Source organism: Pipistrellus kuhlii, unplaced genomic scaffold (assembly GCF_014108245.1).
Source record: "Pipistrellus kuhlii isolate mPipKuh1 unplaced genomic scaffold, mPipKuh1.p scaffold_m20_p_17, whole genome shotgun sequence".
NCBI lineage: Eukaryota > Metazoa > Chordata > Mammalia > Chiroptera > Vespertilionidae > Pipistrellus > Pipistrellus kuhlii.
This window is the reverse complement of record NW_023425482.1, coordinates 21,429,007-21,500,896: the sequence shown is the minus strand read 5'-3', so window position 1 is coordinate 21,500,896 and position 71,890 is coordinate 21,429,007. Positions and strand designations below refer to the sequence as shown.

The following is a 71,890-nucleotide window of genomic DNA, read 5'->3' as shown; positions in this document are numbered from 1 at the left end:
CAGAGAATTCAGAGAGGGCAGCGGAGGGGTGAGGAAGTGACTGCACTTCAGAAACCAGCCCATTCTCAACGCACAGCTGTGCTAAGACAGGATCCTGGAGCTAGGACCGCTGAAGAGGTACACGGCCTCCCCCCCCACCCATCTGGGCCCTGAAGCCAGGGGTCTCAGCTGCTCTAACATGGACATGTCTGTTAAAGGACAGATCACTGAAAACAGAAGCTCGCAGGCCACGCTGCATGGTCTGCCGAAGGAGCTCACAGAGCGAGCTGCGCACTGCAAGGCACCAAGGAATTACAGCGCCTTGCACTTAGAGGAGCATCAATAATGGAAGGTGCTCTCCGGCTCTGTACTGGGCTCAGTCCATTCTGTATCTGACGTTCACACCCACTGAGGAAGCAGGTGGCGTCTCCACCGTGTAGCCCAGAAGGTTTGGCCCAGGGCCCTAAGCCGGTTCCTCCCCACACCTCGCTCTTGTACACCAGGTGACAAACATACAACTTGTCCAGGGTCTTTTCCTTCCCTCACACTTGCCTCAAGGAAAAAGCATCACTACCCGACTTCTCTCAAGGACACAACCTAGGACTCGGGGAGCCAGTGCCATGAGGGTCTCTGACAAAGCACACCATCTGATTACCCATTCTCAAAGGGCTCTACCTACTACTGCGTTTTTCTAAGAAAAATAATCCGAGAGCTGCTCCCCTCAAGGGAGGACATCCCATGAGGAAGGTAGATTTAAAATATCTTCCCCGAGACAATAAACAATAAGCAAATATCTAGTTTCAAACCGAAGGCGCTAACTGCAGGTATAAGTGATTTAACCTGCAATCAGTGTCTTTGATTTGATCTCAGGTTCCATTGTTTTTCTGCAGCTAAATAAAGTGTCCAAACTATGGATCTTCGAGATGCAGGGAATGGAAAGAAAAACACCTGCAGGAATGCCTTCGGGGGCTAAGGCGCCCAGGCTGGCAGGGAGCACTAACTAAGCAGCAGGATTAGTTAAGCAAAGGAGCCGGGGCACAGGCAGGTGCATTCCTTGTTGTTGAGAAGAGAGGGAGACGTGAGGACAAAAAGGGGAGGCTGCCATGGGCTCAGGGGGGTCAGAAGAAAAGACCAGGGCAGTGGCAGGTCTGTCACCATCCAACCAGCCACACCCCAAGCTGTGCTTACTCCGAACCCTGAGGGCTTTGTTCATCTGAAGCCTGAGGGCTAGGGCTCTGGCTTGTGGCTCCAGGAAGCTGTGGGTTTGGTCTGAGTTTGGCCCTCGTCACAAGACCTACTCAACCAGCACTCCTGACACATTTTTCAAGCCCAGTTCTACTGCGTAAACAATTTTGCTATTTTGGAATCCTAAAGCCATACCTAAGTGAAAAGCTCAACTCAGGAGACTGTATTTCAATTTCATTTTTGGCAAGACTCTCACCTTTAACATAAATTATTACACTGACAGATTAAACCCATGGATAAACCAATGGCTCACCAGAGCAGATCACCGTATCAGACAAATTAAAATAGGCTTGACCAGCCAGCTAACTAGAGCACCCAGACAGTGTTACCCAGTGAAGTGCAAAATATTTTCTTGTTTTTTTAAAAAAGCCCAGAAAACCTTATTATGTGGTTTGATGATATAATATGCACATGATTTCAGAAAACCACGGGACGGTCAGCATCTTTCTTGCCAAAAGAACACCCACAACATTTTACTGCAAACGCCACCCTGCCCAAAAAGTTACATTTCAGACCATTTACATTACTAATAAAGCACATGAGGAGGACACAACACAACCAGCTTAAACCATGCCCAGCTGAAGACGTTTAACTGCTGCTGGCACTTGGTTTTCTGCTCCTCCCCCACCACCCACCCCGGTCCTGGCTCCCCACGTGATCCAAAAGCAAACCCTTCCCCCTTCCCTCCCTCTCTGCTTTAATTCTTGGGCACATCCCCACCCTAACGTCTCTGACAAACCACCTTAACCGAATGGGAAAGAGCACTGCTGTTCTCATTGAGTGAGAAACAAGAAGACCAAGAGTAGCTTTTTTCTAAAGACTGATTGAGGCTAAAATAATGAACCATAAATTCAAAGAGGCCAGTAGGAGACCCACCTGGAAAACCCAGCTCAGCCATGAGACCCCTGGACCCTAACAGCCCCCAGCACCTCCACATCATCCAACTAAGGGGAGGAGGGGGCGGGTCCAGAAGAGCCTCCTTAAGTGGCCAAACCTGGGACCCCCAGGGCCTTGCCAGAGTGAGGACTTTCGGATTTAGGTACCTTCCTCCCTGCCTTACTACACAAATTCAGCATCGTCTTTATAACGGTGTCCCCAGCTGTAGAGACAATAAAAACAGTGGCCCCTACAATGTGACCCTCTGGTCTTCCTAAGGAATTTAACATTTGCCAAGTCCTGCTGTGCTAGGCACTTCCACAAGCATTCTCTCATTTAATCTCTATTCCATCATATGAGAAACATAGTTGATCTGCTTGTTTTTAATTGAGATATAATTCACACACCATAAAATCCATCCATTTAAAGTGTATACTTCAGTGGTTTTTAGTGTACTCAAAGTTATGCAGCCATCACCATTATGAACATTTTATCACCCCACGAAGCACATGATTCTTAATCACCATCCTATTGACGACAAAAATGAGGGAAAGATGTTAAGCAACCAACACAAGATTACAGAGTCTCAACAGCAGCAGAGTTGGGGCTCAAACCCAGTCCCTGAACCCTTTACAACCCTGGGCACTGCTAGTCCGCCCCCCACCCACCCTTGGCCTCCATTGCCCTCTTCCTGTCCTGCCTCTCCTCATGCTCCCCAGGGCTTGGTCCTGCTGCTTCCCCAGCACCACATACTCCCATCTCTCGCGCCAGGCTGAACAGGAACAAGAACTTCTAGGAGAAATGACAGGCTCCAGGCCTGGGACAGGACATTCCGATAAGCGTATCAGAAGGCAAGGACGTTACCAAGGACTACTGAGGTTGAGTGGGGACTACAACCTATTTACATAGTTTGTAAGTGTCTCCTCACAAATATACTTGCTAATTTTAATTTCATGGCTGGTGGAGGGATGGGGGGGTTGGGGGGAGGGGAGAGAAGATTAATGCAGCCTCTTCCAGGAAGCCTCCACCATCAGCCTTTCTCCCTTTTTTCTTCATCTTCTCCATGCACTTCCCGCACGCTGCCCATAGTCTCATTCTCTCTGTAGCTTCAGCCGCTCCTGCAAACCGAGCTGCGCGAGGAAGTGCCCACACACGCCTTGCTCCGTGTTTACTCCGGTTTACTGCAATGTGGCACCTGTCTCGGAATCACGTTTATCTGGCTTCCTGCTCTATCCCCTCCTCCCACGATAGGCACTCGGTAGAAGAGCTGGTCTATGACTGACCAAACAATGGGGGGTGAATAGGCATCTAATAAATGACCGTTAAGCCATAGCCCCAGGTAACTGAGCACTACCCAAAGGCTGACAGTTAATGTTTCATGTCAGCCTAGAACACGGGTTCAGGTGAAGGACCTTTGGGGTGGCCCCTGCCCACATAGGATTCTAGCACTGATTTGGGCTGGTTTATCATTTGCCATGTTTATGGAGAAGAGACTTGGAACTGTTACTATGTAAGAGAACCTTCAAAATTAGCCCAACAGTATAGAAAGCCAGGCTGATGCCATGAACTGATTCAAACTGGCAAACATTTAAGGTTCAAAGATTCAGCTACGGACATACAGAATAGAGGAGGGCAGTCAACAGGTTTTAGGTGACATCAGTCATGCTGAAGCTAAATGTCAGTAAAGAATGAAGTAGAAGACTTAAATTTTGGTGGTAGGAGTTGAACTGGGTGGTCACAAACCTTTCCTTATGTAGAACACTCCACTTGCACATATGCAGGCAAAAGTCTGTTCATTAAGTTATTAAACCCAAACCTTATTAAAATAAGTATTTTTATGGTTCTCTGCACATGCCAGCAATATCCAGAGTAATATTTTAAATATTCCCTTACTTTCAAAACAAAAACAACTCAGCCTAACCAGACCAGGGCCTCAGCAGCCTGCAAGCTAACAGCTTATTTGCTGCAGACAATAAAAACAAATTAAAAAGCTTCCAAATATCACAATTTTGTAATCCCAGTTAAATACATCCCACCCTGTCCTTTCCCACTAAATGCTGCTATAAATTTGGAAACAATGTATGAAGCAACTATTACATGACTCTGAGAAATAAACAGCAGTAGACAGATCAGGGAAATCAGAATTCAAAGTACCACTGAACCAGCAGTCAGCTTTTTTTTTTCCTCCAAAATTCCCCAGCTTGAACTCAGGCACAAAAAGGTCTACTGTTTGTGACTAGAATCCCAAAAGTAGAGGGAAAAGAGCATGAAACATAAAAAATAAAAAATAAAAAAATAAGCATTTGAAGAAATAATAAGAGACAACTTCCCATATTTGGCAAAAGACATAAAGTTAAGATTCAAGAAGCTCAGCAAAACACCAATAGAAAAAAAAAACAAAAAACAAAGAAAACTATGGCCAGATGCATCATAATCAAACCATAGAAACTAATGAAGAAAAAGTCGTAAAAGCAAACATAAAAGTTATGCATTATACATAACAAAACAATGATTTGAATGATGCTGATTTAATATCAGAAACCATGGAGGCCAGAAAGTGGAATAACCTTTTTAAAGTGCTGAGAAACAAACTGTCAACTCAGAACTTTATATCTAACAAAACTAACCTTCAGGAATAAATGTGAAATAAATCTCAAATAAAAGGATATTAGGAGAATTCATAGTCAGTAGACCTGCTCTAAATAAATGCTAAAATTTCAGAACTCACCAAAGATAAAAAGGCAAGTTAATGAAGAAAAGATAGTCTTTTCAACAAAAAGTGTTGGGACAACTACATATCAATACGCAAATATATGAAACTCAACCTAAAGTTTTCACCTTGTATAAAGATTAACTCAAAGGAGTCCTAGATCCAAAAATAAAACATGAAACTATAATTCTTAGAAGAAATCATGAGATGATGTGGTGCAGTAACTCATCAGGGATAAAAAGGAGAACGGACTTCCCGTTCTTTGTGCTTGCCTGCCTTGTTGCTGGTGCTTTGCACCCTCCTGCAGGAGTAAAGATATGTTCCTTGCAAAAACAGAAAACAAAAACAAAAAACGAAGTCACGGGGAAAAAACCCTCATGACCAGAGATTAGTTCTTCCATATGACACCAAAAGCATAATCCCGGAGAAAAAACTTGATAAATTGAATTTGATTAAAACTAAAAACTTGTTATGCAAAAGACATTGTTAAGAAACTGAAAAAACAAGACAAATACTGAGCTTAAATATTTGCAAGTCATGTATCTGACAAAGGTCTATGTCCAAAGAATTCTCAAAATTTAACAGTAAGAAAATAAACTGTCCACTTTTCTTTTTAAAAAATGGGCAAAAGACGAACAGATTCTTTACCAAAAAAGACTATATAGATAGCAAATAAGCACAAGATGCTTGGCATCATTAGCTATTTAGGGAGACACAAATTAGAACCACTATGAGAAGCATTACATTGGGGGAGGGAGAGAAAGACAGCAATACCAAGTGGCTGCCAGGATGCAGAGCAAAGAGGACTCTTACACTGCTGGTGAGAATGAAAATTAGCACAGCCACCCTGAAAACTATGTAGCAGCTTCTTATAAGGTTAAACATGCATGTAACCGCATGACCCAACAATTACACTTCCAGGTATTATCCCCAGTGAAATAAAAACTTATGTTCACACAAAAATTGTATGTGAACATTTATAGCAGTTCCATTCATAATCACCAAAAATTATAAACAACCCAAATGTGCTGCAACAAGTAAATTAATAAAGAAACTGTGGTACATACCTACAATGAAAAACTAGTCAGCAATGAAAAGGAACGAACTATTGATAAAAACGACATGCATGAATCACAAATGAATGACACTGAGTGAAAGACAGTCCCATAAGTTTACATCCTCTATGATCCCATTCATACAACATCCTGGAAAAGACAAAGCCATAGTGATGGGAACAGATGAGAGGTTGTCAGGGTTGGGTGTGACTACAGAGGAGAATGAGGAAGTTTTGTGGGTTGAGACTATTCAGTATCCTAATTGTTGTGGCTACATAAATGTATGTATGTGTTAAAACTCACAGAACTGTATATCCAAAAGTAAATTTTACTGTATTTTAATTTTTAAAATAGCACATGTGGAGACCACCAGCATCCTTGGCACATGCCCAAATTTCTATAGCTCAAACTTCTGGTGGTTTTCTCATGCTCTCAGAAAGAAAATGCACTCCCTTAATAGATTCCTCCCCCCCCCCATTATTGGTTTAATTCAAAACCAAGCTTTGACAAATTCCAAATTAGCTTTTAAATGCTGTTTTCCCAGATTCAAAATATAGAATAAAAGCCTTCAATTTTGTCACTCAGTCATGAAACAAGACAAAAATATTCTAAAGAAAGAAACAGATCAATTTCCAAAATGGCAACAAAAACAAAAACAAGACAGGGTGGGCTACTAGACAGGCCAACTAGAGAGCATCCCCACCCGGCCAGCATAGCTCAGTAGTTGAACACTGACCTAGGAACCAGGAGGCTCAATTCCCAGTCAAGGCACATGCCCAGGTTTCAGGTTCAATCCTCAGTAGGGGGCATGCAGGAGGCAGCCAATCAATGATTATCTCTCATCACTGATCTCTCTCTCTCCCCCCCCCCCCACCTTCCTCTCTAAAATCAATAAAAATATATTTTAAAAATAAATATAAAAAAATAAAGCAAGGCCGAAACCAGTTTGGCTCAGTGGATAGAGCATCAGCCTGCAGACTGAAAGTCCCAGATTCGATTCTGGTCAAGGGCATGTACCTTGGTTGCGGGTACATCCCCAGAGGGTTGGGGGGGGGGTGGGGGGGCTGATTTGCAGGAGGCAGCTGATTGATGTTTCTCTCTCATCGACATTTCTAGCTCTCTATCCCTCTCCCTTCCTCTCTGTAAGAAAATCAATACAATATATTTTTAAGAAATAATAATTTAAAAAAATAAATAAATAAAGCAAGGGTGGGAAACCTTTTCCTGCCAAAGGCCATTTGAATATTTTAGCATCATTCTTGGGCCATACAAAATTATCAACTTAAAAATTAGCTGGCTACATTTGGTCGAACATTTAATTAACTCACCCCTAATGCTTTGACAGGGCCAGACCAAATGCTTTCACGGGCTTACTAGTATATGGCCCTCGGGCCAGACGTTCCCCAACCAATTTAAAGCATAATGAGGCATAATGTTGAGACATTAACTGTATACTTAAGGTTTGTGCACTTTTCTGTATGTATATTGTACTCCCGTGAAAAGTTCTTAAAAACAATAATGTAAATCTATTTATAACTAAATTTTTAAAAAACACTTGTGCCATACCCAATGTATAATATCCCATTTTTACAAGTATGAACACACAGGAGCAAAGTCTAAAACAACATATACCTATTAATGGAAGTTCTCTCTAGCTAATGAGAATAGTGATGATTTTTAATTTTGTCATTTTTTTCCTATAGTAGTCTGATTTTTTTTAAACAAGAGACACAATACTTTTATAATCAGAAAGTAACTTTCTTCCATTTTGGAAAATAACATTCAAATTAAAAAATTGATATTTATATTACAGATTAATTTATGTATGACTTAGACTGTGCTCCCTGACATAAAGGAGCTTTGTAAGCCTCAGACAGTACCAGGTTTCCAAAAGACACTTCACCAGATGCGTGGCTGGAACATGACTAATAGAAATATGGGAAGCTTCTCTGGTGTTTCTAAATAAAGGGGGAGGGAGTTAGGTAAGTGGTAAAGATGTTCGGATGGAAGGAGGTCTGTGAGTGAAGGTGATGAGGCAGAACAGATCCTGGCAGGGGAGTGGACCTAGGAGGAGACCGGGAGGAGAAGGGGCTGAAGCATAGGCTGTGATGGAGAGAATAAGAGTCATGTCACAGTTAAAGACCCAAGCAAGCGCAGCCTACCCAGAGGCTGGGCCAGCATCTCTAACCTGGCCTGGCTGGGAGAGCCCCACCCACACAGAGACAGTGGCAATCAGGCCAATCAGATGCGCTCTCGGAATTCAACCACAGTCAGCAAGTCAGCATCAGAGCAGTCAGGCCTGGAATGATTTTTAAAAGATCATCTATCAGAATGTATTTACAATATGTTCAAATATATCTCTATCAGAAAATGCAATGCCTCCAGCTTTGCCTAAGCACTCTTTAATGACTCCTCTGACCTTTAGGAGATGCTTTTTTGGGTTGCTCCATCATTTACAGAAAATACCTCAGGGTATACTTCAGGGTCTGAATGCTGTCCTCCGCTTTTGTGCAGCCAATTAGCAGTGAAATGTGGTTTGTTCTGTGGGGCCTCTTAATACGGCATTCCTTCAGCAAGGGATTGTGTTTCCCTCTGCAAACAGGTCAGGCAGCGATGCTTTCCCCATAGCCCTCACCGTCCACATACTTTACCCGGCATTTTCCTCACCCAGTTTTTTCTTCTTGGAAGCAACCAGGCAGAAGGTTCACATTTTATTAAGAAAACTGCCTTGTTTGGCCAGGTTTTCAACTTCCACTCAGGTCCTTGTCCAGACCTACCCCTGGGATTCTTTCAGGTGGACAGCAGCCAGGCCTTGGCCATCAGAGGCAGACACAGTGCCTTATGCTGGCCTCCATGGCCCACCAGCCGAACCCAGTGCCAAAGGGCGGAGGTTAGCAACAGCTGAACCTAGCCTCTAAGCAACACCTGTCCTTCCAGAGGCCCAAGCACAGTGTATTTGTGTTTGTTTGTTTGTTTAAAGTATGTTTTTATTGATTTCAAAGAGAGGGGGAGGAAGAGAAGGACAGAGACATCAATAATGAGAGAGAATCATTGATCAGCTGCTTCCTGCATGTCCCCTACTAGGGATGAAGCCTACAATCAAGGCATGTGCCCTGATGGGAAATCAAACAGTGACTCCTGGTTCATGAGTCGATACTCAACCACTGGGCATTACGAGCCGGGCAGAACACAGAGTATTCTTAACTTAATAGGCCATGACATTTTCTTTCCCCATCACCCACTCTCCTGTCTATGGCTTCCGTAGTTACAAATAACATCTGATGTAATATTTTGATTTTCTTGTATAATTGTGGTCTTGAATTATGACCTAGCCCCAAAGGGCTGAGCCCGGACCCGAACAGCTGAACCCAGTGCCAAAGGGGGGAGCTTAGCCCCCGAGAGCTGAGCTGAGCCCCAGAGAGTGGAACCTAGTCCCGAAGGGCCGAGCCAAGCCCCAAACAGCCCAGCCAAGGACTAAGAATCTGGTCCCTAAGTGCTGACACTAGTACCCAAGAGCCCAGCCTGCCCCTAAGACCCCAGCCTCCTCCCAAACAGTTGAAGGCAGTCCTGAAGGGCAGAGCCTAAAGCTAAAGAGCTGAACCCAGACCCAAAGAGCTGAACCCACTGCCGAAGGGCGGAGCCTAGCCCTGAACAGCTGAGCCCTCCGGAAGGGCCGTCAGTGCTCAGAAGCCAAATGGACAGGTGCCCCTCCATACGCAGGCCCGGCTGGCACAGGATGAAGCACTCGGTGGGCCTCAGGCTAGAGTGGGGTCAGCATGGAGCTGGGCAGAGCCAGTATTTTTAATTAATTCATTTTTGTTAAACTCATCGGAAGGTTATTTTTTCCATTGACTTTTAGAAAGAGTGGAAGGGAGGAGGAAGGGACAGAGAGAAACTTTGATGTGAGAGACACATTGATCGGTTGCCTCCTGCATGCGCCCAACCAGGGATAGAGCATGCAACCAAAGTACGTGCCCTTGACCTTCAGTCCACAGGCCGAGGCTCTGCCCACTGAGCAAACCCAGCCAGGGCCAACCCAGCCCTCTTGTAGATGGGACTGGGTCACAGTCCAGCCTGTGAGGGGAGGACACAGGCCCTGGGTGGCCCAAGAGCCATGGGCTGCCTTCTGACTGGGAAGCTTGGGAGAAAAATGAGTGAATAACTGGTTCAAGTAAAACCCCCAAGATTCATGAGGCCTGGCTGCTGGGCCGCCCGCCCGTAGGTTCCCTCCAAGACCTGGTTCACCTGGTTCTGAGTAAACCCAAAAGGAACTCGGCGTCGCCCAACACGGCAGAGATGCCTCGGCCTTGGGAGCAGCCCACCCAGGGAGTCCCAAAGGCCCCTCGGTGCACACAGCCAGCCAGGACCTCCCGGGGTGCGAATGGTATCGGGTTTTCTGCACCCGCCTCCACTACCCATCGCCCGTCATCAGCTGTCTGGCAGACGTTCTAGTGGCAATTTAGGTTCAGAGCAGGACTCAGAGTGTTTAACTTCAACAACGCGGGAGCTTTTGTTGAAATGAGGCAGCAAGTTACCTTTTTATCTCTGTTCCTTCAGTCAGTCATGCACTGCGGGACACATCATCGGCATGCCTCACAGAGGACCACACAGAATGCTGGAAGGCCGCGCACATGCTTAGCAACTCAAAATAAATCTGTGTAAAATGTTATATCTGGGAAATTAAAGTTTACATTTTTGTTTTACTTGGTCTTAGTTAAAAGTACACTCTCTCCCGTCTAGCTTACTATGCCAGTTAAGCCATGTCTCTAGAATAAGTTTCCCACTTAAATAAATACGATACAAGCCGCTCCGTATAGCACCTCGGTGCCAGTGACAAACAGATCCCAGTCTGGGTGGAAGCTTGGCTTGGCAAGAGGACAGCGAACTGAATAGGGCACCCCCCCCTCTGGGCTAACGAGCTGGGCACAGGCAGCCCCGGCCCCGGTGCCAGGGCCTCAGCCTCCGCAGGCAGAGCCTCCCTCACCCTCTCAGCCAGACCCGCTGTGCTGTACAAAGTAGCCTTGGACAACAGATCTGAAACAGGATGTCGGGGACTTTCTGTGTTCCCCTATGACAATAATATTGCTGAACTGATCCTGTATTCAGCAGCTCTTAATGCTCTGTGTGTTAAGTATTAAGAAGTTTACTGTTGTAAACAGGTAGAATTTAAAAAAAAAAAATTTTTTTTAAACTTTGCTTTCGTTTTATTGATCTGGTCTGAGACACAATGGCTGATTCTATAGTCCATAAAGAAAGAGAGGGAGAGAGAAAGGGAGAGAGGGAGAGAGGGGGGCAAGCAGATATCCTACAGAACTCTGTAGAGCTAGACACATAGGAGAGGCTCCACAAATTACTGGCCCTGCTGAGCTCCCCAGATATCCTTCTCCCTACGATCTGTCATTCTTTTTTTTTAATATATTTTATTGATTTTTAAAAAAAATATATATATATTTTAATATATTTTATTGATTTTTTACAGAGAGTAAAGGAAAGAGAATGAGAGCTAGAAATGTTGACAAGAGAGAAACATCAACCAGCTGCCTCTTGCACACCCCCTACCCGGGATGTGCCCGCAACCAACGTACATGCCCTTGACTGGAATCGAACCTGGGACCTTTCAGTCCGCAGACCGATGCTCTATCCACTGAGCCAAACTGGTTTCGGCACAACTGTCATTCTTTATCGAGCACCACACCAGCAGCATCCTCATTACCACCTCCACCATCACCACGCTTCAGGGTCAGGCAGAGAGCCATGTGGATACACTTCCCTGTCACAGTGAGGGTGTGTTTCCCAGTTTCACCTACAAAACCATGCTCCACGGAATATAAACCAACTAGAGGCCCGGTGCATGGATTCGTGTACCAGTGGGGTCCCTCGGCCTGACCCGCGCCCTCTTGCAATCCAGGACCTTCAGAGAATGTCGGACTGCCAGTTTCAGCCCAATCCCCAGAGGCCAGGCCAAGGGATGCCACTGGTACAGGAATCCATGTGCCGGGCCTCTAGTATGCATATAAGATCTTTGGTTAATGTCTTCCTGCCCTTCCCCTCTTCTCTTCCCTGTGAGATTCATCAGTCTGTCCCATGTTTCCATGCCTGTGCATTGAGTGTCTGCTCCCTGGTGGTCATTGTGCATCATAGCTACAGGGCAAATGGTCATTTAGGCATATATACCTAAATGACAAATTATCTTGACATCAATTTATTATTAAAGAAATTAAGGAACTAAAAATCAATTTACACCTGCAAACATCAGGGTTTCATTACAATCCAACATTGGGACTCCCCAGTAGGCTGCCTGCCCCAGTACATTCACTTGGGCAATTTTCCTGGGCTGGTTAAACACCTGCAACTTAAACAGAGCATCACAAGCAGACTTGATTCGTCATCTCTAATCTTTCCTAAAACTACTATCCTAAAACACACCTGAGGGAATGTGCCATCCATCCTCTCTTCCCAAAATCATACAAAGGATAAGAAAGATTATCAGAATCCACAGAGCTGTCGCACATCTGGCTTCACAGAAAGGAATCAAACTATCACCCCTCCAGAGGCAGCTGTCACAGGGGAGAGAACGCCGGCCAGAGACTCAGGTTCCAAGGCCACCATCACACTGGGTCGCCACAGGTAAGTCACAACTTCTCTGGGGGCCAGATTCCTCAGCCGTAAAACAAAGGAGGGGCACACAGACTCCTCTATCTAAAACTCTGAGGTTCAAGATACTGGGAGCCACCCTGAACCTCATTACTGATTTACTAGTACACCATGCTCTCCCCTTGCTATGCATTGAATTACATCTCCCTCACTCAAATGCATCTGTGGAAGCCCTAACTTTCCAATGTGCCATCTGGAGGAGGGAGCCTTTGGGAAGTAATTAGGGTTGGATGATGTCATGAGATGGGGCCCTGAGGATGACGTCAGTGTCCTCGTAACAGAAGAGAAATCTTCCCCCCTCTCTCCAGGCTCGCACAAAGAAAAGGTCATGTTATCCCATGGCAAGATGGCAGTCACCTAGAAGCCGAGAGGAGAGGCCTCAGGATGAAACCTACCCTGCAGGCATCTTGACCATGGACCAGTCTCCAGAAGTGTGAGAAATACATTTCTGTTGTTTATTGGTTTTTAGAGAGGAAAAAAAAAAGAAAGAAAAAGCATCGATAAAAGAAACATTGATCAGCTGCGCCCCCTACTGGGGACTAAATCAGCAACCTAGGTACTATGTGCCTTGACAGGAAATGGAACGAGTGACCTTTTGGGGCACTAAACAATGCCCAACCAACTGAGCCACACCAGCCAGGGCAAATTTCTATTGTTTAAACCACCCAACCTACGGTGTTTTACTGAGACACACCTTCAACATGAATTACTTCTTTTTACTTTTTTTACTGTATTTGGAACTTGTTCCAAATTTACTAACAAGTCAAGCTGAACTTGGATGAGTTGGAATGTGATTACCAAGCAGCCAAGTGTTCGCTGCTATGTATTATACATTCCAGGGGAAAACTGGGTCTCGGACTTGCAGGTGCTTATAAACTTATTATGAAAGACTGTAAGTATATCCAAATCTGCTCAGAAAGCCAGAGAGTCCAGAGAGTGAGGGACATATGTAATGTGAAGTAGGCTATAACGAAGTTACAGTGACATCACAGGACACAGGGCATCAATAGGACAAAGAAAACCCTATGAAGATGGACACGGCAGGACCAGCAGAAAGGGAGGAGGGGAAGGAGATCCATAGGATCCTGCCTTACCCCGGCCCACTCACTCCTGGGCAGAGGGCTGGAGTGGCCACACAGCAGCAACATGTTACTTTGGGGAACAAGGAGCTTCCAACCAGGTTGAGGTGACAGATTTTCGGGGACAGGATGTGAATGGGAGAATGACTGAACTAGAACCTGGCTAGATGAGGTGGGACTTATCAGCATTAAGAAGAATAGCTAGGATCAACCATAGGACTTGTGTGCATGCATAAGAGCCTAACCAGTGGTCACGGACAACAGGAGGGTGGGGCATGTGTAGGGACGGGTTTGGGGTGGGAATGGGGAGGATGAGGACAAATATGTTATACCTTAATCAATAAAGTAATTCAATAAAAAAAAATGTAAAAAAATTTTTAAATAAAACATAATGAGGGGGGGGAAAAAAGAATAGCTAGCCAAAACCGGTTTGGCTCAGTGGATAGAGCGTCAGTCTGCAGACTGAAAGGTCCTGGGTTCGATTCCAGTCAAAGTATTGTACCTGGGTTGCGGGGACATCCCCAGTAGGAGGTGTGCAGGAGGCAGCTGATCGATGATTCTCTCTCATCATTAATGTTTCTATCTCTCTCCCTCCCTCTAAGAAATCAATAAAAATATATTAAAAATAAATTGCTAAATTTAAATTTTCTAATAACCATATTTTTAAAGTAGAAACAGGTAGAATTGTTTTAATATCGATAGTATATATCACTTATCCCAATATGTCAAAATATTATTTCAGCTTGTAATCGATATAAAAAAATTACGTTATTTACTTTTTTTTCTATTACATCTTCAAACTCTAGCTTGTATTTTATACTTATGTGCCCCGCAGTCATACTAGCCACATCTCTAGTGCTCAGCAACCACAGCTCTAACTGTTCCCCATCTCTTTCAGAAAATCCAAATTCATTAACCTCACAATCTGGTCCTTTCCAACCTGGTTCCCCCTCCCCGCTCCCTGCTCCCCACATCTCCTTCCACATTTTTACCTGGGGAGCCATACCTGGCTCACCTCCTTACTTACCACCCCGAGGCTTGCCCTTGACTCCCAGAACCTGACACATTCCTTCTCCACAGGACACACCACACCTTCCGACAGACTCTGACATCAACACAACATGTGAATGTGCCCATTTCCCATAGGCCACGGGGCTTCCCGGACACCCTGCTATCCCTAGCCTCTATTAGAGTGCTTGGTTTGTGTACTTTCTAACCCCAAGTCGGCTGGGTGCCCCTTGGAGGCAGGATTTGTGTCCTATTTATGTCTGTCTATCAATGCCTACCCCCTCCTACACATTCAAATATATATGAAGTATAGTGTTTTTTCTAAAGGAGGAGAATATATTAGAATTTTTGCCACCGTCCAGTTAGTGATCTTGATCTACCTCTAAAGTTATTTAGCAACTTTCAATTTCAAATTATACACATGTATATAGGGTTTGAACCAAAGATGGTTGAAAATAGCCAAATTAAAGAAGCAACTACCGCTGGGAGAGCCATTGTTCCTGGGGTGTGTGTTTTTTTCCACTGGCACAAAAATCTTTTAGCCTTAAACTGTTTTTCATAGCTGTGCTGGAATAAACGAGAAACCACAAAAATGAAGGCTTCCACTACGCCAGTCATCACAGTGGCAGAGAAATAAACCATCCAAAACTATCCACTTCTGGTTAAACTCTGATCGTCTTAAGTGCTTATTAACCCATTTCATTCCCAAATCGAACTAATCATCTGAAATGTTCAGAGACAAAACTCTGGATTGCAGTGTTTCTTACAGTTCCCTCCGGCCTCCAAAGGACCGAGGCGTCACTTCTCCAGCCCAGCTCTTTTCTTTCCATCAGAGGCCTTTATAAAAACAAGTAGAACCCTCCACCTCAAGCCCGCTTGCAACTCTTTCTTTACACATGTTAAGGGTCTGCTCGCTCTAAGGGTTCTCAAAAAGTTAGCTTGTCAGACCCTGAACGACCCTCTCTCCCAACACGTTATGCAAAAAGCAGACAACTTCAATAATAATTACCGAATCCCTGGTTGTCATTTTACACTTCCCTAAGCAAAAGGCTTGGCTAAGTGGATTCTGATTTGGCTTAGTGGATAGAGAGTTGGCCTGTGGACTGAAGGGTCCTGAGTTTGATTCCGGTCAAGGGCACATGCCCAGGTTGCAGGCTGCATCCCCAGTAGGGGCTATGCAGGAGGCAGCGGATCAATGATTCCCTCTCATCATTGATGTTTCTATCTCTCTCTCTCCTCTCCCTTCCTCTCTGAAATCAATAAAAATATGTTATAAAAAAAAAAAAAAAGGCTTGGCCAAGGCTCTTATGGTTCCCGCCCCCCTTTTACAAAAATCTGCCTCCTAAGCAAAAGCTTCTGTTTCCTAGTAGCTAGCAGTGAATACACTTTAAAAACTTACAGTTAAAAAAAGAAAATAATAATTACAATGGCATTTTATTCCCACATTTCCTCCCCAACATTTTCCACTGAGAACAGAAGTTTATTTAATCATAAATATATAAATATGTTATTTTTCTTTTATGGATCACATGTTTTCAAATAAGTTAATCTTACGAACTACATTAAGTAACACTCCATTTTTTCCTCTTTTTTTTTTTTTTTTTTAAAGGAAATGGGAAACCACTGAGGGGTTTTATTATTATTACTATTATTATTTTTAAATATATTTTATTGATTTTTTACAGAGAGGAAGGGAGAGAGATAGAGAGCTAGAAACATCGATGAGAGAGAAACATCGACCAGCTGCCTCTTGTACACCCCCTACCAGGGATGTGCCTGCAACCAAAGTACATGCCCTTGACCGGAATCGAACCTGGGACCTTTCAGTCCGCAGACCGATGCTCTACCACTGAGCCAAACTGGTTTCGGCCATTTTTTTCTTCTTAAACAGAGATATGTCTATTCGTCTATTCAACTGTTTATCCATGTCTTACTATGTGGCAGGCACTGTTTCAGACACTGAATAAAGCAGTGAAGTGTATAAACCTCTGCTCTCAAGGAGCTGACCCCGTCAGGTGGTAAATAAAGCCGGAGGAGGGGGCTGGACAGTGCCCTGCTTTAGCCAGACGGTCGGAGCATGTCTCTTCTGAGCAGAACAGCAATTCTAAAGAACAGAGCCAAGTGGGCATTTTTGGGCAAGGGCCGGGAGGCAAGGGATGAAAGAATAAACCTCAAGTGCAAAGACTCTGAGGCAGGAGTAAGTTAACCAAATGTTAACCAAAGCTTCTGATAAACATGAAATAATCAGTACCAAAAAGGCCTGTTGCATGCAGGTTATATTAGACTTTTTGAAACATAATGAGTCCCCAGCCCCTCGGCCTGACTCTCTCCCCTCCATTTCCATAGTGATAAACTCCGGGGACCCTGGGGACTCCCCGCTGGGGAGACAAGGCCACACATGGCACTGCGATGAGGGCTGGGCTGCCCTTTAAGTGAGAGTGTTTCACACAAAAATCCTCCCCCTCAAGAAACTGCTTAAAAATACGTAGTTTCCAATACTAAAAAAGCAAGATCTTATCCCGAAGAAGTGTCACTTTCTGAACTCCATACCCTTCCTCTCATCCATCCCCTCTTCAGCCAGCTGCAGGCCAGCTCCCAGCCCGGGGCGACTTTGAACTGAGCCTTCAGAAGCTGAAACTGGCTCTTCGCCCACTCAGGAGATGCTGAGCCCATCCCCTCGGCCGGGGTATATTCTCGGCCTCTCCTGGTCCACCCTTCCTCCTTCTGGGCCCTCCGATCCACCTTGCTAAGGATCCCAAGCCCCAGCACATCTCATCCTGCTTTTTCACTTCTGCATACACAGCCTGTCCCCCAGGAATAATCTTATTGTCCAAACAGAAATCTCGGGACACAATGTCAGTACGTGAGTACTTGCTATATGAATTACTCTAATCTCAGTGCTTGGAGTCTTTCATAATTTAAAGTGAATAATTTCTACAAAACTTAGGACGTACTTAAACGAGGTCTAATGAGACGGCAGAGGAAATGGGGGCTGTCTGGGAAAACTGAGAGCTGTGACCACGGGCACAGGCCTTTGACCACTGCTCTATTCTCTAACAAACAACTTTACTTTCCAAAGAAATCTGACCTCATCCTACAAAAGGATCTGGAGCTACTTCCAGGAATAAGAATAAAGAGGCAGTGATAGTGGCTATGAGTTGAAGGCCAGAATGCTGGTATTTCCAGGTTCTTTCCACAGCTGACAGGACCATCCTGGAAAATAACCAGCCTCGGCCGCCATACAGACCTCGGGCCCTTAAGGGGGGGGATCACGTATGTGCTGCAGCCCAGGTAAGGCCAGATCTATCTCTCCACTGAACACGCCTCTCTCCAGGGCCCAGGCAGACAGCCACTCCACAGGAGGAAGAGGCATCTTGGACTCAGCAGGGTGCATAATCCTCCGGTCCTTGCCTCCTCTGCTAAGCACCAATGACCTGAGAAAGGTTCTGACCACTTTCTCATTAACCAGGATCCTCCAGGGCTGTTAACAGAGAATTAATTTGGCCCTCCGACTCAGGAGGAGCCAGAAGGTCTTACCAAGCTCACCGTTTCCCACTGGTAAGTACTTGTGGGTAAGCCAGACCTCCAGGTATGTTATAGGGAAAATGCTGACCACGTCCATAATTTTTTTTTTTAATGTTCAGCAATTTAATGATATTGCCCTCTGATGTAATAAAAGCACTTCTTGAAATGTAACAAAAATTAATGACAGTGCAAAAGAAGAATGCAGCCCATGTAATGAAGCATCACGGAAACCATCGTCAGATCTTACGCAGCCTTTGGAAGAAAACATTGCTGAAGCTCTTTTCGTTTGAATCCATCATACTAAACGTTCTTTCCTGATTTCCTTCCGTGTTCTAGCATTTTTTTAATTGAGACATAATTCACATGTAAATTAGTTTCGGGTGTAAAACAATGATTCAGCATTTGTACGAACTGCGAAACGTTCACCACAATAAGTCTAGTTAACATCCATCACCATAGTTACAAAATCTTTTTCTTGTGATGAGAACTTTTAAGATCTACTGTCTTACCCAATCTTAAGTATGCAATATAGCATTATTAACGATAGTCACAATGTTATATAGTATATTCCATCCTCAAACAGTGTTTTAACTAATAAATGAGGGTACATTCCTTTCAAATAAAAGAAATTTTGCCATTAGCTTCCACAAATATATTAAGCACTCCTACTGTGCAGAATGCTTGCTCTGTAGGAAAACATATTGAAAAAAATTTAAGCTTCAAGTTCCTTCAAGTTCTGTATTATCGAAATCATCCTCAAGGGCCTCCAAATTATGAAGTAAGAACAGTGATAAGAGCTTAATTAAAGTTGATGCCCAGTATATTAGCTTTAGGGCTAATCTATACTAAGGTAGAACTCATAACAGCTAACACTTTAGCAATTTTTGAACAGAAGGTACTTGCATGTGGTATACAACTCAAAAAGTATGAAAACCCATACAGTGAAAAATAAATCTCCGCCCTAGCCAGTTTGGCTAAGTGGATAGAGCATCTGCCTGCGAACTGAAAGGTCCCAGGTTCAATTCCGGTCAAGGGTGCATGCCTGGGTTGTGGGCTAGATCCCCAGTGGGGGACTTGCAGGAGGCAGCTGATCCATGATTCTCTCTCATCATGGATGTTTCTATCTCTCTCTCTCTCCCTCTCCATTCCTCTCTGAAATCAATAAAAATATATTTAAATAAATAAATAAATCTCCCTTCCACCCTGGCCCACAGCCACCCAGTTTCTCAACTTGTATCATTCCAGAGATATTTCATAGTGCAGCAGGGTTAGATGACTTGGAATGTGAGAATTGCTAAGGACTTTGAATGGAAGGCTCGCTGGTACTACAATAACATCTGCCCCTATTTTCAACTGAGGAAACCTGTTTCAGGCCTGAAGTAAACAAGCCACTGGCCAAGCCGCATGGAGATAAGAGACAAAGTTCATATTCTTGGAATCCATCCACCTCCCGCCCCCACCCCGAACACACACACACACACCCAGAGCTCTAAACAAAGGTGACTCGGGTAATGTCGTTCCCTCTGCCCTCTACACTCTCCACCAGCCTTCCCCGTCCCTAGCTAATTTGACTATCCATATTCATTTTATAATCAGTTTGTCTCTAAAACCATCTCGCTGGAATTGTGGGATTGTGTTAAACCTACAGATCAATTTGCGGAGAATTGGTATTTTAACAAGATCGAGTCCTCCAAACCATGAACACAGTATGTCTGTCCAATTATTTTAGATCGTCCTGGATTTCTTTCTTTGGTGTTTTAGTTTTCTGTGTGCCGATCCTATACATGTTTTGTTAGTTTTCTACCTAAGTATTTCATTCTTTTCAGATCAAATGCAACTGATATGGATTTTCGTTGTTTTGTATGTGTGTGTGTTTTTATAATTTTAGTTTCCAATGATTTGTTGCTAGGATATAGAAATACAATTGACTTTTGTGTGTTGACCTTGTATCCTGCAACCTTGCTGTTTTATTATTTCCTACTTTTTTGTAGATTCCCATAGGGTTGTCTACGCAGACAATCATGCCATCTGCGAATGGGGACAGTTGCTCTTTCTTTCCCATCTGTACGCCTTCTATTTATTTTTCTTGCACTCGTTAGCACTTCCAGTAGGATGGTGAATATCAGTGGTGAGAGCAGATGTCATTACTTTGTTCCTGTCTTGGGGGAAAGCAGTCACTCTTTCACCACTCTGTTAGCTGCATCTATCTATACGTGTTCACTGTAGATTTTTTTTGGTAGAAGCTCCTTTTCAAGTTGAAAAAGTTCCCTTCTCTTACTGGTTTGCTGGTAGCATTTATCATGAATGAATGTTGAATTTTGTCGAATGTTTTTTCTGCATCCACTGACATGATCATGTGGTTTTTGTTAAGCCATTCGTATGGTGGAATCAATCTATTGATTTTGGAAAAGTGGAACAGCCTTTTGTTCCTGGGATAACTTACAATTGGTTGTGGTGTGCTGTTCTTTTTACATTTAATGTTGTTGGATCTGATTTCCTAGATGTTTTTTTTGTTGGTGGTGTTGAGGATTTCTGGGTCTGTAGTGTTCTTTTCTTGAACTGTCTTCAGCTGGTTCTATAAAACAGATGTGTACTATACACTTTTCTGAGGTCTTGGATGATAATTTTACTATTTTTAATCATCATGAAACCTGAAGAGTAGTTTTTTATCTTTGCTTTTCTGCTAGACTTTGGTTACAAGTCCTTGACCAGGAAGACAGCTTCCAAAGATAACAACAATCTTCCTAAAGGAAAATGAGGCTGTTTTACAAGGAGCCACAGTGGCTCTGGGAATGCAATGCAGTAAAACCCACTACTTTACCACCGTCACCTGCAAAGCCCCTCCCCTGCCCAGGCACATCCCCCAGAGAGTAGGACCCATGAGGGGACTGTGCTGATTGGCTTTGGATGGAAACAGGCCATGGTTTCCATCAAATAAAAGATATAGTATTACCCCACCCTGAATGCAAATACTCATATCTGTCTCTGAGTTACCCAGTAAAGCACCTATCAAATATTAACCCCTTAATCCCTACAATTCCTAAAATGCTCAATCATTACCACCCACATACTTACTGAGGAAGCCAAGACACAACAAGGTTAAAAGATTTCAAAGTCAGCAGAGCTAAAATTTGAATTTAAACACCTATTACCCGATTTGTTAGGAAAAGTCCTACAAAAATGCAATGCAACAGTCAGGTCAATCAGGCATGGGAGGGGCTCAAGAAAGGGATCCAAGGCAAAAGAGTTCCCTGAGGGGTCCTTTTCAGAACTGAAATGCTGGTTCTGCTTCTGGAACTTTTTGTTTATTTTGTAAATCCTCACCCAAGGATATTTTTCCATTGATTTTCTGAGGGAAAGAGGGGAGTGGAGGGGAGAATAAGAAAACCTGGGGGAGACCTCTGATTCTGCATTTCTTACAAGCTCTCTGGTGCTGGAGATGCTGCTGACCACTAGGAGTAGCAAGGATCTACAGGTTGCAATGGACCACAGACCACAAGAAATGTCTATAGAAACAGAAATGAAAAAAAGGCAAACTTCTCCCAAAAACCAAAATGAGGACTTTTCCATATTTCTTTTTCTATTTCTTTTTTTTTTATTGATTTCAGAGAGAAAGGAAGGAGAGATAAAAACATAATGATGAGAGAGAATCATTGATCAGCTGCCTCCTGCACACCCCACACTGGGGATCGAGCCCAAAACCCGGACATACGCCCTTGATCAGAATCAAACCTGGGACCCTTCAGTCCACAGGCCAACACTCTATCCACCAAGCCAAACCGGCTAGGGCTTATCCATATTTCTTGGTGGAATCCTGAACCGTGTAACACCTTAGAAATATCTTCAGCTTTATTTTCCAGTTTAAATTTAGATTTCAATTTCTTGGAGGGTTTTTCCCTTAAAAAATCCTGATTATTTATTTATTTATTTATTTATTTATTTATTTATTTATTTTTATCAAGGGCTGAGAAGCCAAGTACATGGAAAACTGGTTTGTTGTGTTTTTTGTTGTTGTTGTTGTTTTTAAATTTTGGTATATAAAATTGATTTCAGAGAGAAAGGGAGAAATAGAAACATCAATGATGAGAGAGAACCATTGATGGACTGCTCCTGCATGCCCCCTATTGGGGATAGAGCCCTCAACTATGATCATGTGCCCTGATGGAGACTGAACCCTGACCTCTGCTCAACCACTGAGCAAAACCCGCGGGGCAGAAGACTATTTCAAGTTGCCATACCTTCCAAGCAGGTTCCCATCCTTCACTCACCTCCACATGACCTCTCGCTGTTTAAACTCCAGAGGTGAGACAAAAGGCAGGGCTAGGTGAGATGTTAGGAAGTTCTTCCAGATGCAAAGCTCTGCACCAAGCATGTCAAACTCGTGGCCTTCGGGCCGCATGCCTTGTTTATTTGGCCCATGTCAGCCTCTGAGTTTGACATGCTTGCTTGCACACCAAAATAACACCTTAACATACCACTGTCTCCCATTTCTGGCCTTAGCTGACCAAGTTTCAGCAATGACGTGATAACGGCTGGATAACATTTTATACAAACAACTGGGTTTCCATTTCTTGACCAGATCTTTTGAATGGCAAGTTCTATACTTTCATAAGTCCACAGAGGAAACAAAGCAAGATGCTTAACAAGACCCTATGTTCTACCTGGATCCGAGTTCCTGCCCGGCTCTCTTTTATTTATTTCTGGCTATCTGTGCTGTACTCAAACATTGGCTAGCTGCCTCTCTTTTAAAAGGCAGTGACACACCTCCCCCCACCTCCTCCATTCTCTTTGCTAACACCAATGCCTCACTACTAACCAGCATACCTCTGAGAGCACAGAGCACTGCAGCTTACAGGACTTACAGGAAAAGGTCGGTTTAAAAACTCTGGGAAGGCATAATTTGCTCCTTTTGTCTTTCCTTAGAGCCCTTTGGCAATACCCTCCAGCAAAGCTGCAGAATAAGCCTTCCACCCAGGAGATATAAAACAGTCTGTATCCCGCAGTCTGCAAACACTGGGACCTTTCTTTAAAAGGTGTCCCCACATTATGTGAGTCCCATGGACTCAAGTCAGAAAAAAAGCTAGATCCCTGGAAGAAATAAAATGTGCCTACTTTACCGCTCTCTGAGAAGTCTTTAAAGTTTTGCTGCCGGGCCTGCAAGGGAGGCCTACCTGTGACAGGGGGCAAAATGGGGACAGTTTCCCTGACCTGGAGCATGCATGCCTGTCCACAACAGAGCTAAGCAACTACCCGGAGAGGCCTGTTATAAAGCCACAGAAGCTGCAGAGCTGACAGGCCTCTGCCTCGAACACCCCCTGGAAGCTAAACATAAGAATTCTGAGACATGAGCTCTGCCATAGACAAGTCCAACAGAAAGTTCTCTGTTTCGGTTACCTCCCGAACTGGCTGCCCTCCCGGAGTGATTTAACTCTGGGTACCAACCGGGCGATGCCAGCCCCGGTGCTGGGGCGGGAGGGCGCAGGGATGCCGGTTCTGTGTTTTGGATTCATTAAGGAATCGGACCTCTACTGTTAACAAACTGGAGACGGTTGTGGGCCGATCTCGACTCCAGGGCTCCATCCCACCAACATGTATGGAGCGTCTATCCTATGCCCGGCGCCGGGGAGGAAACCCAGCCCCGGTCCCCAGCGGTGGGAGCAGAAGCAGACAGAGGAGGGTCGTCAGTCGGCAGGGGTGGATGCTGTGCGACCACCTGACACGAGTTGCTAGGATCGGTGGTATCCAGGGGCAACGTGACCCCCCAGGCCAGAGCATTCAGCCGGCTGGCGACGGCGCAGGCGGGAGGGAGCCGCAGGTAGGCCCGGGGGCAGGTGTCCAGGCGGGAGGCGCACACCTGAGGCTGCCGGGCAGAAGCCCCAGGAAAGGGCGGCCCTGGGACCCCGGGCGGGAGGGAGAGGGTGCGAAGAGCAGGGGTCCGGCCCCGCGAAGCGGATGCGCGGCCGAGGCCAGCGGGCCTGCGCCCCGGGAAGGGCGGCGGGGGGGGGGGGGGGGGGAGACGGCGCGCGGCTAGGCCTCCCGCCCGCACCTGGGGCCCCGCCCGGCACCTACCACTTGGGCGACCTTGAGGCCGCCGGGCGCGCCGCGCAGGTAGTCGGGGTCGCAGCGCAGGCCGGCCAGCCCGCGGCGCTGGCTCACCGGCTCGGTGGTGGGCTGGTACGGGCTGCTGGCGCCCGAGATCATGGAGGTGCTCGAGGCCTCGCCCTCGAAGCCGTCCAGCTCCTCGCCGCTCCGCATGCTGCCGGCGGTCCGGGCCCCCGCGCACGGCCGGCCCCCGGCGCCCGGGGCTGAGGGGGCTCAGCGGGGCCGCCGCATCGCCGCCGCCGCCGCCGGACTGCCCGCCCGCCCGCGGCCCGCCCCGCCGCCGCCTCCTCAGCGCCCGCCGCCGGCTGCGGCCACGGCTCGGTCCGCTCGGGCTCGGCTCCCGCCGCCTCAGCAGCGGAAAGGAAAGGAGGCGGGAGCGAGCGGAGAGGGAAGGAGGCGGGAGCCGGCGCGGCGGCGGGAGGGGGCGGAGCGAGTGCCCGCCCGCCGGCCGCTCGGCGGCGCTCCGAGGCCCCGGGAGGCGGAGGCGGCGGCTGGACCGCGGGCTCGCGGGGGGCGGGGCCTGGAGGGGCGGGGCGGGGATGTGGGCGTGGTGGGTGGAAAGGGGGTGGGGCGTTATTAGGCCCCGCCCTCACCTGCCTGCGCGCCGGCGGGGGCCGCGGGGCGGCGCCTGGCGATGCAGGAGAGCCATGGCGGGGGCCGGGAAGCACCCGAGCTGAGGGAGAGGGTCGAGGTCAACCAGGGGCACGGGGGTGCTGTCCCGGGGAGCAGCCTCTGGAGGAAGTGGGTTCTCTGCAGGTAGCCGGGAGGACTTCCCGGTGAGCACGGGGGTGCGCCGCGCCCTCCATCCGGGTGCTGGGACCGCGCGGCCACGGTTGGCCGGACGCAGAATGTGTGCTGGCAAGACCCGGGCCAAGCGCCTGGGCTCCACCAGCTCTGAGGCCAGGGGCAGAGCGGGGCAGGGGTGTGGGGTAGGGGTGAGTAGGGTCGCTTAGGACCGGTCTGCAGGACAGATACACAGTCAATATCTGTCAATAACTACAATGTGAGTTCTGGATCCACCGGCCTGCCCCGGAAGGGACGCTAGCACACAGCAGAGTACCCTCGGTGACCCTCTCACTTACTTGAAAAGGTTTTGCTAATCCAGCCAGGTTAAACACAGGCTTTTGCGCTGGAGGGCATTAATTAGGGACCAATTTACAATTCAAGTGTGAAGCTTATTAAGTAAAACACTGACTTTCTAAGAATCTTTGCTCTTACACGCCACAGTGTGATGGCCCTGAGCAAGGCACTCCGCGGAGGTATTGCTCCCATTTTACAGAAGAGAGGACTGAGGCAGCAGCTTGTCCCAGGACAACACAATTAACTGGTGGGTAGAGTCCAGGTTCCAGCTCTCTTCACTACACAATGTTGCCTAATACACAGCTCAGATGGGCTTGTGAATTCCAAGCTAAGCAGTAAATACCAAAAGGGCTCCCACCTTTTGGTTACCAAAGATGAAACTTAATAATTAGTAATACTCTATTCAATGGGCAAAGATTGGGCACTTAGCTAGGGACTGGAGACTGACAGTCAAAGGTGATAAGCTGTCTCTTTCTCAGGAGGTTAGAAGAGGACACCACCAGAACAAAGGTTTAAACCAAGGAAGCAGCCCTGGCTGGTGTGGCTCAGTGGATAGAGTGTTGGCCTGTGCACTGAAGGGTCTCGGGATTGATTCCTGGTCAAGGGCACATACCTGGGTTGCAGGTTCGACCCATGGCTCTGATCAGGGTGCCAGTGGGAGCCAACCAATTGATGTGTCTCTCTCACATCAAGATTTCTCTCCCTCCCTTCCTCCCTTCCTCCTTCTCTTCCACTCTCCCTAATATCAAAGGGAAAATATCCTTAGGCAAAGATTAATAAACCAAGGAAGCAGAGAACAGAGGGTCCAAGAGAGGGTGGATGCAGCCAAAGAGAGGTGAAGGGGGCAGAGGCCCCTGTGCAGCACGGCTGGGAGTCAACCAGCCCAGAATGGAGCAGCCAGAGACTTCTTCAAAGTGACATTAAGGAAATACTTGGTATACAGCAAAGAAAGATACATAGTTTGGGGAAAGTTTTGAAATAAACTAGTGATAAATGCCTAGGAAACAAGGCAAATATTCATAGATATTAATTGCAGGAAAAATAAAATGATGTATAGAAAAGGATAAGTATGGTAAATCGCATGGCTCAACTGTGAATAATATTTGCATAATTATGATCATGTAAACAATGAATACTGAGCTATCCAAAAGTATGTGGCCACATTAGGAGAGGATGGGGTCCAGATGTGTGCACGTGTGATGGAGAGGGAGGTGGGGAGGGTGTGCAAGAGATTGAAATACTCATCATTCATCAGGGGAGAGCAGTAGATGCTTCAAACTGAAAAACCAGGAGGCAGCAGTGTATGTGTGTTCATCACAAATATAAAGGTAAGGGGTGGGGGCAGGCTAGAAGGGGTCATTCGGAGGGGAAAAAAGGACATACATAATACTTTCCAATAAGAAAAAAATATATAAATGTAAAAACAAAACTAGCTGAAACCGGGTTGGCTCAATGAATGGAACATCAGCCTGCAGACTGAAGGGTCCCAGATTCCATTCCGGTCAAAAGCATGTACCTTGGTTTCGGGCACATCCCCAGTGGGGGGAGGGTGCAGGAGGCAGCTGATCAATGTTCCTCTCTCATCGATGTTTCTAACTTTCTATCCTTCTCCCTTCCTCTCTGTAAAAAAATCAATAAAATATATTTAAAAACAACAACAACAAAACTAACCAGTTAAATTACAAAGTGTTTCCTCTGGAGGCAGGAAATGTAATGGGGGTTTGAGGCCTTGTGGAACTATTGGATTCTCTCAACTATGTGCACTTATAACTTCAATAAAAATAAAATATAAATTAAAAACATTTTTTTAAAAAGGAGCATGAGCCGAAACCGGTTTGGCTCAGTAGATAGAGTGTCAGCCTGTGGACTGAAGGGTCCTGGGTTCGGTTCCAGTCAAGGGCATGTACCTTGGCTGTGGGCACATCCCCAGTGGGGGGGAGAGGGAGGTGTGTGCAAGAGATAGCTGATCCATGTTTCTCCTTCATCGATGTTTCTAACTTTCTATCCCTCTCTCTTCCTCTCTGTAAAAAAAAAAAAAAAAAAATCAATAAAATAAATTTTAAAAAAAGGAGCATGAGAGCTCCGGCCAGCAGAGCCGTGGAGAACAAGCACTGAACCCAGTGAATACACCCGCGTGCGCTGAGCGCTGCTCATGGTGGGATGGGGATTTCCAGCAAAGATGTCATTGAGGCTGTGGCTCCGAATTTCAGCTGATATTTGAAATATGAACAGCAATCATTAGAGAGGCCAAGAGATGGAAAGGGCGGGTGGAAGTGTGTTGTGGGCAGAGGGAATGACATGTGCAAAGGCACAAGCAAAAGCAAAGCACAGCTAAGAGGCTCAGGCCCAGAATTCAAGGGGAGGAGGCCTGGCAGACAGACCTAAGCTGAAAGGTAACCATGGGCCGGTCTCTGCGGGGTTTCCCGGGCCCCGTGAGAGGGGTGGACTCTGAATAAGCGGGAGAGTGGCCTGGTGAGGCCGTTTAGAATGCTCTCTCTCTCTCCACAAGAGGGAGATGGGTTGAGCAAGATTGGAGGTTCTCCTCCAGTGCTTAGTGTTTCCTGTCGCTGGACACTAGCCTAAGTTTATTTTTAGTTCCAAGGACAGACTCAAATTTTTCTACTTTTGCTTTTTAACAGAAGTTCACAGACTTCCAAAAGGCGTTGTTGGGAATCCCATATAGTAACAGTAGGTTAAATGTGGTATTTGGGGGCCTTCCTCAGTGTTAAATTGCAATAGAGCATGAATTGGAGGCTACAGCTGTGCCTCCAGGGCGTTTACAAGAGCTGAAGTCAAAATGAAGATAAATAAACGATAGAGAAGATAAATTAGTGATAAATGAGTAGGAAGCCAAGCCAGCCTTTGGACAGGGCTCCGAGTTTCAGGGCCTGAGCCACATATCAAGGGCTGAGTCAAGGCAACCGGACTCAGAAGAGACTGATGAATAAACCAGATGCTACTTTATTAGCTGCTGCCAGCGGAAAGAGTCTCCCAGCAACTGTAAGGCTGATTCTTATCTCGGTCCCTGAACTCATCCCGACAGTACATTGGCTGTTCCCCGGGATACGCTTCTCTACCTGGATCAAGCCTGGCCTCTTTCCAAGTCCCTCAGCCGCTCAGCTCTGGGCTGGTCTCCTTCCAAGGACAACCACCTCCAAGTGGGGGGACTCCTCACTCTAGCCCCTCTCTGCAAACACTCTGATTCCACAGGCCCATGGAGGGTCCTTAACGTCAAAAGCATTGATCCTACAAGGACTTCAGATTCTAAATTCCAGAAGGGCTGGGAGCAAAACACCATCCCAAACTGTGGTCCTGCAGGCTCTGCCCCTGGAGGCAGTGCCTGATAATGGTGAGGGTGGGGGGTAGCTTTTCCTGTAACTCCAATTAAACAGTAGATCAAATCTACTACTACTTTTAATAAGCTCAGTAATTAGGAGCCCTAAAGACTTCTATCTCAGCAGAAAAATATAAACAGTGGTGGTGAGCCCTAGCCAGTTTGGCTCAGTGAATAGAGCATTGGCCTGCAGACTGAAGGGGCCCAGGTTCAAATCTGGTCAAGGGCACATGCCTGGGTTGTGGGCTCCATCCCATTGGGGGACTTGCAGGAGGCAGCCGACCAATGATTCTCTCTCATCGATGTTTCTATTTCTCTTTTCCTCTCTCTTCTTCTCTGAAAAACATACATTTTTATTTCATTTTTTTAAAATATATTTTTATTGATTTCAGAGAGAAAGGGAGAGGAAAAGAGAGACAGAAACATCAATGATGAGAGAGAATCATTGACCGGCTGCCTCCTGCACACCTCACACTGGGGATGGAGCCTACAACCCAGGCATGTGCCCTTGACTGGAATCAAACCTGGGATCCCTCAGTCTGAAGGCTGAAATTCTATCCACTGAGCCAAACCAGCTAGTACATGGATTTTTTAAAAGGACCACCCCCCCCAAAAAAAAAAAAAAACAACAGTGGTAGTGAAATTGAACATTTCAAGTATAAAGTATATAGTAGGAAGGCCAATTAAGTTTATCAGAAATAATTATCAATATTAAGCATAAACCAAACACCCAAGAAAGTCTCACGTTTAATGTCACATGACTTACAACTTGTTTTGATATGATTCTATTCTTACAAAGCCTTTTAAAGGAAAGGGCCTATATAAACCCCTTCCGTCTGAGGGATTCGACTCAAAAATGTAAAAATAAACAATCCGTTTTGGTGTTCGAAAGCAGCAGATGCCCTTGTCTTCTGTGGGCTCCTCCAATCGCGTCCCCACGTGTCTGGAGGGAGGGGCGGGAGCCGGGGCAAATTCCAGGCGGAGCGGTTCAGGGGTTAGAGTCAACTGCTGCTTCTGAAAAAACTCGTCCCTCCAGCCGGAAAAATGTTCTCCAAATCTTCTCTAAAAATAGTGCTCGCCGGGATTTTCCAGTTTGACATTCCTTTGGTTCCGATGACCAAGGACAACCCGAGCCAGCCCATCTGCGCCCCTCCCGGGAGCCTCCAGTGGAATCCCGGCCTCTGTGGGACCCCAGTTCCTACTGCGGCCTCCAGACCTCGCTGGCACGTGACAACTCAGGGAAGGTTCATCTGCTCAGCAGTTGCTGGCTTCTCCCAGGCTGCCGGCTGCCTCCCCTTCCCATGGCAGAGGAAGAATGGCCTTCTGGGAAGAAGGCTGAGGGTACCTCCAAGGAAATGTGAGCACTGCGTTCACTTACCCCCAGTACCCGAGGCCATGCCAGGCCGGGTGCTGGCTCAACTAGCCTGTGAGCCTCAGAGAGCAGCTGAGGTGGCTAGGAGGCAACTTACCTAAACTAAACATTTGCTGGTGGCCCACCGCTGTCTGCCAGGCCCTCGGCTGCATGCTGGGCCCCCAAGGCTCTCTCAAAAGAACTGTGCGGGTGGTAATTGTGTAACCAGAACAGACATGTTTGCTTCTGTCTGCCAGGTATCCATCCCCTTGCTTTTCTTTTCTTTTCTTTTTTTTAAATAAGTTTTTATTGATTTCAGAGAGAGTAAGGAAGAAGGGGGAGGGGGGGAGAGAGAGAGAGAGAGAGAGAGGAACATCAGTGAAGCTTCCTGCACATCCCCTGCTGGGGATCGAGCCCGCCACCCAGACATGTGCCCTGACCAGGAATCAAACTGTGACCTCCTGGTTCGTGGGTCGAAGCTCAACCACTGAGCTACACCAGCCGGGCCCCCTGCTTCTAATGACAGCACCACCACCTTGTCCTGGGCCTACTCCGCTTCTACTTCCACCTCCCAGGAAGAGTGGGCACCTGACCCAAGAAGGACCAGGCATGGGTCCCTGCCCTCCTAGAACACAGCTCGGGGTGGGCGTGGGACCTGAGCGGAGCCAGAGATTCCCACCGGGGCACTGCCTCTAGATGCAGGGGTTCGTGAACTTCCACCTGCAGAGGAATCACTAGGGATGTAGATTCTCAGCGTCTGCTTAGGCCAGTGGTGGGGGCAGGATTGTGCTGCTGCAAGTATCTGCAGGGTCCAAGGTCAATACCATTCCCTGGGCCCGGAGAGGACAGGGGAGGCTTTACGGAGTTAAGCTCCGTCTTGAAGGCTGAGAAAAAGTTTCCTCAGCAGCATGTGGTCCTATCAAAGGTATCTGCCTTCTTCTTCTTTTTTTTTTAGATTACCGTATTTTTCGGACCATAAGACGCACCGGACCATAAGACGCACCAGTTTTTAGAGAAGGGAAATGAAGAAAAAAAGATTCTGAAACAAACAGTGCCCTAAAATATTTTATGTGCATTAAAACCCAACATCACAGTCATAAACACATGTAATCAACCCTGTAAAGTAAACAGCAGCATTCAGAACCATTTTAGAGCCGGGCAAGCACACAGAGACCACACAGAGCCAGGCAAGTAAAAAAACTTTTTTTTAAAAGTATATGTGTAGGCTATATTTGGACCATAAGACGCAGGGACTTTTTCCCCCCACTTCTGGGGGGAAAAAAGTGCGTCTTATGGTCCAAAAAATACGGTATATATTCTATTGATTTCTTTTATATATATATATATATATATATATATATATATATATATATATATATTTTATTTTTTTTTTATTTTGTACAGAGAGGAAGGGAGAGAGATAGTTAGAAAAACATCGATGAGAGAGAGTCATCAATCAGCTGCCTCTTGCACACCCCCTACTGGGGATATGCCCGCAACCAAGGTTCATGCCCTTGACCGGAATCGAACCCGGGTCCCTTCAGTCCCCAAGCCGACGCTCTATCCATTGAGCCAAACTGGTTTCGGCTATTCTATTGATTTCTTACAGAGAGGAAGAGAGAGGGATAGAGAGCTAGAAACATCGATGAGAGAGAAACATCAATCAGCTGCCTCCTGCACACCCCCCACAGGGAATGTGCCCGCAATCAAGGTACATGCCCCTAACCGGAATCGAACCCGGGACCCTTCAGTCCACATGCCGATGCTCTATCCACTGAGCCAAACCGGTTTCGGCTGGTATCTGCCTTCTTGCTTGGCATGTGTGACCCAGGCTCTTCTGACCATCCTCTCTCTCTGCTTGCTCTTTCCAGTCGTATTCATAGGACTGGCCCTAGAGTTCAACATCCTTCCGGCCATGGCCACCCTTGCTTAGGCATGGGATACATTCCAAGATCTTCAGTGGATGCCTGAAGTTGCAGATAGCACTGAACCATATACGTCCACAGGTATGTATTTTTATTTTTCTTTCCTGTACATACTAACATATGATAAACCTTAATTTGTAAATTACGCATAGTTGAGAGATTAACAATAAAAATAGAACAATTCTAACAATATACTGTAATAAAGGTTATGTGAATGTGGCCTCTCTCACAAGACCTTATGGTAACCATCTCTTACTTGCCGTAAATGGTTTGGTGTCACTCCTTTCAGAGGACCCCTTGCTGAAGTGTCTTCCTAGAACACATGTGTCAAACACAAGGCCCGAGGGCCAAATCCATCCCGCCAGGCCTTGCAATGTGGCCCGCACCGCGCTGTCATCACTGCACTCCGCTGCGTTTCCATCACAATGACAGTTTATGACTGTTCAGTAAACCATTCGGCCTGCGATTTAGGCTGGATTTTAGATTTTGGCCCCTTCTCTGATTGAGTTCGACACCCCTATCCTAGAAGATCAGTGCTTTCTGGCAACAACACATTTTCTGTTCATGTTTTTCACTCATAAATTTAATGCCTTTCCAGTGTGTGTGTGTGTGTGTGTGTGTGTGTGTGTGTGTGAGTGAATGAGAGAGGGGGGGGGAGAGAGGGAGGGAGAAAGAGAACATGCATCAAAGTTGGGGCTAGTGAAACAAGGAAGTGCTTAGGATAGAAGCAGACACAGGACAGAGCCTAGGCGGGGCTGCTTTGGCTCACCGGGAAGTCAGAGAAAAGGGGGCCTTGGAAACAGGTTCAGGAGTTTCGCCCAGAATGAGCTGTCACTACCCACTGCTCCCCTGGTTCCCTGGTTGCAAGTCTTGTGGAGACCCTTAGAGTTTAGGGGGTGCACGCCTGTGGGGGAAGAGGCGGGAGAAGGCCAAGGTGACAGCCTGCTCCTGGCAGGGAGAGCACACTAATGCCTTTCCATCTGAACTGAGCACTTATCCATGCACCGTGGCCATAACTTTTGCATTTTGAGGTATGGCCGCAAAACAAGCAAGAATTTCTTTTCCCTTCTTTACAATTCCACAGACAGAGGCTCGTTCTTATTATAGATCCTAGCAACCTCAGCATATTATAGTTTCCTTCTCTTTATCAAGAATATCCACCTTTACATTTAATGGGAGCACTGCAGCCCTAGCCTTTGGGCTCAGTTGATTGAATGTCATCCCATGCACCAAAAGGTTGCCAGTTTGATTCCAGGAAGGAGGCAGCTGATCGATGAATTGTCTTCACATCGATGTCTCTCTCTCCCCGCCCCCTTTCCCTCTCTAAAAATCAGTAAGAAAAAAATATATATTTTTAAAAAGGGTGGGGGGGGGGCACTAACTGGTTTGGCTCAATGGATAGAACATTTTTTCTAACTCTTTCTCCCTCTCCCTTCCTCTCTGTAAAAAATCAATAAAGCCAAAACCGGTTTGGCTCAGTGGATAGAGTGTCGGCCTGCGGACTGAAAGGTCCCAGGTTCGATTCCGGTCAAGGGCATGTACATTGGTTGCGGGCACATCCCCAGTAGGGGTGTGCAAGAGGCAGCTGGTTGATGTTTCTAGCTCTCTATCCCTCTCCCTTCCTCTCTGTAAAAATATCAATAAAATATATATTTTTAAAAATCAATAAAATATGTATTTAAAAATAAATTTAAAAGGGGGGGAGGGAGCACTTTATTGCTTCTCTTTGGCATATCTGAATTGCCAGCACCACCACTCTCGCACTTGGGGCCATTACTAAATAGAATTAGAGTTACTTAAACACAAGCACTGTAGCAGTACCACTAAGTAACTACCGGGTAGGAAGCATTTATAGCATGAAGTCACTGGACAATGGGACAATTCGCCTTTTGAGAAGGAGGGTGTGGGAGGGCGTGAGATTTCACCACACTATTCAGAACAATGTACAACTTAAAACCGCTGAATTATTTCTGAAAATTTTCATTTAGTATTTTTGGACTGAGTTCGAACAAGAGTAACTGACACTTCGGGAAAATGAAGCTGCTAAAGTGCACCCAGGTGAGAGGGGACAACTGTACTGGCTTCATCTCCTTTCCTATGACTCCAGACCTTTCTCCTGAGCTCAGGTCACTGAGACCCAACTGCCCACAGATATTACCTTTGTCATGGAATTGTGTGCCTGAATTCCAAGAGGCCAAAGCATAAAGCATAATTCATAATCTCACCTGGTGCCCCCGCCCCCGCCATAAGCACACCTACTCCTTTATGAGGCTAGTAGGAGGGAGAGGCGGAGGAGGAGGCACTGCTATTGTACATTCCAGGGGCCAGACACGGCTCTACTTGGCTTCCACATGTTAACTCATTCAAGGCTCAGAACTGCCACTCAGGAGGGCTAACTCCTGGCATCCTGGAGGGCTCAGGCTAGACGTCAACTCATCCAGCTAGATATTAAAACATTTGGCAGAATGTCCCTCAGTTCCCGCGTCCCCCGGCTGGGTCAGGTACTCCAGCCCTGGCTTTCTTAGCTCCTTGTATCAAAGTATTTATCACAGGGGTTCTGACTCACTGTAGACGCATCCATCTGCAGCCCCTCCAGCCATAAGCTCTGAAAAGGGCAAAGGCCTCTTTTATCTGTTGTGTCTCAGGGCCAGATGTGGGATAGGCCTTGCATGTCCTCGGACAAGATATTAACCTCTGTGGGCCTGTTTCCTCATCTGTGAAGAGTTCAGAATTGTGCTTGAGACAGAGTAGATACTCAGCAAATGTTTACTCATTGCTGTTGTCATTACTCTGAACAAGCAAGGCAGGGCAAGGCATTCTGGAAAGAATAGCTGTCCTAAGCAAAGGCCCTATCGGAAAGGCCGGAGAGCTTCAGGAAGAGGTGAGCAGTCTGAGTTCCTGTCCAGACAGAAGAGGTAAAAGGCATTTGAAGGGCAGGGGCTGAGACAGGTAGGCTGCCTTGCTGGGAACAGATTCCCAAAGCCCCAGCAGTCAGGGGAGCCATCAGAGCTGCATTTGCTCTGAATAAGTAGGGACTGACATGATCAGATTTGGGTGAAAACAAAAAGTACAGATGAATAATTCAAAATCTTATCTCCTGTATCAAATGGGGAGTAGAGATTCTGTTACCCTGAATAATGTACAAAGCCCTTAAAAAAAAAATATGGCCCTGCCGAAACCAGTTTGGTTCAGCTTTAGAGCGTCGGTCTGCGAACTGAAAGGTCCCAGGTTCGATTCCGGTCAAGGGCATGTACGTTGGTTGCGGGCACATCCCCGGGAGAGGGTGTGCAAGAGGCAGCTGGTCGATGTTTCTCTCTCATTGACGTTTCTAGCTCTCTATCTCTCTCCCTTCCTCTCTGTGAAAAATCAATAAAATATATTTTAAAAAATATATATATATATATGGCCCTAACTTGTTTGGCTTAGTGGATAGAGCATTGGCCTGCGGACAGAAGGGTTCCAGGTTCGATTCTGGTCAAGGACACACATGCCTGGGTTGTGGGCTTGATCCCTAGTAGGGGGCATGCAGGAGGCAGCCAATCAATGATCTCTGTCATCATTGATGTTTCCTTCCTTCCTTCCTTCCTTCCTTCCTTCCTTCCTTCCTTCCATCCATCCATCCATCCATCCATTGACTTTTTACAGAGAGGAAGAGAGAGGGATAGAGAGTTAGAAACATCGATGAGAGAGAATCATCGATCAGCTGCCTCCTGCACACCCCCTATTGGGGATGTACCCGCAACCAAGGTACATGCCCTTGACCGGAATCGAATCTGGGATCTTTCAGTCCCCAGGCCGACACTCTATCCACTGAGCCAAACTGGTTTCGGCTGTCATCATTGATGTTTCTATATTTCTCTCCCTCTCTCAAATCAATAAAAATGTATTTTTTAAAAAATGGTGGGCCTTGAAAAAAAAAAAAGGTCTCAGAACCCCTCCTCTCTCCTCCCCTCCCCCGAGTATATCTATGGATACCTAGGCGTCCCAGACTCATATGGGGAAACCTGGGGCAGCCAGGAACGCCCTCAAGGCGGTTCAGGGAGCCTGATTCTTGGAGAGGAAGCGGGCTGAAGCCCTCCAGATCTGTGGGCACATGAGCTAAGCCTGAGGACAGACAGACCTTAGGTAAGTGATCAGAGCGGACAGGAAAACATGATGCTGGGACACGCGAAGGGCAGAGTCTGGGAGACCAAGACATTAGGGGAGGGGGGATGAAATAGTGGCTGAGGAACACACTTAAAGAAGTCATGGGGTGAAGGTTCTAGGAGCTATTGCCAAAGGCCTGAATGTCACACCACTTGCACTTTTTAGCCTGTTTACATGGGCAGACCTAAAGATTGCTTTAACTAAGTAAATTTATTTGGAAACAATATCAAATTTATTTTTAAACACTTAAAAGGCTGTAAGTACAGTACAAACAACTCCCCCCACTTACCTACTTGAGTTGCCAATCTAATACCCCATCATCCCCCAATACTTTAGTAGTGCGTATGTCCTTCTCTGTAGTGAGAAATCTGGCTATTATTTTCTTTCATACATTTACTTGATCAACGTTCCTGTATGTAACCATCCTCCCACCCCCATCCCCACCCCTATCCCTGCACAAATGCCCTCCTGCCCTATGACCCCACATTGAACCATCCCTTATTTACCCCACTCAGGTTCTGACAACCCATGTGGGTACTCACCCCATGGGCTTATATGGAGTCCAGCCAGCCCCACTTGTGCCCCCCCTACCCCCATCTCACTCAGGAAGATGCCCTTTTCACCATATTGGGCCACCTCTCCATGCCACGCCATTTCCCCATCCGGTCCCTGACACCCGAAACATTCTCTTTACTCTGCTCAGATTCCAAAGACTGGCTCTGCGTCTTCACAGTTCCCAGCCCAGACATCTGCCATGCTCTGCCCACCTAAAAAATTTAAGGCCAAATCAGTGAGAAAGAGGAAGATTGCCACAAAGACTTGTGTTTTTGAGCAGAGAAGCTGTGTGGGAGAGACATCAGTTGGGTTGTCTGTTGCTCCCAGACGACTATCAGCTAGCACTGTAGGAGCAGGGTCCACCTACTTCTCTTATCCCTGGCATCTTGAGTGTCATTGGAAGATGGCAGTAGTTGCTGAGGAGCAGCAGGGAGGAGGCCACATATGCGGAAGCCCACGCATGCAGATGGCAGAGAACTGCTTTGCCTAAGAAATCAGGCAGTTGCCCAGGTGATGGAATTTATGGTGTGCTGAAAGCTTGTCTGCCCTAAAATAGCTCTCCTGCTCAGTCTAAACTAGCAGTTCATGTCTCAAGATTTAAAACCTGGTGTTAGGCACTGCCCAGGGTGGGGGAAAATATGCAGGTGGGAGTATAGGGAGGCAGCAACGACTCCTGGATTCTCAGTCACGATTCTGCTTCCTTCTGTGTGACCTTGACAAGTAATTTCTCTCTGTTCTCTTTTCCCATCGTTTTAATATATTTTTATTGATTTCAGAGAGGGAGAAACATCAGTAATGAGAACCATTGATCAGCTGCCTCCTGCACGCCCCCTACTGGGGATTGAGCCTGCAACGCAGGCATGTACCCTGGCACAAGTCAATGCTCAACCACTGAGTCACTGGTCCCATCTTTAAAGTGATGCTTTCTCAGGCCTTTTCAAGAACCAAGATATTTGTCTCTCACACCATTAGTTCAGGGCTCCTTCAGTTTCAGGACTATCTGCATGCTGGGCACTGCATGAAGCAGGCATCTCAAGGCAGCCAGCTTGCCTATGAGATAAGTGAGATTCTCCACACCACTTTCCAGAAGAGGAGCTAAGACTCAGAGAGGTGCCCTAACCGGTTTGGCTCAGTGGACAGAGCGTCAGCCTGTGACTGATAGGTCCCAGGTTCGATTCTGGTCAAGGGCATGTACCTTGGTTGCAGGCACATCCCCAGGAGGGGGTGTGCAGGGGGCAGGTAATCAATGTTTCTCCCTCATTGGTGTTTCTAACTCTCTATCCCTCTCCTTTCCTCTATGTAAAAAAATCAATAAATTTAAAAAAAGAAAAAGAAAAAAGATTCAGAGAGGTTAAGTGAGTTGCTGTCTACTGGCCTCCTGTGGGCCTGCCGTAGAGATGGGTTTTCAGGGAGCAAAACCACCAGAGTAATTGGAATTGCTGACATACCTTCTCAACATGCACACATTATATTTATGCAAAGTTTAAACAAGTACAGTGTTTAATGTCCTATACACTCCAAAGTTTAATTCCAGGCTAACATTTGTTAGATGATTCTGAGGTCAGTAATGGATTCCCAGCAAAATGGTGCCAAATATTTTAAGTATCAAGGACAGATGTAACATGCCACAGGCTGCTGACAGATGTACCCAAGCAACCCCATTCTCTAAAATAAATGACTGCCTTAAAAAGGGACATATTTTAAATAGTTGGATTTTTCTCCGAATAAAAATTAAGATGCTTATAATCTGAAATTCAGATCTTAATTGCCTTTTCTAGAGCTTGAAATAGAAGTTCTTTGAAGGAACTGAGTAGGTGAGGAGGATTTGCTGGGAGGCAGGGTGGGGAAGATGGAGGAGCCTGATGACCATTTAGGAATGTTAACTACATTCCATTAAATGTTCTAGAGAAACATCATATGTAAAAATACCTTGACATTCTTGTGATTTACCTTGAGTTGCTTGATGAAAACAATCAAGATAGAACACAGTTCAGCCCTGCCCCAGGTGGCTCAGTGGATAGAGTATTGGCCTGTGCATAGAAGGGTATTGGGTTTGATTCCTAGTCAAGGGCATGTACCTGGGTTGCCTGTTCAACCTCTGACCCCAGTTGGGGCACTTGCAGGAGGCAACCAATGTGTCTTTCTCATATCAATATTTCTTTTTTCCCCTCTCCCTCCCTTCTAAAATCAATATCCTCAGGTGAGGATTAACAAAATACAACACAATCCAATGTTAAGAGTACTGGGAAAAAATGTTAACTTTATTCACAAAGGAATTTATTAACAAGATTAGAAGCACTTGAAAAGTTAGGCTCCTTCTCTGAAATGCACCATGGCACCAGCAGGGTACACTGTCCACTGTCCATGCACAATGGTTTTGGCTTCTTCCTGCCTCCTGCTCCCAACACTGCTACAGGCCTGTCATCTCAGTCTCCTCCTAATCAGAACACACTATCTGTGCCGCATCAGGTCAGTCAAGTCAGAGCAGGCATCAGGAGAGCACGGCCCCAATTCAGAGGTGGCAGGAGAAAAAACGCAGACATAGACCTGGTGATAGTCTACATCTCAGGGCCTGCCAAAAGCCCTTACTGCAGGTGACCCTAAACTCTTCATGCCTTGAGAGGTAGCTATCCTTCCAAGATATGAGAGTGGCAGGCACAACCTGCCTTTCTCAGCAAAGTAACTGACTATGGACTCTTCCCCCTCCCTTTAAAAATTATTTATTTATTTATTTATTTTTATTTTATTATTATTATTATTTTTTTTACAGAGAGGAAGGGAGAGGATCAGAGAGTTAGAAACATCGATCAGCTGCCTCCTGCACACTCCCCACCGGGGATGTGCCCACAATCAAGGTACATGCCCCTGATTGGAATCGAACCTGGGACCCTTGAGTCTTCTGGCCAATGATCCATCCACTGAGCCAAACCAGTCAGGGCCCCATCCCCCTTTTTAAGTGTATGGTATTCTTTCTCTTTGGGTACATTCTCTGCCATATTTTCCCACCTAACAAGAATGACTCCTCCATCTGTGACAGAAAGGGAAAAAGGTTATAAACAGCAGCACACATATGTTTAGGACACATATGAAAACACTTTCAACTAGCATATTTCCCCATCTGTTTTAAATGCGTACAATAAACACCTGCACAGCACCACAATTAGCTGAAACTCAGAAGCTAGACCTCTTGGATTCAATTCTGGCTGATCTTGGTAGCTGTTTAGTCTATCCATACTTCCTTAGTTTCCTCATCTGGAAAGTAAGATGGAGATGATAGAGGCACTTATCTCTCAGAGTTGTAGTGAAATTAAATCACTCTATATGAAACATCTATAGAATTACTGGAATACAGGAGGGTATAAGCATTTATTTACAAAGCATTGCTAATGTCACCAAATAATCCCCAAAATAAGTGTTTACTCACCAAACTTCCTAATTTCTACAACTGCTGGTAGGTGTACAGGATGATGTAACCTTTATGGAAAGGACTCTCTCTGATCATCTCAAAACAAAAACTACATAAGTACATTTGTTGACCTTTTGACTAGGACAGGGTGGGGAACCTTTTTCTGCCAAGAACCGCTTGTGTATTTATAACATCATTTGAGGGCTACACAGAATTATCAACTTAAAAATTAGCTGCCCTGCTGGTTTGGCTCAGTGGATAGAGCTTCAGTCTGTGGACTGAAGGTAGCTGGGTTAGATTCTGGTCAAGGGCACCTGCCCAGGGTGCTGCAGGCTCAGTCCCCATACTGGGAGAATGCAGGCGGCAGCCGATTGATGGTTCTCTCTCATCATTGATGTTTCTATCTCTCCCTCTCCCTCTCCCTTCCTCTCTGAAATCAATAAAAACATATTTTTAAAAATTAGCCTAATATTTGGTCAGACATTTAATTAACTCACCCCCAATGGCTTGGCAGGGCCAGACCAAACGTTCCCCACCCCTGGACTAGGTAGTCCCACTGCTAGGAAATTACCCTGAAGATCCATCTCCACAGGTAAAAACAACAAATGCACAAGGCTATTCACTGTGGCATTACGTAAAAACATGATTGGTGGAGGAGGTGGCGCACTGAGAGAGCGAGGGAGAGAGGCAGTGGGGAGAGAGGCGGGGAAGTGGATCGGCCCTAATCACTGGCCAGGCCTAGGGACCCGTGCAAGAATTTCATGAACTGGGCCTCTAGTGCTAAAGTAAAAGAAGCCAGACACAAAAAGGCTACATACTGTATCATTCCATTTATGTAAAATATCCAGAGTAGGCAAATCCATAGAGAGATCTGTGACTGCCAGGGAATGGGAGGATGGGAGAAGTAGGACTATTAGGTATAGGGTTTCTTTTGAGGGTGATGGACATGTTCTGGAATCTGACAGTGGTAATGGGTACACAACATAGTCAATATACTAAAAAAATCCCTGAAATCAACATTTTAAAATGGATTTGAAGTTGTGAATTAAATCTCAATTTAAAAAAAAACACAGCTAATTGGAGATCACCACTCTTCAAATCTGGGGCAAGCTGAGCATAAAGAAAGGATTAAGTTATTAGATTATAACACTTTGAATTAAAAAACTACAACAACCAAATTCATAGTAAAAACCACAATTGAAAAGGACAGAGGGTAGAAAATTCTTCTTTATAGATGAATACCAGCTAATAAATGTAGAAGGAATGACGGGATAAGAAAATTATCATTTAAGAACTCCTAATTGCTAACTGGTGAATTTATATAAAAGAATATGAGAGTTCAGTATACTTCTCCTTTAACTTTTCTGGAGGTTTACAATTTTGCAAAATAAAAAGTTGGGGGGAGAATTTGTATACTAAATCAGCTTTAAAGAACAAAAAAACCAACATGCTTAAGCTATAATAATTAGAAATGCAATGATGTCTAATACAAAGAATTTAATTTTCTTGAGCATATTTTACTATTCCCGTTGATATAGTTGCTCTGCAAGTCCTCTATGAATCCTCAAGGCTTCTAAATTAAATGAAAATCACCTAGCCCAGTGGTCGGCAAACTCATTAGCCAACAGAGCAAAATATCAACAGTATAACGATTAAAATTTCTTTTGAGAGCCAAATTTTTTAAACTTAAACTTCTTCTAACGCCGCTGCTTCAAAATAGACTCACCCAGACCCTGGTATTTTGTGGAAGAGCCACACTCATGGGGCCAGAGAGCCGCATGTGGCTCAAGAGATGCAGTTTGCCGACCACTGACCTAGCCTAATTCAGAAAAGAAAAAATTTATCCAAGAGGAAAGAAAATAGGTTGGACAACTCACTAACACAATTGTACTTTACCCACTAGTTGGAACTAAACATACCTCAAAATATGGCTTTCAAAATTTTTTTTTTTTAAACAGAATTTCTGAAAATTTCAAGAGGTACACATTTTTAGCTACAGGGCAGACATCCCACATGTCGAGCAGACAATTCAATGTATCTCCAGTAGGAAGATTTGTCATAAAGAAAGTCACCAAAAATTGTAAGCAGTCTGGATTCGTGTTTATTGAAGCCAGTAATTAGAGACATCTTTCCCAGCGCTAGAAAGCAAGGTTCCACATGACTGCATACTGAGTCTGGATAGAGCCACCCCGCCCTGGACCAAGGCTGCTCAGGGAATAATGTGCAGTCCTAATTTTAGTGAAAAATACCAATAAACTTAATATAGAGACAACAGTGAACTTTCACTTACAGTATCAGCATTGTTAAGGTCATGATGTACAGAGCAGTCACTTTTAACTTTGTTAAAACGAATGAAACGCGAAGTCTTCAATTTAAATACTGATTTTAAAATGCCAATCAAAACAAACAAAAAAAAGTGCAAACAAAATTAAATAATTCTAGCAGCATACCCATTGCATTTTTAGGAAAGAATAATTCATGGCCTCAGTAAGACGTCTTCAAAGCTGGGCTTGTTTCTTTGATTTTTCCATTTTAAAGACAAACAGCAGATGTAACCACTATAATGTATATAAATAGTCATAAAATTGTATTTAATAGTCTACCATACAAGTGTATTCTGCAAATAACATGAATTTTACTTTAAAAAGTAAAGGCTGTTTATTGTTTGGCCTTTGGTTCCAATGCTTGAAAGCCCCCAAATAACAAAAAGCCCCCCTCCCACCCCCACCGCCCAGAAAGAACCTGCAGCTCCCCCAAGTTGGTAGACTTTGGCAACCACTAAGCACATGACACTATGCAAGTTTCTTCTCATACCAGGAGCATCCATTTGTCATGAGAAGCTCAAAGTGGTCTCTAAGAAACCCTCCTTCACAAAACACAGGTGCCTTAGCATCTCATCGGCTTTAGTACATTTTACAGTGACACAAAAGTGCTTATCAGTCTAAATCATAAAAAATAAAATAAACGAAAAGGAAAATTATGCTTTGAAATTTAAAATCACTCCATATCCCCTTAAGCATGTGCCTTTCCAAGAATTCTTTCCTGTTCCTGAGGTCACTCATTTTGTGCCCCACTCCCAGCCACTATAGAGGAATTAAGCGGCCCCACCAGGTAGTGTGGTCACAAGCTGTTGGGCATCTATTGGTCACTACCCCACAACTATCACTCCACAGTCAGTTTACTGTCATTACCTGGACAATTGGGTAATTGGAAACCACAATACATTTAAAAAAGAAAACTGAATTTAAAAAGGGTGAAAAAGTATATTTTCAACAATAAAACTGGCACAAGAAACATGTTTTATGTTTGTCAGAAAGGCAAGTAAATACTCAGCTTTCTCCTTAACAGTGTTTAGACCTTTACAAAAGAGCAATTCAAGACAGTTTTAGAGTCTTGTTCTATAACATAGGATATTAAGTTATGCCCAGTACTATGTTAGTGGTCAGTCAAATCTTTTATGTAAAAGTAGTAACATTAGGGAAGTTATGCTTAGACACAGTACAATAAACATTCATATAAAAAAAAGTAAACTCCACATAAATGAACTGTGGTTTTTCCCTTGGTTTGACAACAGTTTTAGACATTAAATTAATGGTAGTGTTTGCATTTAAAAGTTCTGTATCATGTATAAAATTAAAAGTGCCATTTCAAATCCACAGAAGTCATTTCCAGAATGGTGCTGTGACATGATAATGTGCATGAATTTGCCCTAAATGGAGACACCTGAAACTCTTATTTCCATAAGGAAAAAAAAAAGCTACATTTTATGAAAAACATAAAACAAGAGAAGTATATCATTTTCATTTTCAATATAAAACATTCATTTGTTTGTCCATCTCATAGCACTGATCAGACCAGGGAGCTAGGACAAGACCCTTTTGCATCAATGGAACCACACGATGGCTTCCACAGACAGTAAGGCAGGGATTGGTGCAAGCCAATTAATCAGTGAGCAATTACATTAAAAACCCCCCCTCAAACTTTCTATAGTACTTTGCATTATAGCAAATGAGAGGTTGGTCACCCATTCTCTATTTGTAGGCCAGCCTGTGGTAGTAAAAAAAAAAAGTTTTTGAAATTTAAAAAAACAGAGAGTTGTTGTTAAGAAAATGCTATTTAAAGTAAACTAATTTTGTAACTGCTGACTTTAAACACATCCCAGTGACTGTCTGCCCACCATGCACTTGCATGGATCCCAGCACCTCCCACGAAAATGTGGCGTAGGCCAAACACGTGAGTCCTGGGAGGCTGCCATCTTTCCCATCCCTGTGTCAGCGCCACCTGACTCAGGCACACCCACACTTAACACATCTTTCATAAATTAAAGATGCATTCAGAACAAGTCTAATTCCCATTTTGCTTAGTGTTTAGTTTGGAAATGCTTCTGATATTAAGTCTTAAAAACGACTATTCAACTTCTACCGAACACACAGTATTACTAACACTGCCCATCTCCTCCTTCCTCCACCTCCTTTAATGCTCAGCTTCCCCACCATCACTTCTCTCATTCCTCCTCTAAGCCTTTTTGTTTCCTGGACTTTCCGCTACTTAATCTGCTTCCCAAGAACAAGTGAATTTGCTAGCACGCACCTGGTCAGACTAACCATCTGATCAATGACTTCCTGCTCTCATTTGCTCCGCCCTGAAAGAAAGAGGGCTCTCTCTCTCTCTTCATCTACCTCCCCCTCCACATGAAGCCCCAGCAGCACTTGCTTCCCGCTCGAGAGCAACATGCCTGTGAGTCCAAGCTTATCCTTAACAAAGGGATCTGACACATAATCTTCCTAAATGTGCAATTCACACTCGGACAAGCCAATGAAGTTTTTTTTTTTAAAGTTCATCTCCCCTGCCCCAAAAAACTGATAGCATGTGCCGTATCAGAAAAATCCTGGTCTTAGCAGATCAATATACATAGTTATTTGGTCATTTTACATATGCACTTTTGAGGAGGATCAGGCTTCATTTTCTGTTGAAGAGTTTGTTACCATGGAGTCTGGTTTTCGAGTCATCCTATCCAGTTCTTCCTGAACATTTGTCAACACAGTCTTTTGTCCTTGAAAAAAAGAAACACAAAAATGCAATGATGAGTTATTGAAAAAAGCCTTTTTTCATTACAATGATTATGAAGCAGACCTAAATTCAATCCTTCTTTATTCCAAATGTCATAGGTCTGTGTTCCCAAAACCAAATAATTCCTATTTCCTACCAGGGAATACCAGCTCACAGCCTGGGCCGCCAGGCCAGATTCTGAGTCCGCAAAAACAAGGAGTCCTGAAGGCCCAGGCTGACCTGAGGATGGAGTGCTTCCCTGAAGGCATCCTTTGATATGAAAGCACCTATTAACATATCTTACAGCCAATGGAAAATTAAGAACCAAGAACTTTTAAAATGGCCTCAAGCTTCCAGGGAAAATGTGTATTCCCAAGGAACTTGGTTATTTGTTTCAGAGACCTCTACGATACAGACTTGCTCTAAAGCCATAAAGAAGGACAGATAGAGGGGGTGAGCTTCATGCAGGGAAAAATGACGACCCTCCAGTGAGACAGTGAGTGTTCACAGACTCCAGCGCATGGTAAGACTGAGGGCAGTAAAAAAAGAAAAAGAAAAAAAGAAAAAGAAAAAAAAAGAGCATTACAAGAAATTAAATAAATAAAATGCCAATGGTACACTCTAGACCACTGGTCAGCAAAACTCATGCGGCTCTCTGGCCCCTTGCGTGTGGCTCTTCCACAAAATACCACGGCCTGGGCGAGTCTATTATGAAGAAGTGGCGTTAGAAGAAGTTTAAAAATTTTGGCTCTAAAAGAAATTTCAATTGTTGTATGCTGATATTTGGCTCTGCTGACTAATGAGTTTGCCGACCACTGCTCTAGACTCTGACCTCCAAGGGACAGAGCTTCTATACCAGGGGACATGTACAGGTTAGTGCAGCCAACAGTCAGTTCCTGAGAACCTGAATGTACACTAATCCCACCAGAAATGTGCCCAGGAAACCTGCTCAGTAATAAGGTAATCCTACTGTAAGGTATAGTCAGTATAAAGCAGAAAAGTGCTTCCTTTGCTTGGCTGTTGAGAAAACCGAGGGTCTGCAGGTCAGGTGAAATCACGCTCCTGTCCAGTTCCCCCCTTCAGCACCCCTCAACCAGAAGGCTCCTAAGTCTCCAAGGGCCCGTCAGTACCTGACTTCTTAGCTGTGCTCTGCACCCCACCGGCGCCAGGACTTCCAGGAGAGCCCGTTTTTTTACTCAGCAGGCTGTTGAAGAAGCTAGCCAACACCCCTTCACTTGCTGCATTATCTAAGGAAACATTAAGAAAAAAAAGCATCACACAAACTGGGTAACTCAATTAAACAGACAAAACCTAGTCTTCGGCTTGAAATGATCCAGTAGTGGCTACTACTGTCTTCCTAGCATACTGAGCACATTCACCTACTATGATGCCTTATATACGCCCACTGCTGCAGCTAGGTACAAGTCACATGATTAATAAGTGGAGTCCTGTTTAGATTTCCCAACTGTTTGGAGGCATAACAGATAACCTGTATTTTTTATCATCTCCCTCCCCAAGTCCCCAAGCCAGTGTTTTTCTAAGTTTTATAATCCCCTAATACTCCAAAAGCAGCTGTGAAAACTCTTATTCAGAATAGAAGATAGTCATCAAATATGCAAGAATAAAACTTTCTTTTGAGGTCTTATTGCACCTAACATCTTTGGGTATTAATTATTAAGTCAATGTGAAAAGAGCTATTTCTTTTCTTTCTTTTTTTTTTTGATTCTTATTTCTACTTAATTTACTTTTTTTTTTTTTTTTTTTGAAAAGAGCTATTTCAACTAATAAGTAATTGAGCTTCACAAGAGAAGTGAAGGGGTAAGTCCTACAATTCATAAATGATAATAACAAACATAATGAGAAACAAAACTAAGGACTCAAAACACACATTTTAATGTGACTTCTTATACTGTATTCTTCTCCAAAGGAATCTGCACTGCCTAACCAAGGTCTTACACAAAATCAAGTGCAAGGGCCACCGATTCCAACAAAGAAACAGGCCTTGGCCTCTGCCAACCACATGCCCCTCTCCTTGAGAGAGGGGATGTGGAAAGCAGCCCTGGTTGGGGAAGAAAACAGCCCATGAGTCTCCACCTTCCAAACCCAGCCACAAAGTCCCACAGAGCTCAAGCCTAGGACTAAGCCACTCTCCAAAGACACAGGATACATACTTTTGATGTTTGGATCCGGCTTCTTTACTGACGTGCCTGGGGAGGCACTAGGCACGCTGGCTGGCCCTCCCCGGCCCTGAGTTCTTGGAGAGCCAGAGGGTCCTCGTGCAGGGGATTCCTAAGTCCAAAACCAACCCGAGTCACACACAGGCATAAAAGTAACAAAAAATACATATTCCGAAATGAAGCCAAGAGTCTACAGGTTATTTTCCAGTCTAGGGAGAAGGATGGGAGGACTGGGAGTTTGCTCCCAGCTCAGTCCCTTTCTAGACCTGTTTCTCCTGAGAGAAGAGGTATCAAGATAACAAGGCCTGTTCACTCAAATTCCCAGAGGAGTATTCCTTCCTCAGATATTTTCTGAGTTCCTACATGTTCCTGGCCCTAGGCCTTTGGGGGACCAAATTCCCTTTGAAAATACAAAAGCCCACACACGCTCTTACAAGTAAAAGGTGTAAGATTTGAAGACACCCAAGACACTGGCCTTGACCCTCTGATTAAGGTACTCACGGAAGCTCTCGTGGGCGTGGCTGGCTGCTTGGCAAGGAGTGACTGCAAAGAGAGGGACATACTGGCCATTAACCAAGGCCTGCCAAGTGCACTGAAGGTCTGGAGAAACACTTCCAAGTATTCCACTAGAGGGCACCATTAACAACAACCAAGTCATAGGATTAACACTCTAAATGCAAAAAAAATTCAATTGCGCAGTTTGGTATTTGGTGAAAAAATATACTCCAAGTAACCAGTTTTGAAGCTAAGGAAGCAAGGAGAGCACAGAAGGGAGGAACAGTTGGCAAAAGAACTTTTAACACCCTCTGTTGACCTGCTTGCACTACCAGACATGTCATGTCTAACATGGGCAGGTCCAACAGCCCAAGTGAAACAAACAGGTGAGACTGAGTTTGCATCCTGAAGGCCTCTGCTCTGGCCTCACTGGTCAGCTTGGGGAAGTTACTTTCCTCACCTACAGAATGGGTGTAGCAGCTCACCTGCCTTCATCCCCAAGGCTGTAGGGGGCTATGTGAAATAATGGAAGTGAGTTCAGAGCACTTGGCCACCGTGGGAAGTATGCCAGAAAACCTACATTTCCAGACAAAAAGGGTACTTAAAAAGATAACTAAGCCCATCACTGTAGAATCTGCAAGGCAAGCAGGGATTCCCTGAGACAGGTGGTCTAATCCCTACTCTGCACCAATTCTAGAAATGGAAGAAAACTCCTTTGGCAGCTCTCTGACGCCGGCAACCTCGCCCCAGGGAACTGGCATTTCACTCATGAGGGCCTCTGCTCTGGCCTCGCTGGTCTTACCTGCTGCTTCATTAGGAACACCTGCTCATCCTCCGCTGCCAACTCTTTGTCGTGGACCAGCTGTGAAGGGAAGAGACACACTCATTTGTGGTCAGAGGTAAAGAACATCTGAACTGCTATCAAAATTCATGCTGAAAGGAGAACCTTGGGCTAGGGTTTCCACATGAGTCTAGGCAGAATCCCTGCTAGGACTGTTTTTCTGATGTCAGCTTGGCATGTGGCCAAGTGACTTTCTAAAAGTCTGGCAAGTTCTAACCCAGGAGTAAGGAATCAACTAAGTAGTTCAGCAGTGGCGCAGGTACTGTCAGGACCTAAGGGGAAACACCAACCCCACTCCATCACTCATGCCCCGCCCGAATCCACTTGCTTATCACACCTCATCTAGAGACTTTTTTTTTTAATATAAAGCCCTTGGATTACTAACCCCTGACCTAGGATCGTTTGATGTGTAAAATCTTGATTCTTTATAGGCTGCTTTTCCCATTAAAAAAACACCTGTAACTCTTATTTGGTTACCTTTCTCACAGGAGGTTTCATGATAAAATCTTCATATGCATCTTCGGGCTTCACAGTTGTGAAATTTTCATGTAAAATGGCTATTTTCTTTTCATTGTCCCAGCCAGCAGGTCTAAAGGCAAAAAGGATTGGCTTGTTTTTCCGGAGACTGCCTTGTCGTGTACAGAGCACATTCTGGGTTAGACAGGACTCCAGGTTGAGTTCCTTCCCCACAAGATCTCATTTGCAGTTGCTGGGTTGGCTTGCAACTTTCAATAGACAGGCCAAAAATATATATATATATATATTTTAAATAGGAACTCTTTATATAAAGTGTGTGTGGGATATATATGATTTTTTTATGGAGAGAAAGGGAGAGGGATAGAGAGTTAGAAATATCAATCAGCTGCCTCCTGCAAACTCCCTACTGGGGATGAACCTGCAACCAAGGTACATGCCCTTAACCAAAACAGAACCTGGGACTCCTCAGTTGGCAGTCCAACGCTCTATCTACTGAGCCAAACCAGTTAGGGCAACAAGCCAAAATTTACTGCATGTATAACCCATCAGATCCACACTGCAGGCCCTGCTGGGATCTTACTGACTGCACATGATGACCCACTGCAAGTGGTCAGAGCCTTCCCACAACTCCCTCCAGAAGGGCGAGGACACCATGGAGCCCTGTTCTAAGAGCAGAGAATGCAGAGGCCAGCAGAGAGGCCACAGCTCAGGATGGACTGTTTCTCTTTGGCATGCAGGCACCTCTCCTGCTTGTGAGCTGTTTCTCTCTTGTTTTTCTGACAAGTTTCTTATGGATTGGTTCATACATTTTACTGGTTTGGGGAAATCTATCCTGGAGCCAAGGGGAGAACCACGACCTGCACTATCCTGGGCCCCAAACCAAAGGGACACAAAGAGTCCTTGAGGCTCCTACATGGATGATGCCCAGCTTGACATCAGAGGGTAAAATGATACCCAGCATCCATTAACTTAAGTCACAGCCATCAGACTTTCCTAAAGGAGCAAGTTTAAAATGTCCTACAAGACTTTAGAAGTTCTAAAAGAAGGTGACTGATAGTTCTCACAGGCCTCTCATTCTCTATTCAATTCCTGCTCCATAGCTCTAAAACCAAGACAGTGCTTAGCCAGGGGTCCGCACCCAAATCGCTCTGCTGACGTCATCAGCTCCCAAATAGGCAACTACCTAGAGGGCCAAAAGTGTAAAGGGACAAGGCGTGATCAAGATACCGCCATGACCCACGCAGCCTTCAGAAATGGCAAGATACTTCTCCACTCCAGAGCAGCCCCAAACCCAGCCAGTCTCCCTGCTCCTCGTGCTCCCTGGGATCATGTGTGATCTGGGCACTGGCTGACTCCAAATACATACTACTCTGCACTTGTGCCACTGACTGCTTTTGACAATTCTCTAATATCAGTCCAAGCCTCTAGGTTTGCTGCCTACAAGCAGCCCAAGTGAGGTTCTCTCTGAATGTTTAGGAGGCAATCCATTCAGTCCTGAGCTCTTGGCTTTTACACCTTCAGTCTTCTCATAGACTGTCCCTCCTCCTCTTCCATTCTTTCTGGCCTGCATGGCCCACATCATTCATCCTTCTAGCATCACCCCCTCTGCCTTCCTTGCTGCACTGTCTCCACTACCCCCCTACCCCCCTACCTCTCCTTGGCGGTGGGTATGTCTCTATAGTGCCATGGCAGGGACCACCTCTCATTCATTTCTGTGTACTCAGCATAGAACCCAGGTACCTAAGAGGTGCTCAGTATTTGCTGAATATCTTGTAATTTTTCTTTAAGTCAAGAGAATATCTAAGTCTAAAAACATTGATCTACTGGCATAAGTCTTCTCAGAGACCACAGCTTCAACATTTATTTATGCATCCACAGCATTATCATTCTCCAGTGAGTAAAAGACACAAACAGGTACTCAAATCCCTGCCCAGGGACTCCCAAAATGTGAAATTCTGGAAACACACTAAGCAGGCAGTACAGCCAAAGCCCATGCTCACAGGGATGCCTGCTGATGAGCAGAGAGAAACCAGTTGCTTCGAAAGAAAACATTCAGGATCCCCAAAGCGCCAATTCCCTTTATTTCAACGCCCTCCCTCAGCTATAATAGTATTTTACCAGAGTAGACAATAATTGGCAAAAATGGCTGGCGTCAGTTTTGGCAACTTGCTCTCAAGGACGAAAGGCAGCACCCGTGACCTCACGCTACCCACTTCTCTCAGACTGCAAGCAGAATGGCAAGTAATCTGGGAAGGAGCGGAGAGGGAAATCTGAGGGTACCTATCCCCTGTGAAGTCCAGCCCAACACTCTCCCCCAAGCTGCAGAAAGCTGGCTGTGTAAGACAGAAGGCACCTTACTCGGAAAGATAAAAAGTAAAGAGCACATGTACATTAAAGAAAAGAATGTGAAAGCATCACCTAGCAAAGAACTCACATAAAAACTGCATCCTTTTCCACAACTAAGGCAGGCGTGTTGAAATGGAAGCCATACGTTTTATGAACGATGTACTTATACAACAAGTCGAGGTTTTTTTCTTCCTTCACTGATGTGTAAATCAAGGCAGCTCCATCTAAGCAATCTGCTTAAGGAAAATCAATTCACTGCAGGAAACAAAAGCAAACACATACAAGTGCAATCCTCACAATACTACCCATAGGTTGATCAGTTTTTTGATTAATACATGATCAACAGGAAAGCGTTAAAAATTTAAAAACTAAAAGGATAATAGTAGCAGACAAACCAGGTCAAAAGTAAAGAGCATGTTGCTAGTGGGCCATGCAGTTCATTTTTAAAATGTACACTTGTTTTCTGACCCATTAAGATTGCTTCTTAGCAGTCAAGTTAATGACTCTGCAGCTAGACCAGGAACACACGTCAGCATATCCAAGGTACAGATTCTTTCCCACACACATGTTCACATGTGATCAAATTTATCATTAAGCAAACTTTTATGAGATGAGTTACCTACATGTACTGGTAACCACCACTGAGCCGGACAAGTTAAAGGGTCCAAAGAAAGTGATAGGAATGTATCCCTCACTCCTACCATAGGGAACAGGACAGTGGCATCAACTGCTGTTGGATTTTTATAGACACTGGACTCAAGAACTACTGACACAACATCTTTCTCATGGATAGCACAAAACACTTGTAGCATCTAAAACAATACTGTGTTGGGCTATTAACCCTTTCTACAAAAAAAGCAAAGTTTAAAGAGATTTCCAAGGTATGATAAAAGTATCTTGGTAATAAAATCAAACATCAGCTTTCTTCTTAAATTTAAAAGCCTATCAAATGTACAGCATTAAAAATAAAAGTGATCAGTACACAGATAATAATTTAATAATAAAAAATAAATAAAAAATAAAAGTGATCAAATATAGGCAAAAGTTCTTAAGTCTCAAATTCCAACATAGTAAAATATAAAACTAGTAAAAAGATGTGCCGTATTTTCCGGCGTATAAGACGACACTGTGTTCTAGTAAAAAGCCTGCTCAGATTGGCCAGAGTCAGAGAGGCGGTCTATTAAAAAAAAGAACTGATGTTGCCTCGGAAGCGGGGGGTAGTCTTATACAGCGAATATAGGCCTAAACCTATGTTTTAACTGTAAAATTAGGGGGTCGACTTATACGCCCGGTCGTCTTATACGCCGGAAAATACGGGTATACAGTATCTCCCTGGCAGAATATTTCTGGATTCAGGAAGTACTTTTCTCCTTGAAGATGCTCCACTTGGAGGAAAGCCTGTGCCCCGGGGCCCCGAAACAGCACCCCAAGGATACACTGGAGGCAGAACCTCCGTAGATGTGACTGGATAAAATCAAAGTGCTCGTCCCTGTAATCATGCTCCTTCTCCAGGACACTCACGGCATCACACTGCAGGGAAGACAGAAAGAAAAATGAGTTTTTTTTGCATCTTTGCCTGATGCACATGAGAAGAGTGTCTTCTTCAAGAGTAAAGCACCATAACTCCAAAAAAAGCCACAGGCAAAAGTCCAAGCATTAATTAAACAGACAAGAGTGAAACGCAATTGGACGGCCCACCCAGTGTGGTTCAGTGGTTGAACGTTGATCCATGCATCAAGTGGTCACCAGTTTGGCCGAGACCGGTTTGGCTCAATGGATAGAGCGTCGACTTGGGGACTGAAGGGACCTGGGTTCGATTCTGGTCAGGGGCATGTGCCTTGGTTGCGGGCATATCCCCAGTAGGGCGTGTGCAAGAGTCAGCTGATCGATGGCTCTCTCTCATCGATGTTTCTAGCTCTCTAGCTCTCTCCCTTCCTCTCTGTAGAAAATCAATAAAATATATTTAAAAAAAAGAGAAAAAAAAAGAAGTCACCAGTTTGATCCCCAGAAGGGAGTGTGCAGGAGGCAGCCAATTGATGTTTCTAGCTCTCCCTCTTCCTCCCCCTCTCTAAAATTAATAAAAACAGCAGAAACCGGTTTGGCTCAGTGGTAGAGCGTTGGTCTGCAGACTGAAAGGTCCCAGGTTTGATTCCAGTCAAGGGCATGTATATTGGTTGCGGGCACATCCCCGGTAGGGAGTGTGCAAGAGGCAGCTGGTCGATGATTCTCTCTCATCGATGTTTCTAACTCTCTATCCCTCTCTCCTCCTCTCTGTAAAAAATCAATAAAATATATTTTAAAAAAATCTCGACATGATTTAAAAAAAATAAAAAATAATTAAAAACATATATATAAAAATTATTTGAAGAAAAAAAGCAACTGAGTATTTTATCCTGCACCTCAGTTTTCATAGCTGTAAAGTGGGAATATAACAGCCATGATCACCTCTCTAAGGTTCCAAAAACCAAACAAGGTCACATCAAGAAACAGGTTTACTGGGCGTGGCTAGGCACTGACATTCCATAGGGCTCCATCCTCGCAGAACCCAATGCAAAAGGTACACCCTATAGTTGGGCAAGACAGTGGCTCTGTGAGACTAAAGTATTCTTGAAACTCACAATGTTTTTAAAGCCACTTCTCTTTATTTTTTAAGAGACACAACTTCCTTTCCCTATAACTGAACTTAGTTTCTATTTCCACTTCATCATTCTGCAGGATAAAAGAAACTGAAATTTCAAGTTCCCTTCCTCCTTCTCCTAGGCTTATGTTCCTTTCTGAAAATCATCTCAAGTCCAACAGACTTTACAGACCAAACCCCAAAAGAATTCTGCCCTTCAATATATATTTTTCAACAGCTTAATGAAACCTGTTTTTAGCTCTAAGTTTGAATCACTCAATAAACTGACAGTGCTTCATGAAGAGATCAACCCAGGTTAAGAGAAACTGAGTTATGTCACGTTTCCAGCAACAATGTTTAAATGACATTTCCTATGCTGACATAGTCAATGTACCTTAATGAATCCTGAATTAGCCCAAATCTCCCTCGGGAAGACGCCTAATTAAAGCTTCCTAGTTCCTTTCAGATGGTGGCTGTTCACTGGCCAAATCCAGCCACGTTTGCTGCTCCCTGGCACACACCTTTGTGCACACCACCAACACTGGGATCCCCAGATTATGAGTCAGCACATTGTCACCAAGAGGCAGGGCCACATTTTCTTCATCGGGACCCGAGGTCAGAGGCCCTCTTCTCTGTGGGGAACCTTGACAACCTTCTTCTGGTTCAATATAGTCTTGAAAATCTTTCACAACTATAGGTGAAAAAGGAAAAGAAAATTACATACACAGAGATACATGCCAGCTTTAGAAAACTGAAAAAAGGTAGGAACAAGCACAAAACAAAAAGAATTGTGACAAATTTCCTAAATGCATCCTACTGCAATATTAGGGATTTGGGGATGATGATGCAAAATGCCATTCTTACATATTCACTTTGAACGTTATAACTTCAGAGCAGCAAAAACATTCCCCTGGCCTGGCCGGTGTAGCTCAGCAGTTGAACATCGACCCATGAACCAAGAGGCCACCAGTTCAATTCTCTGTCAGGGCACATGCCCGGGTTGCAGGCTCGATCCCCTGTTCGGGTATGCAGGAGGCAGCCAATGGATGATGTTTCTCATCTCTCTATCCCGCTCCCTCTAAAAAAAAAATCAATAAAAACATATTTTAAAAAATTCCCCTAGACATCTTCAATTGTATACAACTCTTTTTTAAAAAAGATGTATTTTTATTTATTTCAGAGAAGGGAGAGGGAGAAAAAGATAGAAACATCAATGATGAGAATCACTGATTGGCTGCCTCCTGCATGCCCCCTACTGAGGATCAAGCCCACAACCCAGCACGTGTCCTTGACCAGACGCAAACCTGGGACCCTTCAGTCCGCAGGCTGGTGCTCTATCCCCTGAACCAAACTAGCTAGGGCTGTATACAACTCTAAATAGGTTTTTAAAAACTTCAAGGCTTCACCCTAGCTGGTTTGGCTCAGTGGATAGTGTCGGCCTGCCTGCGGACTAAAGGGTCCCAGGTTCGATTCCGGCCAGGGGTGCATGTCTGAGTTGCGGGCTCAATCCCCACCAGTAGGGAATGTGCAGGAGGTAGCCAATCAATGATTCTATCTCATCATTAATGTTTCTATATCTCTAGTTCTCTCCTTTCCTCTCTAAAATCAATATATATTTAAAAAACAACAACTTCAAGGCTTCAATAATTCCTACTATAAAAAGCCACTTTTCTTATATATCATACTTTTTCAAAGTATCAGGATAGTTGGACTGTGTTACCTCAACAGTGGCAACCACCAAAAATAGTTAACTTCTAAAATTCCTCAGAGTCGCCGGGACCGGTTTGGCTCAATGGATAGAGCGTCGGCTTGGGGACTGAAGGGTCCCGGGTTCGATTTCGGTCAAGGGCATGTACCTTGGTTGCGGGCATATCCCCAGTAGGGGGTGTGAAAGAGGCAGCTGATCGATGACTCTCATCGATGTTTCTAACTCTCTATCTCTCTCCCTTCCTCTCTGTACAAAATCAATAAAATATATATATTTTAAAAAAAATTCCTCAGAGTCCTTATTAGAAAGAATAAAACCATCTGAATTCCACAAGAACTGTTTGCATAGAGCTGAGATATGTCCTCACTGAGGAGGGAGGCTGGACTTGCCCAGCACCACCCTCAGCTCGTCATCCTCACTCTTATGGACTTGGTCTCATCTGTAGGAGATCCTGAGTCACATGTACAGTGTTCAAGGACCGGCTGTAACACAAGGGGTCAGTGGTACAGCATCCACTTCTTGGCATACACAGTCACTACTTTGCCCAGGTGCAACCCACAGAAGGCCTTCGGGCTGAGTGGTCCACGGCCTTAGTTAATTAAGCCAAGTGAACACAAAGCACATGGGTGCTTCAAGGCTCTCACGTAAGGCCAGAGAATAAGGACATGATGATTAAAGTTACTCTGAGCCAGAGGAGCAAACAAGCAGTCCTACCCTTCGATGCCCAATAAGACTAAAGGGCCAAAGCCCTTTTACTCTCATCCACAACATCCACAAAAAGCACTCTTTCTCTGCCATGCAGTTGCTTTTCCTCCCCTATGTCTTCTCAGAAGACTTTCAGGATCAAGTGGTTCCTGGACAAGAAACAAAAGCATATCAGCCATTCCCCAACGAATTCAGATGAAAACTGGTAATAAAACCAGGGTACAACTCCAAGAGAAGACATGGAGAAGAACCAAAGTGAGCCAATAAGGATCACATAAGAGATGGCTCACATATTTATGCTATATCCAGGTTGCCTACATCTTTAAATGACTGAAAAGATCACTATTGTCTGGACAATTGGGCATTTTAATTGGAAAATTATTTAAAGTAGCCAAACTATGATTCTCTCTCATTACTGATGTTTCTATCTCTCTCCCCCTCTCCCTTCCTCTCTGACATCAATAAAAAAATACATTAAAAAAAAATCCAAATGGCCCTTGGCAGAAAGTTCCCCACCCCTGCTCTATTTGATAAGCACAGGAACCCCCAAGCAGGAAAGAATAATCTACACAAAAGCACAATCTTCTGGCGGCTCTGGGAGGGGTTGCTCTGCCCTTCCCCTCACTCGGAGGGGTCCTGCAGCCAAACAGCTGCCACAGATTCAGGACCAATGGAGAACCTAATTCTGCAAGACAGTGGCTGGCCCTGGAATAGCTTTCCAAACTCAGCAGGCAGAAGACTGCTGCTGGATTGTAAACTAGGTTGGGTAACAACCCTTCACTCACTCAATACAATATCTAAAGTCCCATTCATCTGGAAAGCGTGAGTCCTCTGAGCAAAATGATAGACAACTGCTTTATTAAAATGTAACCTAAAACCAGCAGCAACAAAGACACTCCTTCAACATGTGATATCTTAGAGGAGGGGTGGTGAAAACAAGAGGTCTTCAGAAGGTTGACCAGAGTCATGGGGCATGGGTCAGTTCCAGCAATTGCTTGTTGCCTTCCAATGTCCTCTCTCTTCCTCCTTATAAATGAATTGAACCCTGATACTTAGAACACATGGCCACATAGACTACAGGCAAGAGCCCTTCAAGCCCTGCTTTCCTCTTCCTCCTTCCTGCTGTCTGGAACAGGGATGTGAGAATTAGAGCTCTAATTGCCAAGAGGAAGAGAACCACACCCTAGAGATGACAAAGCAATAAGCCAAAAGGAACCAGGGTCCTTGACCTGTCTTCTTAGAGCTGCTCTCCAGGCCTGAATTGCTTACCTCTGGGTTTCATTTACGGGAGAGAGAAATAAACCTCAGTCTTGTTAAACCACCGTTACTTTAGGTTTTGTGTCACATGCACAGTGACACAAAGGGACAGACATCAACGACTAAGAACACAAAATTAATTTAGTGTGCCACTGTCATGGGAACACAAGCTCCCAAGGAACAGGCATCTAGTCTGCTATATGCATCCCTAACACCTAGACCAGATCTGATACAAGGCAGACACTTTCTCTGTCTGGAAGGAACAATATCCTTGGCTCTATCTCTATTTTATTTTATTTTTTCTGTTTTAACAAATCTACAAAGTTACATATAACTCTAAGAAAACAGATTCGGAAACTGAATTTGTCAGTGCATTAACCCACTAATCTAGGCAGGATGCTAAACATGCAATGAAAGAAAAACTGCTTTTCAGCCTCACAACTATTCTGAGAAGTTGTCTTTAGGATCTCTATTTCAGGGGGAGAAGAGCCATTATCTAGAAAGGTCAGTGGCTGGAGACAGATGAGCTGAGCTGCATACCAATCACTGCAGCACACATGAACACAGGAAACCAAAGATTAGATGCAAAACTCCCTATTTAAGCCAGTGTGAGACAGGAGCAAGTTATGAAGTTATGACAGGAAGATACATAGCAAGAAATACCATTTGAAAAGCACTTCAACATTTCTGAACCCTTCTGCCAGGAAGTGTGAGGATCCTGTGTGCCATGCCCCAGAAGCCCTCATTAATTCACTAAAGGGAACGATGTCATCCTGTGGAAATAAGCCAAGCTGAGCCAAGCCTGCCGCCACCGCCACCACAGCTCCAGTCCCTGCGCCTGCCCCTCCCATTTTCCTGGCAAGCGGACAGAAGCTGATGTAACTGCACAGAAGCAAGGGAAAAGAAAAACAAGCTTCTGAGCCACATTAAAGAGAGAGAGAGAAAAACACACAAAAAATTTCCTTTAATTTGAACGTTCTTTGTTTTCAAAAGGACCAGGATATCCTTAGTCTTAAAAAAGCCTTTCATTTTAATGACAAGAAAGCATCCTTCCTATTTATATAACTAAAATCCTATTTGCTGGATCCCAAAATGAATTAAGGTAGGAGTGAAAGATGTGTCTTGTGGGCTTCCTTTAAACCTGCCAATAAGAGGGTCCACAGGGCCTCAAGGGAATCCAGGCAAAGGACTCAAGCTGCAGGGATCACATACCACTGACGCTAACTCTGCAGGCAGAGCAACAAATATAAAAAGATGCACACAACTGATCACATTTGGCGGGGAAAGGGGAAAACCTTATTTTACAAGAGAACAAATGAAGATAATACAAAATATTGGTTCATTAATATTCTTCAACTGTGACACAATATAAAAACTTTTTTTTGAGTCTTCAACCAAGGATATTTTTTCCATTGATTTTTAAAGAAAGTGGAAAGGGGGGCGGGGAGGGGAGAAAGAGAGAGAAACATTGATGATGTGAGAGACACACATTGGTTAGTTGCCTCCCGCACACACCCAACTGGGAGCAGGGAATGAACCCACAACCCAGGTACAGGCCCTTGTCTGGAATTGAATCTGTGACCCTCTGGTGCATGGGCCGATGCCCTAACCATTGAACTGTGCCGGCCAGGGCTGCTTTGACTACTTTCTGACTACTGATTTTACAGGAGCAGCTGTAATGGTGCAAACAAAACAAACACTCTGCGAGGGAAGCTTTGCAGCCTCTCGGCATTGTCAAAAGAAAGGTGGTTGGAACCACCCAAAAAGACTCCTGAATTTTCCCATTAAGAAAACCTTATTTTACTTACACTTCCGTTCCAGCTCCCTCATTTCTTCTGGTGGAATTTTCATTTTATCTATGTGCTCACGTAAAACACTAGCCCATTTCTGTAGAGATTCCATCACAGCCCAAGGCCTAGACATGTCAGCCACAAAAATGACCAGGGTCTCCGGCAAGGATTCAGCAGAAACTGCAAACTTCAGCAGGCCTTTGTGGTATAGGTCTCCATCCAGAATCCACACGTTACAGCGTGTGAGATCTAAGAAAGGAAGCGAAGCTAAGTTACTACCTGACAATGACCACCAGCACAGCTGGAAGAAGAGCCACACCGGAAAACAACTGGAAGGTGACAGTCACACAATTCCACACAGAACGCAAACAGAATGCGTAACCAGAAAGGCCCATGTGCTCAGTGGACAGCAACTCTTGGTCAAGATGCCTAGGGACCTGTCTAAACTTCGAACTTTTTAAACTACATAACTTATTGTGTCCACATTATAAAAAGAATCCAGCAATGTCTGAGGAGTAAAAACTAAAGGACACGCCAAAACAGTTTGGCTCAGTGGATAGAGCGTTGGCCTGCAGACTGAAAGGTCCCGGGTTCGATTCCGGTCAAGGGCATGTACCTTGGTTGCGGGCACATCCCCAGTAGGGGATATGCAAGAGGCAGCTGGTCGATGATTCTCTCTCATCGATGTTTCTAACTCTCTATCCCTCTCTCTTCCTCTCTATAAAAAATCAATAAAATATATATTTTTTTAAAAAGTAAAGGACACTTTAGCTTTCAATAAGAATTTTTTAATATACTAATAAAGGCTGCTGGTCAATTGTTCCATAGTCTAAATAATCTATCCTCCTTAAAACTTCAGCAATCTGTGAGGGAGCAAGCTATGCTGCTGAGCCTGTGGTTAAACACTTTTTTTGTGTCAGTCACACTAAGCAGTACATTCACACATCACATATTTGTCAGAGACAGGACACCTTTGTATTTAAATACAAAGATAAAATCATTACTTATATAAATTGAGATGTAAATCATTGGATACCTGATGATTTAAGGAATTATAATTATTTCTGATACAATAATAATACGGTCATTTTTAAAAATCCTTATCTTTTTTTTACATTTTTAATCCTCACCCAAAGATATTTTTCCATGATTTTTAGAAAGAGTGGAAGACAGACAGAAATATCAATGTTTGAGAGAAATACATTGATTGGTTGCCTCCTGCATGCACCCTGACCAGGGCCTGGGCCAGGAAGGAGCCTGTAACCAAGGTATGTGCCCTTGACTGAAATAGAATCTGGGACCCTTCAGTCCACAGGCCAACGCTTTATCCACTGAGCCAAACCAGGCAGGGCTAAAATCCTTATCTTTTAGACATACATATGGAAGTATCTGCAGATGTAATGACATGCCTGAAATTTACTTCATAAGAATCCAATGGAAAGTGAAGGAAGAAAAGGGTGAGAATGATCTATATATACTAGAGGCCCGATGCACGAAATTCCTAAGGGGCTTGGCCCTCGCAGCCCCAGCTTAGTCCAGGTCGTTCAGCTGTCCGGTCTAATTAGCACATTACACTTTTATTATTATAGATAAAAGCCTAAGCAACCATCCAACCAGTAGCTATGATGCGCAATATCCACCAGGGGGGCAGACACTCAACACAGGAGCTACTGAGGTACAGTGACTTGGTAGCTGTGGTCCTTGGGTAATACATGTGGAACCAGAGAGGAAGGAGTCTGATTCCGGGTTGTGTCACCCGAGAACCACCCTGCACAATCTGGGACCCTTCAGGGGATGTCAGAGAGCCAGTTTCGGCCCAATCCCCTCAGGTTAGACTGAGGGACCCCAGCAATGCATGAATCTGTGCACAGAGCCTCTAGTAGTTAAAGTAAAATTCATCAAGAACTGGTAGCTATTGAAGACAAATGGTAAGTAAATTGGAGTTCATACTAGTCTTGCTCTATATTGTATACTAGAGGCCCAGTGCATGAAATGCGTGCAGGGTAGGGTGCCTAGGCCTGGCCAGTGATCAGGGCTGATCTGGTTCCCCACCTCCATTCCTCCCCCTTCCCTCGCCACCCACATGCTGCCACCGTGTGGTTCCCCACTTCCTCCTTTCCTCGCTCCCTCAAGCACCCCGCCACTCTGCTGGTCGCCTGCCATGTTCCATGACACTCCCTTGTGGTCAGTACACGGCATAATGAGCAATTGAACTCCCGGTCTCCTGGTTGAACTCCTGAGGGGACACTTTACATAATAGCCACATATATATGATTATATATATATATGTATGATTATATATTCAGATAATTTTTGTTTTCCATTAATAAAAAGTTAAAAACATTCACACAAATGTGCAAATGCTGAAATTCAATGAAACATATGTCCAAAATCATAACTGGATGACCAAATTATGAGATATTTGTCCAAATTGATAATATATCTGAAAAAAGTTTAGTCATTATGTTTAAGAAAAAAATTTTTTTTTCAAAAATACAAGGAAGAACTCCTACGATCAAAATATAATGTCATTAAACATATTTCCCAATAAATTCCAACATTCATTTTAAAAATCTGTCTGCTGTTAACTACCTTTTTTTGTATAATTAACATACTATAAAAAAATACTTATCATAACTTTATTTCAGTAGTATAATAAGGTATCTACATCTGGCTAAACTTTCAAAACTCTAATACATTTTATTTTCCAATCACGGTTTACATTCAATATCATTTTGTATTTCAGGTGTATCAGAATTCTAACAGGCTTCAGATAGCAGTTTCGGTTTGGGTTATGTGAATTCCTTCAAAAATACTGCTCTGTATATAAAGGCCACAGATTTTAAAGCCTGCCCCTTACCAGGCACAGTTCCTTTTCTCAGTCTCTCTTCCCACTGCACACTACACATAACTCACCCATATGCATGGAGCTCATACACATCTCATGTGGAGTTAAACAAATGCCCCCAGCCCTGAAGGCAGTGGTCCTTTGATATGTCATGTCCTACAACAAATCAGGAACAAGCTATATTTATAACCTAGTCTCATCACATAAAAATAATAATTTAAAAAGTAGAGCTGAAAGATATATAGTTAACCACAGATTTCAAAGAGGAACATGCAAATAGGTGGCCTAGAAAAAATCCCATAAATGCAAAGATAAAGAAGTTGTTAAAGAATCTGAAATAAAGTTAACATGTACTTTAATTCAAAAGCAAATGTATAAGGTTAATATGATATTATGACATGAAATATACTTGTGTCATCTTGACACAGGAGGCCTAGAGTCACAGAGTATCTACAGCATGTTTTTCAAAAGGGCACTATAAATCCCACTGTGTCTTAAGCACTGAGCTACACGTGATACATATCTTTTATCCTGTCAACCTACAAAATATATATAACACAATTCTTTTTTTTAATAGTTTATTTTATTTTTCTTTTTAGTGTATTTTATTGATTTTTTTTACAGAGAGGGAGGGATAGGGATAGAGAGCTAGAAACATTGATGAGAGAGAAACATCCATCAGCTGCCTCCTGCACAACCAATACTGGGGATATGCCCACAACCAAGGTACATGCCCTTGACCGGAATCGAACCTGGGACCTTTCAGTCGCAGGCTGACGCTCTAACCACTGAGCCAAACCGGTTTCAGCTTATATTAACCAATTCTAAAAATGAGGAAACTGAGGTGCAGAGTGATTCAGTCAGTCACAGCTAGTGACTATATGGGTTTCTGAACTAGTGCTGTGTGGTTCCAATGTCCAATTTCTTTTCACAATAACAATGCTTCCCAACAAATACAGGAAGCAAAAGGCTCAGACACATGAGACCCTCAGGCTTGGCTCAGTTGTCCTAGTCACTCGGACTCCATTAGGCCTAAATGGCACCTGAATGCCTTTGTCCTTTTTACACAAGGAGAATCCTCAGCCTTGGGTCTACCTTCTACCTTTCTTTCAATCCTTCAGGAAATTTTCAGCATGGCAAAGGAATCTGGGGAGGAAGAGGAGAAATAAAGACCCTGGAGTTCTAAGATAACCAGTAAGTTACCATTAATACAATGCAGTTCTCTAAGCTTAAACAAGCAATCCTTACCCATGCCCTCTTATTAATAACGACTCTTGGAGATCAAAGAATTATCATACTGCAAACGACCTGAGTCCAGTTTCTTCATTTTAGCAATAAGGAAATAGAGGGCCAGAGGTGGTAAGATCTGCCCTCTTATATATAATCACCCTTATATTATGATCCTTACTGTTTAAATAGGTAAAGGAAAACATGAAGAGAGTAACTTAGCCCTGCTGGTGTGGTTCGGTGGTTGACCTATGAATCAGGAGATACAGTTTGATTCCTGGTCAGGGCACATGCCCAAGCTGCAGGTTTAATTCCCAGTAGGGAGTGTACAAGAGGCAGCTGATCAATGATTCTCTCTCATCATTGATGTTTCTATCTCTCTCTTCCTCTTCCTTCCTCTCTGAAATCAATAAAAATATATGTATAAAAAAAGGTAGTTTAATGACTATATTCCATCCTTAACTATATAACTTTCTTATAAATAAAAAGACCTAGACACCAATAATTATTTGAGCCATTAAAATAAATAACTTCCCCATGGCCCCAACCCTAACATAAAGCCTAAAAGTTTATAAAGGAGGCAACTGAGTAATGGTAAATAAAACCATTACTCTAATCCAGCTCATAATTATACTTACAAGAAAGAATTATAAAATGAGCCCTAGCTGGTTTAGCTCAGTGGATAGAGCGTCAGCCTGCAGGCTGGGTTCAATTCCAGCCAAGGGCAGATGCCCACATTGCAGGCTTGATCCCCAATAGGACGCATGCAAGAAGCAGCCGATCAATGTTTCTATCTCTCTATCCCTCTCCCTTCCTTACTGAATCAATACAAATATATATTTTTTCAAATTGTAAAATGATATCTAATCCAATTTACCACGCACTATTAATCAACCCAACTACCCTGTAGGTAGAAACTATTACTATCCACATTCTTGAGATGAGGAATTGAAAGAGAATATAATCTATAATAATAAAAGCATAATATGCTAATTAGACCAGAAGTCCTTCCGGACCTCCTTTTGGACCACCTTCCAGGCAGAGCCGGGCTGTGAGGGAAGCCCGGGTCCCGGGTGCCAGAGGGAAGCCGGTGCTGGCAGCCGGGGAAGGAAGGCCCACTCTCGCACGAATTTCGTGCATTGGGCCTCTAGTCCCATATGAACTCCTATTCCTTCCAGTGAAAGAAACACAGGAAATTAGCATTTTTACACTGTCACAAAGAGACTCAGAAAGTCTCCTGTGAATATTTGTTGAACTGTTGCACTCTGAACCACACCCATTTCAGATCCTCCACTAGAACCAGGAAGAGTAACAATCGATCAGTCTGCCCTGCATCTCTCTCATAGAAAAGTCCAGAGCTTTTAAAACATCTTATACCTTTATGCACATCTGAAACTAGCTTCAGTATCTCCTTGAAAGTGAGGGTTGCCCAGAGCAGCAGCTGACAGCCCTATTCCCCGTTTTCACTAACATACTCTAAAAGAGGAAAGTGAGTCAAGTCCTACAGAGACATACACTTCTTTGATTCCCCTGTGAATTATTCTCCAAGAAAGAAGATTCCTACTAAGAAGGGTTCCTGGTGGCTACTGGGCTCAAAAAAACAAAAACAAAACAAAAGAAACAGGGCCTAGCCCTAGTTGTTTTGGCTCAGTGGACAGAGCACCAGCCTGTAGACTGAAGGGTCCCAGGTTCGATTCTGGTCAAGGGCATGTGCCTGGGTTGTGGACTCGGTCCCCAGTAGGGGGCCTGCAGGAGGCAGCTGATCAATGATTCTCTAATCATTGATGTTTCTGTCCCTCTCTCCCTTCCTCTCTAAAATCAATAAAAATATTTATTTTTAAAATTATACCTATTTGTTAAAAAAACAAACAAACAAACAAACAAACAAAACACACACACACACACACACACACACACACACACACAGAAATACACGGTCTAGCATGGTCTAGCATCCATTTCTAAACAGGGGCCTCTCATGCACACACTTCTGGGAGAAGCTGCACCAAGCTGCCTGCCTCCTACACGGACTGCCGTTCTGCCATCTGAGCCAGTCCTTAGAGAGGAGTTCCTGGAATCCTATAAGAGCCAACCGGGCTGAAACTCTGCCAGTTCAATGGGAGCTACACAACTAAATCCCATCAGCATCTTCACTGACCAATCAGAGGCTAGGGACAGGGACTTCGGTCTACGTACGTCAGCTCCCCTCGCCCTTGGGAAGTGCACTTTTCCTTTTACTGAAGACAGAGACTGTTTCCCCACTGAAGATGTTCCGCTAGAGCAGAGCAGAGCCAAGCTGCCTAGTGAGAGGGGCCTTGCCCCAGGGCCTCCTCAGAGCCAGGCGCTGCTTCCTGAGATGTAACACTATTAAGCTGTTTCACAGCTGTGCTATTTTCACAATTGAGCTTTTTTGCACTAAATAAAGTTTCCTTCTCCAATACCCCCCCAAATTGGGGATTCTTGTTAGCAATGACTTGGCAACAACGACCACTGGTTGACAGAACCAAACAGGAAATCGAGAATGCCTAGCCGTGCTGCAGGAGCTGCAACCACAGAGCCAGAGACCTGCATTCAGCCCTCACCATGGGCCAACGCTTCACTCACCATCTCGGTCCTCGTCGTGGATGCTGAGGTAGAGATACTCGAGGCCTCTTCCTTTTTTGCCATGCTCAGCTCCTTGTAGTTTAGTCATGAGGGTTGTTTTCCCAGAACCATCTTCACCTACAAATAATGGGTAGAAGACAAAGTGTACTGTTTACTGTAGGAATGAGGAGTCTTGACATTCACACTAACAACTAAGGATTTCCTGCAAAGCGTGCTGCTGGAGTCTCTCACCTGCAGTCATAAACAAAGCAGGCTTTGCTTTAAGAGTGGTTGGTGTGGGGAGGGGTGACAGAGACGGTAAATTCCAAGATCTAAAATGACACTATTGCAGTTGTCCTTATTTTACAAGGGAAGGACTAGAGCAGGTCCACAGGCCCTATCTACCGTTTATAAGACATGCATTTGGAGAACTGAAAGTAAAAGACAGAGTTAGTTGCTCACAAAATAAACTTTTATCACAAGAAAAGAAATCTTCCGAATATAATTAACTTTAAAACACAGGAACTCTGAACTAAAAAAAAAAAAGTATCCTGCGTCACAATAAAGAAGAATGGAAGCTATTATTCACTTTTCATTTTATTTATTTTTTGTGATTCACTGGTTTTACTTCTGTTATTCCTGACCTTTTGACAAGTGGATAAAGTCTGTCCTTTGGTTCACTTTTCATTTTAGTATGTATCTTTCATAAGCATCCTGAAGGCTAGGAAACTAATGAAAATAATTACAGACCTAAGCAAAACTCTTAAGCACAATCTCAGTAATTATCAAGCACTTCCTCACCCCTCTCCAGCCAACTAACAACCACTCCCCTCCAAATAACAAACCTTAAACGTGAAGAACCACCACCACCAGGGTACATCCCTAGGCACCCCTGGGGATTAATATGAACCTACATGAGAACTGAAAGGCATTCCACACATCAAAGGTCTCCTCCCCCTCGCCAATGCCCCTTCCTTACGCAGGCCCTCCATCTGGATCACGTGGTTCCCAGCAGATACTGTCATGACTTCAGTACCTGCTCATTGTGAGCCACCTGCTACTGGGCTGCCAGAATTCCCTTTCTACAGCACAGATCGCGTACCCGATACCCTACTCTTGAAGATGTCTAAGGGTCCTCTCTCATCCAGCGCAATGGTCATCACCTAAAGAAAACCATCTGCTCCCCTCCTCGAAGGGACTCCCACCAGAATTGAGGGAGGGAGGGAAGGAGGGAGGGAGGTGAAATAAAAGATCTTTGACAATCAGAGGCCTCCAGGAGAAAAGCATCAACTCTTCAGCCTTCCACAATCTACCCCCAACATACCACAGCAGTCATCTCTCACACAAATAACTTCTGGCAGCTTCCAACCCCCCCCAACTTCTTTTTAGAGAAAAATCGAGCAGCTGCCTCTTGCACACCCCCTACTGGGGATGTGCCCGAAATCAAGGTACATGCCCTTGACCGGAATGGAACCTGGGACCTTTCAGTCCACAGGCCGATGCTCTATCCACTGAGCCAAACCGGTTTCAGCCCCACAACTTGTCACCTGTTTCCGCAAAGACTAACCCTCTGTACCCTTGCATGGTGACACTTATCCTTCAAAACACTTGACACCCCCCCACCCCCGCCCCAAATCACCCTCTTTCAAAACAGCACCACTCCCTGTGATGCTCCCACAAGAATCTGACTAGGCCTAGCTAGTACAGTGCAATCACCAACACATCTGTCTCTCTCCGGAGAGATTCTTGTCCTGTCTGACAGGTGTCTGTGCTTGCTGCCCGGGTGCCAGTCTACAGCTCCCACTCAACATACGGGTTTGCCTTACGAAAGGAACCCAAGTCCAACTCCCCCTCTTGCATGATGAGCCCGGAAACCAGAGACATGAAGGGGCCTGACCCAGGTTGGAATAAGGCAGTGGAGTCTCTTGGCGAAGACCCCAAGGCCAGCTGTTCTTTGCAGCATCCCTTTAGCTACTCCTGGAAACCAAGGAGTGACTCTGATCCTGTACCATCATCTCCCCGACCCCAAGTCACCCGGTTCCCCCACCTCCCTCCTCCACCTAACTTTCTCACTCCCCCCACCACCCGCTCCACGCTCACGTTCGGTGCACGTGGAGGCTGTGAGCGCAGGGAGTCAGGAACGTTTGGAGGAAAAGCGTTCATGCTGCGGCCACAGGACTAAGGAATCTCCCGGACAGCCCCACGCCAGCATCCCTGGGCTCTCTCTCCCCAAAGGGGACAACACCCCAACCTCAGGCGTGGGGGCCCTGGCCACCCGCCGGCTGTCCAGCCCGGGTGTCCCGGCCACCGGACGGGGCAGGCTGCGGGCGGACGGCAGCGGAGAGGACGGCTGGGACCTGCGCGAGGGGCGCCCGCCTCGCCCGCCCGGCTCCCCGGGCACCGCCCCGCCGCCGGCGCTCACCGAAGACCAGGATGTTCTTGCCGGACGGCAGCTTGGACCTGGCGCTGGTGGACACCTCGCTCAGGATCGAGGACCTACGGGGACAACGGCAGAGCGATCAGTCCCGGGACCAGCCTGGACCTCCCCGGCGCCGGAGAGCCCGTCAGTGTGTCCGACGGTCCGGCCCAACCCCGGCCGGCTCCCCGCCCGGCCGCGCCCTCCCCGGCCCGGCAGACCCCGCCCGGCCGTCCCGCGGACTCACCAGAGGCTCTGGCCCTCCTCTTCCTCACTGGTCAGGTCGCCGGCGGCCGCCACCGCGGGCCCGTTGGGGCCCAGCAGCACCTTCTTCTCGACCCCCACCGGCGCCATCTTGCCAACTGCAGCCACAAAGAGGGCCCTCCCCCGGGCCCGCCGAGGACCCCGCGAGGACCCCGGCCGGGGCGCCCGCCGCCCGCCGCCTCCTTCGCCGCGCCTCACGCCGCCCGCCCTGCAGATTCACGCCGCCGGCGGGGCGCCGTCTGGAACGCGATGTCCGCAGGCTCTCACGGGTCGTGAGGCCGCTTCGCTGGCAGGAGGCGGACGGCGGTCAGGCGGCAGCGGAGGCAGCCCCGCGCGGGGAGGTGGCGGCGGCCGGAGCGAGAGCCGCGGGGACCGGGCGCGCTGGCGGCCTCTGCCGGCCGAGAGGTGCAACAGCATCCCTCCGCGGGTCCTCCCGCTGGCCGCTCCCGCTGCGCCGTCGGAGACCAATACGGCGAGATGGACAGATGCGAGGCCCAGGTTTTGGAATGAGACTAATACATAGCACCATTTATCTAATAGCTCTTACTTGTATGCCAGAGTCACATTTTCTCCCTGAATCGTATCTAACCCGTTTATAGATGAGGAACCTTACGTTCAGAAAGCTTGAAAAAGGAACCTTAAGTTTTACAAAGCTTAAGAAACCCGCCAAAGAACTCAATGGTTGAAGATAGCGTCCCCGTTCTTGCAATCCTATTCACGGATATTGACCGGTTATATCAGGGGTTTGCCTAATCCTAATCAAGCCCCGTATTGAAAGAGGAGCTTTAAACCAGACCTCCAAATTCTCATAAATATCTCTTCTTTCACCCCCTCCTTCACTGACCCTATTAAGTTTGTGAGGCTGTAGTCTTTATCGCAGTTGACAATACACTTGAGTTTACTTTATAAACAGGTTAAAAAATATTATCAGGAAGCCAGCATTTGGAGGCTTTCATTTCCTTTCTTGGGGGTGGGAGGAGAAAGCGGAAGAGATGTGAGAGGGGAAGGAATAGGGAAGAGAAAGGGGAACGAAGAAGATAATGGAAGAATACATTTTACCTATCAAACTTCAATTTAGGTGTGGCCACCATCCGAGGTGGCCACCACTCTTGCTATATGCTCTGTGGAAACAGGCTAACTTTACAAAGTGTTCTAAATATCACAAGGAAGTGGGATATAGCAGAAAAGCAACAACCTGCATGGGTTTCAGATAGGTAGGATCCTGAACCTGGCTGGCTCTGCCAAATGGATTATAGGATCCCAAAATGGACATGTTACAGGAAAGGGGACCTGGCTCTTGGCGGGTCTGCCTAGAACTGGCCAGTAGTATGTGGGTTCTTGATTTCACAACAGGAGCCCAGGTGACATGAGGGTTTATTAAAGCTGGGGACAGGCCCTGGCCGGTTTGGCTTAGTGGATAGAGCATCAGCCTGTGGACTGGAGGGCCCTGTGTTCGATTCTACTCAAGGACACATGCCCGGGTTGCAGGCTCGATCCCCAGTAGGATCAGCAGGAGGCAGCTGATCAATGATTCTCGTCATGTTTCTTTCTCTCTTCCTCTCTCCCTGCCTCTCTGAAATCAACAAAAATATATTTTTTAAAAAATAAAAAATGTATATAGGAATTAATAAAAATTATCATCTATAACTTGTAACTAGTAATAATTAATGTCGTTTTTAAACATTCGTTTAAAATCTTGCTTGGCGTTGACTTGTATTGACATAACCTTCAAACACGTGGTATCTACAGAACGTGTGAAGTGCAATTAACAAGTTTTGCTTGAAAAAGTTTGTGTCTGGTTTGGTTTTTGTTGCAAAACTAGGGCTAAGAAGATGGCGGATGAAGAGCATATTCGGCACTGCATGCTTTACGAATTCCAATTAGGAAGAAAAGCAAGTGAGGCTGCAAAAAACATCTGTAGTGCTCTTGGTCAAGATGCAGTTAGCGCCAGAAAATGCCAGCATTGGTTTGAGAAATTTCGCAAGGGAAATTTTTCGTTAGATGACAAGAGTGGTCGAGGCCGTGTGTCCAATTTTGATCAAGAAGCTCTTCAAGCTCTTTTGGTGCAAAATCCTCAAATTACCCAACAAGAGCTTGCGACAACTTTAAATTGTTCACAAAAAACAATTTCCAATCAATTGCGTGCACTTGGCAAAGTCCAAAAGTTTGGAAAATGGGTTCCTCATGAGTTGACCGACAACAACCATAATCAGAGTCACAATTTGCAGTTCGCTCCTCTCTCATCAAAACCGTTTGCCGTTTTTAGAGAAAATTGTTACCGGAGATGAAGAATGGGTGCTGTATGTTAATTTGAAAAGGCGGCCTCAATGGTTGGACAAAAATGAGGCTCCGCAGCCCACGCCAAAACCTGACTTGCATGCGAAAAAAGTGATGTTGTGTGTTTGGTGGAATTTTAAAGGAATTCTTCATTATGAACTTTTACCATCTAACCAAACCATTACAAGTGCAGTGTATAGTGTCCAATTGGGAAGGTTAGCCCAAGCTTTAAGACAAAAAGAACCCGCGCTGATTAATCAGAAGGGCGTAATTCTTCACCACGATAACACACGACCGCATACTGCAAGAATCACTGCTGAAAAACTGCGCCAGTTGGAATGGGAAGTTCTCCCTCAACCTGCATATTCTCCTGATATTGCCCCTTCCGATTACCATTTGTTTCGTTCTTTGCAAAACTTTCTTCTTGGAAAAAAATTTAATAATGAAGAATGCCTCAAAAATGCATTGACCGAATTTTTTGCATCAAAATCACAAGAATTTTACAACAGAGGGATTAAAATGCTTCCTGAGCGTTGGGCACAAGTAGTAGAAAACAACGGCAACTATATTGTTGATTAAATTTTGTTGTATTGTTTAAATAAATTCGATTTAAAAAAGTATTAGAAAACGACATTAATTATTACTAGACCTAATATATTAACTATAACCTGAGAGTTGGTCATATGGAATGCCAAGCAGCATTTTAGGTAAGGTCCATAAAACTTCATTGGGCCTAAAGCAAAGCTGATGCCCTATTCTGCCAGTTGGGCCACATTCTTTCTG

The 71,890-nt window shown here is 45.0% G+C and overlaps 2 protein-coding genes across 5 annotated transcripts in view; both read right to left on the bottom strand.

Moving 5' to 3' along the window:
- The window catches only part of CMTM4 (CKLF like MARVEL transmembrane domain containing 4), a 42,873-nt gene extending 18,219 nt beyond the window's left edge, over positions 1-24,654 (bottom strand). The window contains exon 1 of one of the 2 annotated variants that reach the window (XM_045582817.1): positions 24,201-24,654. In XM_045582817.1, coding sequence (XP_045438773.1) covers positions 24,201-24,386 — 186 coding nt within the window. In that variant the 5' untranslated portion in view covers positions 24,387-24,654. The remainder of the gene's footprint in view (positions 1-24,200) is intronic. The other variant, XM_036441551.2, reaches the window with a different exon arrangement.
- A 17,454-nt stretch (positions 24,655-42,108) lies between these two features.
- Positions 42,109-68,973, bottom strand: DYNC1LI2 (dynein cytoplasmic 1 light intermediate chain 2). Of its 3 annotated transcripts, XM_036441546.2 has the most exons (13): positions 68,814-68,973; positions 68,573-68,646; positions 66,172-66,288; positions 59,511-59,741; positions 54,554-54,723; positions 52,852-52,945; positions 51,504-51,639; positions 49,070-49,181; positions 48,554-48,613; positions 47,758-47,799; positions 47,251-47,368; positions 46,210-46,326; positions 42,109-45,083 (listed from the first exon to the last, which is right to left on the bottom strand). In XM_036441546.2, the coding sequence occupies exons 1-13, from the start codon at positions 68,918-68,920 to the stop codon at positions 44,983-44,985; spliced, it is 1,479 nt and encodes a 492-aa protein (XP_036297439.1). In that variant the 5' UTR covers positions 68,921-68,973; the 3' UTR covers positions 42,109-44,982. The 3 variants fall into 3 exon arrangements, with proteins under 3 accessions (XP_036297439.1, XP_036297440.1, XP_036297443.1); XM_036441547.2 differs by lacking the exon at positions 47,758-47,799; XM_036441550.2 differs by lacking the exon at positions 59,511-59,741.
- Between the last annotated feature and the right edge of the window lie 2,917 nt (positions 68,974-71,890).

Coding starts and splice junctions, on each gene's coding strand:
- DYNC1LI2 (XM_036441546.2), bottom strand. CDS start 68,920: ATGGCGCCGGTGGGGGTCGAGAAGAAGGTGCTGCTGGGCCCCAACGGG. Junction 59,742..66,171: donor CCACGACGAGGACCGAGATG/GTGAGTGAAGCG, acceptor TTCCTTTCTTAG/ATCTCACACGCTGTAACGTG. Junction 52,946..54,553: donor TGTTGGTGGTGTGCACAAAG/GTGTGTGCCAGG, acceptor TCTTCCCTGCAG/TGTGATGCCGTGAGTGTCCT.